At 47.0% G+C, this 72,089-nt stretch overlaps 1 protein-coding gene across 1 annotated transcript; it reads right to left on the bottom strand.

The window, feature by feature from the left end:
- Positions 1-44,049: 44,049 nt before the first annotated feature.
- On the bottom strand, positions 44,050-51,850 carry LOC123045491 (protein EI24 homolog). Its single transcript, XM_044468564.1, has 11 exons — positions 51,667-51,850; positions 51,425-51,490; positions 48,412-48,562; positions 47,792-47,844; positions 46,870-46,995; positions 46,733-46,796; positions 46,486-46,571; positions 46,297-46,379; positions 45,712-45,788; positions 45,094-45,206; positions 44,050-44,357 (listed from the first exon to the last, which is right to left on the bottom strand). The coding sequence occupies exons 1-11, from the start codon at positions 51,765-51,767 to the stop codon at positions 44,312-44,314; spliced, it is 966 nt and encodes a 321-aa protein (XP_044324499.1). The 5' UTR covers positions 51,768-51,850; the 3' UTR covers positions 44,050-44,311.
- Between the last annotated feature and the right edge of the window lie 20,239 nt (positions 51,851-72,089).

The following is a 72,089-nucleotide window of genomic DNA, read 5'->3' as shown; positions in this document are numbered from 1 at the left end:
GTTGGGGCGGCCAACGACTAGGGTTCCTCCCCTGCTGCCCGCGAGAGCACGAGAGGAGGATGGGTTGGGGAGCTAGGTTCTTGGTTATTTAACTAATCATACTTCACCAGCTGACAGATTCCATCTTTGCTATTAGAAGGGATAGAGATGGATTGGTGGAAAAGTTGGTTGTATTCCTTGAGCCTCGTGAGCGTATATATAGGAGTACAATGACTAACTTGGAGTACAAGACAAGGTAGGGAAAAAAATCCTAGTCTATCTCATCTTTCCTAATGATCAATATACTCAATACCCCCCTAGGCAGTCATAACGGTAGCGACGCAGACGATGAGACTGGAGAAGAATTCGAAGGTAAGCTGACGAACACCCCACCCCCCTCACACACACACACACAGTCGTGACGGTCGACGCATCACGGAAGTCGTGGCTGGAGTGGAAACCGATGAGGTTGCTCAAGCAAGGCGGTAGCCCTTTGTGCCTTTTGTCGATGTAGACGAGAGTGCAGAGTGGTGTAGCCGTGATCGAGGTAGCTGTGCGAAGAATGCCGTGGTCGACATCGAGTCGGGGTGGCCGGTGTTGAGGAAGTTGTCGTGGAGCCGCAGGCGCAAGGAGGCGCCGAGTTAGTCATGGACGCAGTTTTGTCGAAGTAGTGGTGTGTCGGGAAGAAGACGGTGTTGACGAGGCGTCGCGCCGAGTTTGCCAAGCCTGGGGACACATCGTGGACGAAGGCACACATCGGTGTTGCCAGCACGGGGCATGCATAGACGGACAAAGACGAAGTTGACGAAGCACCGACCAGGCTTGCCAGGCTCGGGGACACGTCGTGGATGAAGGCATGCATCGGTGTTACCAGCATCGGGCATGCGTAGACTGGGACATGAACGAGTTGTACGCCATGTCGGAGAAGTCGGAGAGGCTAGTAGAGAAGGACTTGACGATGGTTGCGGCGCCAATCGACGCGGGACCAATGTAACCAATAGTGGTCAGAGTAGACGAAGTGGTCGGGGAAGATGATGGCAACGCTGATGATGGGTTGGTGATGGACGAAGACAAAGAGGGTGGATGGGTGGCGGCTACGGGAGTAGCAGCAACCGAAGAAGAGCGACAGCGGTGGCTAGGTAAGGAGCGCGACGGCGATGCTCGAAGTAGGCGAGGAACCCGATAACGTGACGAAGACCGGCACGGGCGATGGCGTTACCGCGCCAAGGGAGGCGGCGCGGCACATACCAGGGAAGTCAGCGCGCGGGGACGATGGTAGACCGCGGGCCGCGTCTAGCCCTAAGGGGCGACGCGGTGGCAGCAGGCGGGCGGGGCGACGGCAAGAAGACCTCGGGGCGACAACGGCGACCGCGGGCCATGGTGCTACAGCCCGAAGGGGCGACACAGCGGCGGAGCACGGGTTGGTGCAACTGCGGGGTCAAGCTCGGGGCGGCGGCGGTTGTACCGCGTATTGTGGCACTACGGCCCGAAGGGGCGACGCGCGAGGAGAACCACGGGGTGGCGATGCTGCGGCCCGATGGGGCAACGTATCGGCAGCTCATTGCTCGATCGATGGACGTGCGCGCTGAACTCGAGGACGATCTTCACGGGACCTGTGAAGGCACGCGCGATAGACCGGCCAGGTCGGTCACATGGCGTAGATGGGGCGGATCGCGGCGGCGAGCGAGTGATCAAGTCGATCGCGCACGAGGTCGGGTACGCCGCTCGGTGGAGGCGGGGTGGCGGCGGAGTCCGAGATGAAGCCGGATGGTGTGGGACGACATGCGGACGAGCGCACTAGCACCGGCACACGGCCTACGAAAGCAGCGCCGGCGCCCGGGCAGCGAGGCCCGAGCGACCAACGGAGCAGCGGCGCCCGAGCTCAAGGCAGCCGACGGGCCTGACGCGGCCGGGGACGAGGCCGGCGAGGCAGACCGCAGGGCCGTCGTGCAGACGCAACGGAGGCTGGTGGCGATGGAGCGGTCCCGGTCGGAGCAGGGCGGCGACGGCCTGTGTAGGGCAACAAGCGGGCTGACGCGCGGAATGACGGTCATGTGACAGCCTGTCGCGCGAGGCCGTAGGGTCGGTGAAGGAGCCGGCGATCGCACCAGTGTTGGAGTAGAGGCGCACGGGGGTCGATGGCAGTGGAGGCGACGCAAACCGATTTTAGATTGGAAAATCAAAAAGTAAATGCTGATCAAAGCGAACGACAAGAGAGAAAAAAACACGGATCAAGGATCGGGAAAAAGACTCTTTAGTGCAGCTAGCCAAGACGACGGTGGACGAACCCTAGGTACATGCGGCGCGGCCCCCTGCGGCGGTCATAGAGGTGGGCAGTGGCTAGGGTTTGGATTGTTAGGTTGATACCATGTTAGAAGGATAGAGATGGAATGATGAAATGGTTATTATATTGCTTGAGCCTCGTGGACATGTATATAAAAATACAATAACTAACTTAAAATACAAGATAAGACAGGAACAAATCCTAGTCTATTTTATCTTTCCTAACAATTAATATACTCAACATTTATGACCGTCTTCATTTGAGAGATCATTCCACTTGATACCATGACATGCACGACCTGCGCCCTAACACCACCCGGGGAAAGAAACATATTGAAGGTTTGTTGGGCACACGGCGGTTTCAACCCGCGTCACCATGAGCAAGTGAACTCGTATGATTATTATAATGGGGTCGACAGAATCTAACACCCATGAACCATGATGCCTTGCAAAATTATTAGTGTATGTACCTTGAACGTATTTTAGAACTGGCACATACATATGAATGACGTCTCTACTATATTTGAACGAAGTTGGACTGAATTTTGTTATTATAAAGTGGAACACAATTTCTGCATGCACCCACTCATAATGCCACTGTCTCTTGGTTGAAGCGTCGACACCACCGTAAGCGAAGGACATTTTTTCTTTCTACTCCACACGAAGTATGTATACAAGTACCCCTTGAAGGTTTAGACAATTCTGATTTTTAAATTTCTTGGTTTTAGTTTTTTAAGGAAGTTTTCATCCTGGACTCTAGATCAAGGTAACGCTCCCAACTTATTCAAATTAACCTTCAAACTAAAGAGAATATGGTGTGCCCAGTTCCAGCGAGGGAGAGACAATGATGGCGGCTCACCTTCGGCTTGCTTCAGTGCTTGGTCGTCACTAAGTGGTCTACGGATCTGAATATTTTTTTACTATTTCGGTGCTCATTGTACTATCATGATTAAAGATGAATAGATCGGAAGTTTTCTCGCAAAAAGAAAAGAATGAAATAACAAGAGTAAAAGTGTTAGACACTTTTTTTTACGGGCAAAAGTGTTAAGACACTTTAAACTTGAAAAAACACATAGGCCCTTCCTCCAAAACAAACTTCAATATAATCTTCACTTACTATTTCATTTCCGGTATGTAGGCAACAATTAGTGTCGTATTATTGAATAAAATGTACTCGTAGTAGATTCACATGTTCTATATTCACGGTTGTTATTTAATTTTTTGAAAAAAAAACTTCTAGTGTATCTGCAGTGCACCAGCTTCCGTGCACATGCATATGTGACTTTTCAGATTGCAACCTCACATGTTTGTGAGACTCAAATAAATGATGAACACCCGCTTCTTCGCTTGATTTAACTCCTCGGCGTATGACTCGTGCAATTAAGAGCATGACCAATGCATAGCTCCAGGGTGATGTCCCGCATGCCATGTAGGATCGGATGATAGGAAAAATATGTTCAGATGAGGAAGCGGGATCCTCTGCAGGAGGCGGGTGCTTGGGGAGAAAAAGTATGGTCCGGTGTAAAAAGCTGAAAATGTTAGAATGAAAAGTAGAGATGCATGTGTGCTAGTCTTTATTTTCTATTCTTTGATGAGACCCACTAATGATAGCTTGCATTTATCGAAAAAGGCTTTCGCCCCGCTTTATATTATAAAGCAAACCACTCAAGCATCCAACAAGTTCAACAAGATCCCACAAACACATACACACACACACACACACACAGGTCCACAAGAGTACAGACAAGTCATAAGGGTTAATGCTGAGGGCACAGCTCAACAAGCCCTAGAAACAAACACACGCTCCACACAGCAACCCGAGCAACTAGTCAGGTTCTGGGGGAGGAGGCGGTAGCAGGGGCGCCACGCGAAGAGCCATCGAACGAAGGTCGGCGAGGAGGGTGGTGATGACGTCCCGGTCCTGGGGGCGGCTAAGCGGCCGCCAAAACTGCAAGTAGCCACACATTTTGAAGATCGCGTCAGTCGCACGTCGGAGAGGCACTTTCTGAATAACAAGCTTATTGCGGATGGTCCATAGCGTCCAGGAGAGGACCCCCATGCACAACCATCTAATATGGTGGTAGCGAGGGGGGAAAGCGTTCAGCTCCGCAAGTAGGTCGGGGAAGTTGGTGTTGCACCACTGTCCACCGACCACCTCGCGGAAGCAAGCCCAGAGGAACTGTGCAGTGGTGCACGAGAATAAGATGTGGTTGGCATCTTCAATCGTGCCACAAATGGGGCACATCCCATCGCCCGATCCGTTACGCTTGAGGACTTCAACCCCAGAGGGGAGGCGTCCACGAATCCATTGCCACAGGAAAATCCTGATCTTCAGAGGCAGGTGGATGTCCCAGATCAGGCTAAAAGGCTCCGGGGCCGCCGAGGGAGCAATGGCGGCGTACAGGGACTTTCTGGAGAAGCGGCCCGATGGCTCGAGGCGCCAGGAGAGGGAATCCGGGGTCTCCTCGACGTCCATCGGCAGAAGGGCGATGTCCTAGAGGAGGGAGTCCCAAGCAGCCACCTCAAGGGGGGCGAAGGGGCGTCGGAAAGCGAGGCGCCCTAAGTCAATAAGGGCCGTCTCGACAGAGACCCGAGGGTCAACTGCAATAGCAAATAGGTCAGGGAATTGCGCCGCGAGGGGGGAGTCCCCTAACCACCGGTCAAACCAGAACATGGTCAAAGACCCGGAGCCAACCGAGATGGACGTGCCAATGCGGAGGACGGGCAGGAGCTGGATCACCAACTGCCAGAACTGGGATCCACCCGATCGCTGGCAGAAGGCAAGGGGTTGGCCCCTAAGGTACTTATTATGGATGATGGTGAGCCAGAGGCCTCCTTCCCCATTGGCGATGTGCCAAAGCCAGCGGGTCAGGAGAGCAATGTTCATGCGTCGAGAGGACAATATCCCAAGGCCACCCTGGTCTTTGGGTTTGCAGATGTCTGGCCAGCTCACCATATGATATTTCTGCCTGTCCCCCTCGCCATCCCCAAAAAACCAGACCGGTATTTGGCCACCTCCTGATGGAGGGTCTCATGGAGGCCATAGAAGCTCATGAGGAACCAGAGTAGGCTAGCAAGCGAGGAGTTGATGAGGATAACCCTGGCTGTTTTCGACAGGCACCTCCCCCTCCAGGGTTCAACCAGGTGCTGCATCCTAGTCACAGTCGGGCGGAGGTCAGCAACGGTGAGCCGGGAATCACTAATGGGTATCCCCAAGTAAGTCGTGGGGAAGGAACCCAGGCGGCAGTTCAGCCGATCAGCAATGGACTGAGCCTCCTCTGGAGGATAGCCAAGGACCATCACTTCACTCTTATCAAAGTTGATGGTGAGCCCAGACATCTGTTGGAAGCACAGGAGGAGGAATTTCAAGTTGGCAATGTCAGACGTGGATCCCTCCACCATTACTATGGTATCATCCGCATATTGGAGGAGGGAGACCCCTCCCCCTCCCACCAGGTGGGGAACTACGCCACGGATATGGCCACAAGCTTTGGCCTTATCGAGGATGACCGCGAGAGCATCGACAACCATGTTGAACAGAAACGGGGAGAACGGGTCGCCCTGGCGAACCCCACATAGGTGTAGGGGAACGTTGCATAAAATAAAAAAATTCCTGCTTCACCAAGATCAATCTATGAGTTCATCTAGCAATGAGAGAGAGGAGTGCATCTACATACCCTTGTAGATCGCGTGCGGAAGCGTTCAAGAGAACGGGGTTGAGGGAGTCGTTCTCGTCATGATCCAAATCACCGGAGATCCTAGCGCCGAACGGACGGCACCTCCGCGTTTAACACACGTATGGTCAGCGTGACGTCTCCTCCTTCTTGATCCAGCAAGGGGGGAAGGAGAGGTTGATGAAGATCCAGCAGCACGACGGCGTGGTGGTGGATGCAACAGGGCTCCGGCAGGGCTTCGCCAAGCAACTACGGGAGAAGGAGGTGTAGCAGGGAGGGGAGGGAGGCGCCAGGGTGTTGGGTGCGGCTGCCCTCCCACCCCCCTCTTTATATAGGGACCCCAGGGGGGCGCCGGCCCTAGAGATGGGATCTCTAGGGGGCGGCGGCCAAGGGGGGTGGAGTGCCCCCCAAGGCAAGTGGAGGCGCCCCCTCCCCTAGGGTTCCCAACCCTAGGCGCAGAGGGGGGGCCAGGGGGGCACACCAGCCCACTAGGGGCTGGTTCCCCTCCCACTTCAGCCCATGGGGCCCTCCGGGATAGGTGGCCCCACCCAGTGGACCCTCGGGACCCTTCCGGTGGTCCCGGTACAATACCGGTGACCCCCGAAACTCTCCCGATGGCCGAAACTACACTTCCTATATATAATTCTTTACCTCCGGACCATTCCGGAACTCCTCGTGACGTCCGGGATCTCATCCAGGACTCCGAACAACTTTCGGTTTGCTGCATACTCATATTCATACAACCCTAGCGTCACCGAATCTTAAGTGTGTAGACCCTACGGGTTCGGGAGACATGCAGACATGACCGAGACGGCTCTCCGGTCAATAACCAACAGCGGGATCTGGATACCCATGTTGGCTCCCACATACTCCTCGATGATCTCATCGGATGAACCACGATGTCGAGGATTTAAGCAACCCCGTATACAATTCCCTTTGTCAATCGGTACGTTACTTGTCCGAGATTCGATCGTCGGTATCCCAATAGCTCGTTCAATCTCGTTACCGGCAAGTCACTTTACTCGTACCGTAATGCATGATCTCGTGACCAGACACTTGGTCACTTTGAGCTCATTATGATGATGCATTACTGAGTGGGCCCAGAGATACCTCTCCGTCATACGGAGTGACAAATCCCAGTCTCGATCCGTGTCAACCCAACAGACACTTTCGGAGATACCTGTAGTGCACCTTTGTAGTCACCCAGTTACATTGTGACGTTTGGTACACCCAAAGCACTCCTACGGTATCCGGGAGTTACACGATCTCATGGTCTAAGGAAAAGATACTTGACATTGGAAAAGCTCTAGCAAACGAACTACACGATTTTTGTGCTATGCTTAGGATTGGGTCTTGTCCATCACATCATTCTCCTAATGATATGATCCCGTTATCAATGACATCCAATTTCCATAGTAAGGAAACCATGACTATCTGTTGATCAACGAGCTAGTCAACTAGAGGCTCACACTAGTAGAAAAAGGGTCAAATGTGAAGCACAATAGTGCCGGTTGGAATTTCAGCCGGCACTAATGTGTACACTAGTGCCGGTTCGTGGCGGCGATCAATAGCACCGGTTCGTGGCGAACCTTTAGTACCGGTTCATGCCACGAACCGGTACTAAAGAGGTTGTGTCAGCCTGCGGTCAGGCTATGGCCCCACCACCACCATTTAGTGCCGGTTCGTACCACAAACCGGTACTAATGAGGTTATGGCAAGCTGTCTTTTAGTCCCACCTCGCGAAGTGAGAGGGACTAGGAGCGGTTTATAAGCCCTGAGTGCAGAGACGATGAAGAAGAGGCTCAATGCTCACGTTGCTTAGCTTCAAGCCTTCAGGAATACGGTAGACTGCATGGAGCTATGCGCAATGCAGTTTACACTATTCCGAAAGGCTTGAAGCAAATTAACGAGCATTGCACCTCTTTTTTATTTTTAATAACTTATTACAACTCCGGACTTCTTCTGTTATGGCAAAAACTAATTGCACGTCGACATTTCTTTTTTTTAAGTTATAACTTCAGACTTTGACCATCAAGTTTTGCAGAAAAGAAAAAATAGCAGAAAAGAAAAAATAGCAGAAAAGAAGAAAAACTATAGATGAAAAGAAAAAACAAAATAAAAAAACTACTCAGAAATAAATAGAAGAAAATAAATATAGCAGAAAAGAAAAAACTACTCAGAAATAAATAGAAGAAAAAATTAAGCAGAAAAGAAAAAAATTATATTTGCTATTTTTCAATCGTTTACAAAATGACCATGAAATTGAAAATCACTACAAAATGAACTCTGAAAATATTGAATTTTGGCAAACTAGATGAAAAACTACTCACAAATAAATAGAAGAAAATAAATATAACATAAAAGAAAAAACTATACAAAAAACTACGCAGAAATAAGAAGAAGAAGAAGAAGAAGAAGAAGAAGAGGAAGAAGAAGGAGGAAGAAGGAGAAGAGGAAGAAGAAGAAGAAGAAGAAGAAGAAGAAGAAGAAGAAGAAGAGGAAGAAGAAGAAGAGGAAGAAGAAGGAGAAGAAGAGGAAGAAGAATGTTGGGGCGCTGTCCTATGGGCCTGCCAGACCTTGGGTGTGCAAATACATGCCCAGTAGGGCCAGCAGGCTCACAGGGTAGCGCGCCCTAGTTAGGCCCAGAAGCCTGCTAAATAGAGGAGTTCAAAAGGGCAGCCGCGGCTGGGTTTATAAACCAGTGCGGCTGCTCTTCGCTCGGTGAGGTGGGACTAAACATAGCGCACTGCGGTGGCAGTGCACGGCCATTAGTACCGGTTGTGGCTCCAACCGGTACTAATGTGTTGCCCTTTAGTACCGGTTGGAGCCACCAACCAGTACTAAAGACCCAGTTTCCCGCCGCTTGGGCTGGCCAAAATTGGCCTTTACTACCGGTTGGTGGCTCCAACCGGTACTAAAGGCTCCCCCTATATATATGACACTTACAAAAAATCAGTTATCTCGTCGCCGCTTCGTTCCACTTCTCGCGCGAGAGAGTCTCGATCTCGACGACGACGCCGACGCCGCCGCGTCACCGTGCCGTCGCCCTCGCCGCCCCCGCCGCCCGTCATCGTCGTCGCCGCGCGCCCCCGCCGCCCGTCGTCGTCGCCGCCCCCGCCGCCCGTCGTCGTCGCCGCCCCCGCCGCGCCCGTCTCGTCGCCATCCCCGGCCGCTGCCGGCCCGTCTCGTCGCCGTCCCGGGCCCCCGCCGCCCGTCGTCGCTGCCCCCGCCACCCGTACGCGCCCGACCCACTCCATATACACACACGCATACACACACACACACACACACACACACACACACACTACACACACACACATACACACAGACACACACAAACACACACACACACTACACGTACACTACACATGTACGTACACACACACGTACTACACACACACATATATTTTTACTTATTTTCTGTTTTCTATAATGTTTAGATGAATTAGAACTATCTAGTTTATTTTTAGAATGTTAGAAATGTTATCATCGATGAATTAGAAATATGTTAATGTTTAGTTGAACTAGTTGAATTAATATATAGAACGAACTAGTTTATTTTTAGTAAATGCTTAGTTGAACTAATTGAATTAATATAACTAGTTTATTTTTAGTAAATGCTTAGTTGAACTAGTTGAATTAATATATATAACTAGTTTATTTTTAGTAAATGCTTAGTTGAACTAGTTGAATTAATATAATAACTAGTTTATTTTTAGTAAATATAATGCTTAGTTGAACTAGTTGAATTAATATATAGAACTAGTTTATTTTTAGTAAATGCTTAGTTGAACTAGTTGAATTAATATATAGAACTAGTTTATTTTTAGTAAATGCTTAGTTGAACTAGTTGAATTAATATAACTAGTTTATTTTTAGTAAATGCTTAGTTGAACTAGTTGAATTAATATATAGAACTAGTTTATTTTTAGTAAATGCTTACTTTGAACTAGTTGAATTAATATAACTAGTTTATTTTTAGTAAATGTTTAGTTGAACTAGTTGAATTAATATATAGAACTAGTTTATTTTTAGTAAATGCTTAGTTGAACTAATTGAATTAATATAACTAGTTTATTTTTAGTAAATGCTTAGTTGAATTAATAGAAGTAGTTGAATTAATTGAATTAGTAAGTGTTTAATGTTTCGCCTAATATGAACATAGGAAATGTCGTCTGACGACGGAAAAAATTTCATTATGTGCGAATACTGTGAAGACCAGCGCGGCCAATGCGACAGAAATTTCCTTGTTGATGGTAGGCGATTCAGCATCAAGCTGGATGAGACTTTCGAATTCGATACAGTAAGTCACAACGACAAGTCTGTTTTCGTAATTAAGCATGACTTATATATGCTTCATTTGCCTGACTTATAATTTTTAATTTTCACTATTCTACTAGCGCATCCCCTGCCATGCAAGAATTTTTGTCTTGGATAAGATAGGTTTCAAAGATATGGAAACTATGGAGGTAAAGAGAGCTTACCTGAAAACTGAGCATGATGGTTATACTTTCAACGTCAAAGTATACAATGCACACACGTACACCTATTTTGAATGCAAAACTTGGCAAGCACTATGCAAGGCTTATGCATTTGAGCCTGGTATGGTTATCACCTTTGATATTCGTCCGGAAGATGATATTGAAGGTAATAGAGACATATGGGTCGATGTGCAGACGCCTCCAGTTCTACCATTATGTGAGTTCTTCTCAACTATATTTTTGTCTTTGATATTGCTTATTCAAAAATAACTGACAACTAATTTCTATTGACAGCTTATCTCCATTCAACCAAACATGTCCGGCGCTTGGTAGACAGGACCTACTACTGTCCCGGCGCTGAACTAAACTGCGAGGAGATAAGTCATTATGTTTCATGGCTTGAGGATCTTCATACTGTCAAGACAAATTTTCTTCCTGCACTTAGAAATGTTAGTACTCAAAACGTGCGACCAATAGTGATGGTATTGAACTACGGTCACATCTATTTAGGAATGATGGTAAGATATTTACTATTTGTCCTCAGTGCATATTTTGCATACATATTTTTTTGCTAAACTTTCATTGCTAAGTATATTAATTAAGTACTATACGATGTTCTTCAACAGGGACTCCCGATGACAGTTGTGCCTCAGGGGATCGAGACTAAAGGTCAGATGTCAATTGTTAGCTTACGGCCAAGATATCCTGCATTGCACATGAATGCATTCAGGATTTCTAGAAGCGATGAATGCTTAATAGTGAAAGATTGGAGGAAAATTGTTAATGATCGCAGAGAAGTACTAGGGGGCAGCAATGAGAAGCGCAACCCATGATTAGGAGACAGGTTCATCGGCATGCTCCAGTATGATCAATCAGGAGAGCTATACATGTTCTATGCTATTTTACCAGAGAGAGAGAGTAGCTAGCAGGAGTGATTTAGCTAGTTCTTCATGCTGCTCTTAATTAGTACTTGTCCTTTCATGTTCCGTGTTCTTTGTTCTGAACTTAAGTGATTTGCTTTTGTGGTGTTATATATGAACGCTTATAATATCATGACAATCATGTTGAACTCGATGATTGGTTCTACTAGAAATTATATTATATATATATATATATATATATATATATATATATATATATATATATATATATGCATAACGTGTACAATGTGTAGTATCGTAAAATACCAGCAAACGAAAAAGAATTAAAATGGAAACACAAAATTAAATGAAAAAGAAATCATAAAACTAAAAACCCCCAAACCTTATAGTACCGGTTGGTCTTACCAACTGGTACTAAAGGGCTCCAGGCCCCCGGAGCTGGCTCGTGCCACGTGGTTGCCCTTTAGCACCGGTTCATGCTGAACCGATACTAAAGGGGGGGGGGCTTTAGTGACCACAATTTAGTGCCGGTTATGTAACCGGCACTAAAGGGCCTTACGAACCGGTGCTATTGCCCGGTTCTGCACTAATGTCACTAGGGACATGTTGTGGTCTAAGTATTCACACGTATATTACGATTTTCGGATAATACAATTATAGCATGAATAAAAGGCAATTATCATGAACAAGGAAATATAATAATAATCCTTTTATTATTGCCTCTAGGGCATATTTCCAACAGTCTCCCACTTGCACTAGAGTCAATAATCTAGTTACATTGTGATGAATCGAACACCCATAGAGTTCTGGTGTTGATCATGTTTTGCTCGCGGAAGAGGTTTAGTCAACGGATCTGCGACATTCAGATCCGTATGTACTTTGCAAATATCTATGTCTCCATCTTGAACATTTTCACGGATGGAGTTGAAACGACGCTTGATGTGCCTAGTCTTCTTGTGAAACCTGGGCTCCTTGGCAAGGGGAATAGCTCCAGTGTTGTCACAGAAGAGAGTGATTGGCCCCGACGCATTGGGTATGACTCCTAGGTCGGTGATGAACTCCTTCATCCATATTGCTTCATGTGCTGCCTCCGAGGCTGCCATGTACTCCGCTTCATATGTAGATCCCGCCACGACGCTCTGCTTGCAACTACACGAGCTTACTGCTCCACGATTCAACATATACACGTATCCGGTTTGTGACTTAGAGTCATCCAGATCTGTGTCGAAGCTAGCATCGACGTAACCCTTTATGACAAGCTCTTCGTCACCTCCATAAACGAGAAACATGTCCTTTGTCCTTTTCAGGTACTTCAGGATATTCTTGACTACTGTCCAGTGTTCCTTGCCGGGATTACTTTGGTACCTTCCTACCAAACTTACGGCAAGGTTTACATTAGGTCTGGTACACAGCATGGCATACATAATAGATCCTATGGCTGAGGCATAGGGCATGACACTCATCTCTTCTTTATCTTTTGCCGTGGTCGGGCATTGAGCCGAGCTCAATCTCACACCTTGCAATACAGGCAAGAACCCTTTCTTGGACTGATCCATTTAGAACTTCTTCAAAATCTTATCAAGGTATGTGCTTTGTGAAAGACCTATGAGGCGTCTCGATCTATCCCTATAGATCTTGATGCCTAATATGTAAGCAGCTTCTCCAAGGTCCTTCATTGAAAAACACTTATTCAAGTAGGCCTTAATGTTGTCCAAAATTTCTATATCATTTCCCATCAAAAGTATGTCATCTACATATAATATGAGAAATGCTACAGAGCTCCCACTCACTTTCTTGTAAACGCAGGCTTCTCCATAAGTCTGCATAAACCCAAATGCTTTGATCATCTCATCAAAGCGAATGTTCCAACTCCGAGATGCTTGCACCAGCCCATAAATGGATCACTGGAGCTTGCATACCTTGTTAGCATTCCTAGGATCGACAAAACCTTCTGGTTGCATCATATACAGTTCTTCCATAAGATACCCGTTAAGTAATGCCGTTTTGACGTCCATCTGCCATATCTCATAATCATAGTATGCGACAATTGCTAACATGATTCGGACGGACTTCAGCTTCGCTACGGGAGAGAAAGTCTCATTGTAGTCAACCCCTTGAACTTGCCGATAACCCTTAGCGACAAGTCGAGCTTTATAGATGGTAACATTACCATCTGCGTCTGTCTTCTTCTTAAAGATCCATTTGTTTTTATCGCTCGCCGATCATCGGGCAAGTCTGTCAAAGTCCATGCTTTGTTTTCATACATGGATTCTATCTCGGATTGCATGGCTTCAAGCCATTTTTTGGAATCTGGGCCCGCCATCGCTTCTTCATAGTTCGAAGGTTCACCGTTGTCTAACAACATGATTTCCAGGACAGGGTTGCCATACCACTCTGGTGTGGAACATGTCCTTGTGGACCTACGAAGTTCAGTAGCAGCTTGATCCGAAGTACCTTGATCATCATCATTAATTTCCTATCCAATCGGTGTAGGCACCATAGGAACATTTTCCTGAGCTGCACTACCTTCCGGTTCAAGAGGTAGTACTTCATCGAGTTCTACTTTCCTCCCACTTACTCCTTTCGAGAGAAACTCTTTTTCCAGAAAGGATCCGTTCTTGGCAACAAAGATCTTGCCTTCGGATCTAAGGTAGAAGGTATACCCAATGGTTTCCTTAGGGTATCCTATGAAGACGCATTTTTCCGACTTGGGTTCGAGCTTTTCAGGTTGAAGTTTCTTGACATAAGCATCGCATCCCAAAACTTTTAGAAACGACAGCTTAGGTTTCTTTCCAAACCATAATTCATACGGTGTCGTCTCAATGGATTTAGACGGATCCCTATTTAAAGTGAATGTAGTTGTCTCTAGAGTGTATCCCCAAAATGATAGCGGTAAATCGGTAAGAGACATCATAGATCGCACCATATCCAATAGAGTGCGATTACGACGTTCGGACACACCATTACACTGAGGTGTTCTAGGCGGCGTGAGTTGTGAAACGATTCCACATTTTCTTAAGTGCGTACCAAATTCGTGACTTAAATATTCTCATCCACGATCTGATCGTAAGAACTTTATTTTTCGATCACGTTGATTCTCTACTTCATTCTGAAATTCCTTGAATTTTTCAAAGGTCTCAGACTTGTGTTTCATCAAGTAGACATACCCATATCTACTTAAGTCATCAGTGAGAGTGAGAACATAACGATATCCTCCGCGAGCCTCAACGCTCATTTGACCACACACATCAGTATGTATGATTTCCAATAAGTTGGTTGCTCGCTCCATTGTTCCAGAGAACGGAGTCTTGGTCATTTTGCCCATGAGGCATGGTTCGCATGTGTAAAATGATTCATAATCGAGAGACTCTAAAAGTCCATCAGCATGGAGCTTCTTCATGCGCTTGACACCAATGTGACCAAGGCGGCAGTGCCACAAGTATGTGGGACTATCATTATCAACTTTACATCTTTTGGTATTCACACTATGAATATGTGTAACATTACGTTCGAGATTCATTAAGAATAAACCATTGACCATTGGGGCATGACCATAAAACATATCTCTCATATAAATAGAACAACCATTATTCTCGGATTTAAATGAGTAGCCATCTCGCATTAAACGAGATCCAGATACAATGTTCATGCTCAAACTTGGCACTAAATAACAATTATTGAGGTTTAAAACTAATCCCGTGGGTAAATGTAGAGGTAGCGTGCCGACAGCGATCACATCGACCTTGGAACCATTCCCGACGCGCATCGTCACCTCGTCCTTCGCCAGTCTCCGCTTATTCCGCAGCTCCTGCTATGAGTTACAAATATGAGCAACAGCACCGGTATCAAATACCCAGGAGTTACTACGAGTACTGGTAAGGTACACATCAATTACATGTATATCAAATATACCTTTAGTGTTGCCGGCCTTCTTGTCCGCTAAGTACTTGGGGCAGTTCTGCTTCCAGTGACCCTTCCCTTTGCAATAAAAGCACTCAGTCTCAGGCTTGGGTCCATTCTTTGACTTCTTCCCGGCAACTGGCTTACCGGGCGCGGCAACATCTTTTCCGTCCTTCTTGAAGTTCTTCTTACCCTTGCCCTTCTTGAACTTGGTGGTTTTATTGACCATCAACACTTGATGTTCTTTCTTGATTTCTACCTCTACTGACTTCAGCATTGAAAATACTTCAGGAATAGTTTTCACCATCCCCTGCATATTGTAGTTCATCACAAAGCTCTTGTAGCTCGGTGGGAGCGACTGAAGGATTTTGTCAATGACCGCCTCGTCCGGGAGGTTAATGTCCAGCTGGGACAGGCGGTTGTGCAACCCAGACATTTTGAGTATGTGCTCACTGACAGAACTATTTTCCTCCATCTTACAACTATAGAACTTGTCGGAGACTTCATATCTCTCGACCCGGGCATGAGCTTGGAAAACCATTTTCAGCTCCTCAAACATCTCATATGCTCCATGTTGCTCAAAACGCTTTTGGAGCCCCGGTTCTAAGCTGCAAAGCATGTCACACTGAACGAGGGAGTAATCATCAGCACGTGACTGCCAAGCGTTCATAACGTCTTGGTTCTCTGGGATGGGTGCTTCACCTAGCGGTCCTTCTAGGACATATGCTTTCTTGGCAGCTATGAGGATGATCCTCAGGTTCCGGACCCAGTCCGTATAGTTGCTACCATCATCTTTCAGCTTGGTTTTCTCTAGGAACGCGTTGAAGTTCATGTTGACATGAGCGTCGGCCATTTGATCTACAAGACATATTTTGCAAAGATTTTAGACTAAGTTCATGATAATTAAGTTCATCTAATCAAATTATTTAATGAACTCCCACTCAGATTTGACATCCCTCTAGTCATCTAAGTGTTACATGATCCAAGTCGACTAGGCTGTGTCCGATCATCACGTGAGACGGACTAGTCATCATCGGTGAACATCTCCATGTTGATCGTATCTTCCATACGACTCATGTTCGACCTTTTGGTCTCTGTGTTCCGAGGCCATGTCTGTACATGCTAGGCTCGTCAAGTTAACCCTAAGTGTTTTTGCATGTGTAAAACTGTCTTACACCCGTTGTATGTGAACGTAAGGATCTATCACACCCGATCATCACGTGGTGCTTCGAAATGACGAACTTTAGCAACGGCGCACAGTTAGGGGGAACACTTTCTTGAAATTATTATAAGGGATCATCTTATTTACTACCGTCGTTCTAAGTAAACAAGATGCATAAACATAATAAACATCACATGCAATTATATAGTAGTGACATGATATGGCCAATATCATATAGCTCCTTTGATCCCCATCTTCGGGGCTCCATGATCATCTTCGTCACCGGCATGACACCATGATCTCCATCATCATGATCTCCATCATCGTGTCTCCATGAAGTTGCTCGCCAACTATTACTTCTACTACTATGGCTAACGGTTTAGCAATAAAGTAAAGTAATTACATGACGTTAAATCATTGACACGCAGGTCATACAATAATTAAGACAACTCCTATGGCTCCTGCCGGTTGTCATACTCATCGACATGCAAGTCGTGATTCCTATTACACGAACATGATCTCATACATCACAATATATCATTCATCATTCATCACAACTTTTGGCCATATCACATCACATAGCAATTGCTGCAAAAACAAGTTAGACGTCCTCTAATTGTTGTTGCATCTTTTACGTGGCTGCAATTGGGTTCTAGCAAGAATGTTTTCTTACCTACGAATAACCACAACATGATTTTTGTCAACTTCTATTTACCCTTCATAAGGACCCTTTTCATCTAATCCGCTCCAACTAAAGTGGGAGAGACAGACACCCGTTAGCCACCTTATGCAACTAGTGCATGTTAGTCGGTGGAACCTGTCTCACGTAAGCGTACGTGTAAGGTCGGTCCGGGCCGCTTCATCCCACAATACCGCTGAAGCAAAATAAGACTAGTAGTGGCAAGCAAGTTGACAAGAACTACGCCCACAACAGATTTGTGTTCTACTCGTGCAATAGAGAACTACGCATAGACCTAGCTCATGATGCCACTGTAGGGGAACGTTGCATAAAATAAAAAATTCCTACGTTCACCAAGATCAATCTATGAGTTCATCTAGCAATGAGAGACAGGAGTGCATCTACATACCCTTGTAGATCGCGTGCGAAAGCGTTCAAGAGAACGGGGTTGAGGGAGTCATTCTCGTCATGATCCAAATCACCGGAGAACCTAGCGCCGAACGGACGGCACCTCCGCGTTCAACACACGTACAGTCAGCGTGACGTCTCCTCCTTCTTGATCCAGCAAGGGGGGGAAGGAGAGGTTGATGAAGATCCAGCAGCACGACGGCGTGGTGGTGGATGCAGCAGGGCTCCGGCAGGGCTTCGCCAAGCAACTACGGGAGGAGGAGGTGTAGCAGGGAGGGGAGGGAGGCGCCAGGGTGTTGGGTGCGGCTGCCCTCCCACCCCCCTCTTTATATAGGGACCCCAGGGGGCGCCGGCCCTAGAGATGGGATCTCTAGGGGGGCGGCGGCCAAGGGGGGTGGAGTGCCCCCCAAGGCAAGTGGAGGCGCCCCCTCCCCTAGGGTTCCCAACCCTAGGCGCAGAGGGGGGGCCCAGGGGGGCGCACCAGCCCACTAGGGGCTGGTTCCCCTCCCACTTCAGCCCATGGGGCCCTCCGGGATAGGTGGCCCCACCCGGTGGACCCCCGGTACCCTTCCGGTGGTCCCGGTACAATACCGGTGACCCCCGAAACTCTCCCGTTGGCCGAAACTGCACTTCCTATATATAATTCTTTACCTCCGGACCATTCCGGAACTCCTCGTGACGTCCGGGATCCCATCCGGGACTCCGAACAACTTTCGGTTTGCTGCATACTCATATTCATACAACCCTAGCGTCACCAAACCTTAAGTGTGTAGACCCTACGGGTTCGGGAGACATGCAGACATGACCGAGACAGCTCTCCGGTCAATAACCAACAGCGGGATCTGGATACCCATGTTGGCTCCCACATACTCCTCGATGATCTCATCGTATGAACCACGATGTCGAGGATTTAAGCAACCTCGTATACAATTCCCTTTGTCAATCGGTACGTTACTTGCCCGAGATTCGGTCGTCGGTATCCCAATACCTCGTTCAATCTCGTTACCGGCAAGTCACTTTACTCGTACCGTAATGCATGATCCCATGACCAGACACTTGGTCACTTTGAGCTCATTATGATGATGCATTACCGAGTGGGCCCAGAGATACCTCTCCATCACGGAGTGACAAATCCCAGTCTCGATCCGTGTCAACCCAACAGACACTTTCGGAGATACCTGTAGTGCACCTTTATAGTCACCCAGTTACGTTGTGACGTTTGGTACACCCAAAGCACTCCTACGGTATCCGGGGGTTACAGGATCTCATGGTCTAAGGAAAAGATACTTGACATTGGAAAAGCTCTAGCAAACGAACTACACGATCTTTGTGCTATGCTTAGGATTGGGTCTTGTCCATCACATCATTCTCCTAATGACGTGATCACGTTATCAATGACATCCAATGTCCATAGTCAGGAAACCATGACTATCTGTTGATCAACGAGCTAGTCAACTAGAGGCTCACTAGGGACATGTTGTGGTCTAAGTATTCACACGTGTATTACGATTTCCGGATAATACAATTATAGCATGAATAAAAGAAAATTATCATGAACAAGGAAATATAATAATAATCCTTTTATTATTGCCTCTAGGGCATATTTCCAACAATAGGGTGGGGAAGTAAGACCTGATTTCACCATTAATGTTAACCGCCATCCGACCGCAGGTGACGAGTTGCATAACGCGGGTCACCCACCGGTCGTCGAAGCCCTTGCGGAGCAAGACTTCCCGAAGGAAGGGCCAATGGACAGTGTCAAGGGCTTTATGGAAGTCGAGCTTCAGGAAGACCACACGGTGGTGCTTGGTGCGGACTTCATGAAGGACTTCGTGGGAAACCAATACCCCATCCAAGATAAACCGACCTTGAATGAAGGCGGATTGGTTGGGGTGGGTGGCAGAGTCAGCTAGAAGGGTCACCCTATTGGCATACCCTTTAGCCAAGATCCTGAAGATCACGTTGATCACCGTGATCGGTCGGAACTGGCGAATATCCGAGGCCCCTGGGACCTTGGGAATGAGAGTAATGACCCCATAGTTCAGGCGCCCAAGGTCCATGGTCTCGGAAAAGAATTCATCAAAGAGGGCCATGACCTCCGGTTTGATGGTTTGCCAAAAAGTTTTGAAAGATGTGACTGGCAATCCATCTAGACCCGAGGCCGAGGAGGGGTTCATTCCCTTGATCGTCGCGAGGACCTCATTCTCCGAGAAAGGGGCCACCAAGGCGGCATTAGCCTCAGCGGAAACTAGCTGGCCACCCGACCAAGTGTCGAAGGCCAGTGCGGCCCCACCCCGAGGGGTGGGGGAGAATAGGGCTTTATAGAAGCCATCCACATGGGCTCGGATGTCCGAGGGGCGAACAAGCTGAGTATCGCCGTCCCATAAGGAGTGGATGGAATTCCGGCGTCGCCGCCCATTGGCGATCGCCTGGAAGTAAGCCGTGTTAGCATCACCGTGTAGCACCCACCGTTGGGTGCCGCGCAGCCGCCAGTATGCCTCCTCGTCCGTATAGATGGTCGAGAGCTGATCCTCAAGATCATATCTCAGCATCCACTCGTCCGGAGAGATCCCAGAGGTGTCAGCGCGGGCGTCCAGGGCTTGGATGGCACTCAGGAGGGCTTTTTTGCGGTCACGGAGGTCTCGACCTAGGTTCGCGCCCTAACCCTTCATAAATTGACGGGCAAGCTTGGTGCAGAACTGCCAAGAGTCAACAGTGGACATGGAGTGGTGTGGAGTACCGTGTGCAGCGGTCCACTTAGCCGCAACTACCTCGCGGAAACTGGCCTGGTTGAGCCAGAAGAGCTCAAACCGGAACTGTGGAGGGGTGGGGGGCGTTCATCAGCGAAGGAGAGGAGGAGGGGGACATGGTCAGACCCAATTCGGGTGATCGCCTGCAGCGAGGCCAGGGGACATCTAAGTTCACATTCCAGAGAGAATAGGACACGGTCCAGAACGGACCGCGTCGGGTTCGCTTGACGATTAGTCCAAGTGAACCTGGCACCCTTGCGCTCAAGCTCACGAAGGCCAAGTTCCGCAATGCAGTCGTTGAACATCTGCATCCGGGGGCGATTGACCCAGTCATAACTCTTCTCATCCGGGGAGTGGATGAGGTTTCCCACAACCACTGGGAGGGAGGAGGCGGAGATCTTCTGTTGCAGCTCGGCGAGGAAGGTCGGGGAGCGACTGTGGTCCGCCGGACCATATACAATGATGACCTCCCACTTAAAGGTGAGAGCCCTTTTGAAGATATCCACACTAACGAAAGACTCGCCCCGGTCCATACTGCCCACCTCAAAGGTGGCATCCTTCACCCCTAATAGGATGCCACCAGAATGCCCATTGTTCCCACTAGAAGGGAGCCAATGCCAAGCAAACAGGTGGGGGCTAAGGCTATCAAGCTCGGGAGACAGAACTCCGTGCGCATTTTTTCTTGGATGTCAATAATGTTGATGTGCTCGTCGCGCACGTACTCAACGAGTTGGCAGCGTCGGCCATCATGGCCGAAGCCGCGGATGTTCTAGAAAAGGACCCACATCTAAACCCCCATCGGGGGCTGCTTGACCCCAGGACACGAGAAGTGCTCTGCGCGCGGAGGGCAGCAGTGCGAGAGCGGGTGCGCCCATGGATCACCTCGTCGGCCATCGAAGGATCCCGACCCGCGGGAGTGGGGGTCGGTTCCGTGGTATGGCGGAGGACGCGAGCTCGGGTTTCCGCAAGCTTGCCATCCAAGATCTCACAGGCCCTAATGGCCACAATCTGCTCTAGGGGGAGGCCAACTTCCCCCTGAAGATGATGGCCGATTTAGTGGCCACCTTGGCGAGGCGACCAAGAGGAACGGCCTCAAGCGCGGAAAAGGAACAACCAGAAGAACTGGGGAGATCGGGATCTGCACCTGTCTCAAGGTTCCGAGCCGCCGCCCGGAGCTCAGCATGCTCGGGGATGGACGGAGCCGGAGAGTCCGCCGGACGGGCCACATCGAGGCGGGCGCTGCGGCGAGACGCAGTGATCGGTGTCGACGTGGAGCAGGTCCGCCTGGCGTATGCCACAGTCCGTGGGGGGTGCACGATGACCGGAGTGGTCACGGTGTCGGCACCTGCCACGGTTAGAGGGCCTGGACAGGTGAGGGGGCCATCGGAGGCCACCAGCGGAGGCAGCGTGGCGAGGAGCTCCTGGGTGTCGCCGGACGCAGCCTCCGCAGGTGGAGGGGCGGAGAGGGCACGGAGAGGAGAGCGCCACCGTCGTCACCCGTGGGGACCGGGGAGGTCGGGCCAGGGGGACGGGGGCTCCGGACCCGACAGCACGGGGCGAAGGGCGGAGTTAGTGGACGGGGAGCAGGGCGATGAAGGCGGCATGACGAGCAGGCCCACACTGGAGATGTCACTGGCCGACTCCTAGGAAGGAGGGGAGGGTGCGGTCGGAGGGACGGCCAGGCGAAGAGCGACAGCGAGGTCAGCGGTCGACACCCGCGTGCACCCAGCTCCGACGCCGCCACGAGCCGAGGAAGGGTTGACGGGCTCGCGAGACGGGGAGCGGGAATGCTCTGACTCCTCCTTGTCCTCGGGGTCCTCGCGGCGGGGGTAGCGGGACCGCCTGTGGTGGGAGTCGTCGGCATCAGCGGGGCCGCCCCCTAGGTGGTTGTTGTCGGAGGAGCGGGGGCGGCTGATGTGGTTCGGAGGCTCGGGGCAGATCTTGAGGTCGTATCCGTCGTCGTTGAAGAAGACCCGAATCATGGCATGGAGCTTGGAGGAGTCCAGGCACTTCACCTTGACCCGGACCTCCTCCTCCTTGCGCAGAGAGAGCTCGTCGACCACCACCACCTTGCCCAGGATCTTGGACATACTGCGGATGACACGCTTAGACCGGGCCACATCTGGTATGCTGGGGATGAGGAGCCAAGCAGTGTCCAGAACCGCCACGGCCTTGGGATCCCACCTCGGCTCGGAGATGATCACCACTAGCCCGTTGAGGGCCAAGGTGATGTTGCCGCTGCGGGTGCAGTATCCCATGCTCAAGGCATCGGGGAAGACCATGATGAAGGCATTGGCAGAGGTGGAGGTCACCTGCCAGTCCCACTTGCACCTACACAGGTGGTTGAGCTCGGCCTCGATCATCTCCGGGGAAGCGACGCCCTCGCCCACGGCCGACACCAGTGCCAGTAGCGAGGGGGAGGGAGGGGGGATCTCCGGCACCTCAATGTGGAAGAATCCCATGTCTTAGATGCCATGGCCGTACATCATGATCTCCTCAGCCACCGGGCGATCCGGGCAGAGAATTGCGGGGTGGCAGGCGACCTTGCAGAGGTAGCACATAGGTGGGTTGGGGCAGGCCACCTGGAAGTGTCCGGTCAGGCCACAATTGAAGCATGGTGGGCTGTCCGAGGCGGAGTTGGCGACCGGAGGGGGAGCCGACGTGACAGCGGTGGGAGCGGAGGCCGGGGGGCGAGGAGGACCCTTCTTCTTCTTCTTCTTCTTGGTGCCCTGGCACCCCCGGTTCCCATTCCCCCCGTTGGAGGGAGGGAACACAGCTTGGGTGTGCGGAGGCTGGTAGCGGCGGGCAGCCGGGGTGTCAGGACCCCGACTCGATGTCACATCGATCTAGCTGGTAACACCTCATATCACTTTGCGGCCTCACGCACGGTATCCCCACGGGTGTCGTCTTACCTTTTCCCAGGACCGTTTGCGCCTTTTGGCTCACGTATATGATAGTGTCGCTAGCATCCATATGATAAAGAGCCCGGGCTGACATGACTAGTCGTAAACCCAAAGTGGCACAGACTTACAGGGACAGGCATCCATGACCCAGCTTCGAACGTGTCGGTCATCAGCAGGTGGGTCCGGGCTGTAGCACTGGGCTAGCAGGACTCCGGTAAACCGGGCTGTAGCGGGCTAACAGGACTCCGGTACTCAAAGCGTGACATTTCCCCGAAGGGACAGACACAGGAACGAAGAAGGACACATGCCGGCCAGCCTAAGTGTTCCAGAGCAGTAGCAAGCTACCATGGCTCAGCGGTAACACTAGGAGACATTTCCCGGTAAGAGAGGCTACTAAAGATAAACAACTAGATAGTCAGATCCCACACATACCAAGCATTTCAATCATACACACAATATGCTCGATATGTGCAAATACAACGAAGCATCACAACATGACTCTATGACACAAGTACTTTATTTAAGGCTCAGTGAGCCATACATAACATACACAAAGGTACGGGTCTCACGACCCAACATACAAGTCATACAGTCATACAAACCAGCAGCGGAAGTAACTTGTCTGAGTACAGACAACTAGTAAAATAAAAGAGGCTTGGAAGCCTAGCTATACTACGTGGTCCTTCACAAGCTCAGGGTCACCACCTGGGTCTTTAGCCTACTCGTTGATGTCAACGTCTACATAGAACCCATCAGAAGGGGTTGCAGCGTCTTCTGTAAAAATGTAGATTATAGCAACATGAGTACAAAGGTACTCAGCAAGACTTACATCAGATCCTACATACATGCATAGTATCAAGAAGGGTTGCTGGAGTTATTGCAGCAAGCCAGCTTTGACTCTTGGCTAGGCTATCCTACGATACTCCAACTGAAATGGTTTTGCGCACACGAGTCCACTACTCACCAATTCAATACACTACCGAGGATCCACCTCCGTCTTCCTACGGAAGAGCCATCCTCGGCACTCACACTTATCTTGAGGCTTTTAGTAGTTTCCATTTACTTGTCTATGAACTGTATAGGCAACCAAGTAGTCCTTTACCGCGGACGCGGCTATTCGAATAGATCATGTTAACCCTGCAGGGGGTACTTCTTCATACACGCTCTCACCACTTACCGTCGTTTACACGACATGTACTCGGCAACCTTCAAGCGGAAGCCCAACGTGGGTGTCGGCCACGACCTACCTAATCACCTAAGCCTCCAGTCCAGGTTTATCGCCTATTCAGGTTCCATCCGCAGGGAGTCCGGCCGAGGTTTCCCATACGGCCCCGAACGATGTGAACAGGGTTCCCGAGATACCTAACGGGTATTCGGTACACCCGGCCACGTACCTACCGCATCACAGCCCACCCCTACGGTCAGCGCTGTCCACGGCCTCCAGTAGGCTACAAACACCAGAAACTACTTGCAACTCCTGGACGGAGAACTAGGGTGAATAAGAAGCCGAGAGGGTCCATTGGTTTCGGGCCCAATGCATGGTAGTAGCTGATTCTTAAATCACACATACAGATCTCAGTGCTTAAGGTCGGCTTCAATGAAACAACCCACCATGTACTCCTACATGGCCTCTCATCGATACCTTTACCAAATCGTGTTCACCACACCACTCTCATTACCGACATAATCATTTCACTCTAGCCCATCACCCAGATGAACCAGACCTGACACGACTCTAAGCATAGCAGGCATAGCAAGGTAGGAACAACACATACATATGGCTCAATCAACTCCTACACATGCTAGTGGGTTTCATCTAGTTACTGTGGCAATGACAGGTCATGCAGAGGAAATGGGTTCAACTACCGTAGCACACAGCAGTTTGAAACGCGTTGTCTTAATGCAGTAAAAGAGAGCAGGAGCGAGAACATGGGATTGTATCGATATGATCAAATGGTTGGTTGCTTGCCTGATGGTTCGATGCACTGATACGGTTCTTCGTTAGGGTAATCACGGTACTCCTCGGGGACAGAACCTGCCGCAGAGAGCACCGATACACAACATCACCAAACAATGTGCAACAATATGATGCATGCATGAAACATGGCAATATGAGTGTATTGGGCTAATGCAACTAAAACCAGAAGGGTTTGAACAAATTTGAATCAAGGATTCAAATTTCAAATTCAAATATGGCCTTTTAAAGTGCTTTTCCTTGTTCTGCTTAAAACATCAATTTAACTTGTTTGATCATGCATGAAAATAGTACAGATGGATAGATTGGATTTTTCTGATCATTTTTCATATATAATTTGTCCAATTTGGAGTTACAGAATAAAAGTTATGAATTTTTGAAGTTTAAATAATATTCTGGAATTTCCTGATTTAATTTAAATTCAGAAAATCAATTACTGCGTCAGCCTGACGTCAGTGTGACGTCAGCAGGTCAACGGAACAGGTCTGGGTCAAACCTGACAGTGGGTCCCGCATGTCAGGGTGATTATTTTAATTAAAATTTAATTAAAACTAATCCTGTTTAATTAACAGGGCTGGGCCCCACCTGTCATTGACTCAGGGGAGTCAACCAGGGCCCACCCGTGGTCAAAGTCAAAGTCGGCTGCCGGCGTTTAGCCGCCGGCGAGCCCGACGCGGCGGCGGGAGTGGTTTTGGCCATTTCGGCCACCAGAGGGGCCGCGGAGACCACCGGAGTGGAGCTGAGGACAAACCGCAGCTCTTGGCGGAGTCCGTTGGGGTCGGGGTGGCCGGAGTCGACGGCGGCGAGCTCGGCTGCGGCCGCCGGGGTTCGGTCGTGCACGGGAACGGGGTTGGAGCTCGAAGTCGAGCGAAGCGAGGCGCTAGGGATGCTCTACGGGGTCTTGCGAACTCGTTGGACTCGCCGGGGTGACCAAATGGTCACCGGAGCTGCGTCGACGGCGAGCTCGGCGACGGCGGAGGTTCGGCCGTGGTGGGGAGGAGGCTACGGTGGGGAAACGAGGGGGAGGAGAGGGGGAAACGGTGGCGTAGCTCACCGCGGTTGCAGTGGGCGTCGAAGTGGGCTCGGGGACGCGCTGGAGACGGCGAATCGACGGCGACGGTGGTCGGAGCCCGAAGAGGGGAACGGCGACGTGGCGGCGATGCAGGGCTTCCGGGGAGCTGTGGAGCGGTGGGGAGGAAGAGGGAGTCGAGGCGGAGCTCCTGAGCTAGTCGGGGGAGCGAGGGGTGGTCGGAGACGGCGGCTATGGCGAACGGCGGCGACGGTGGTGTTCGGCCGTGAGAGAGAGAGGGAGAGAGCAGCACGGGAGAGAGAGGGGGATAAGGCCAGGGGATCGGGGCGGCACCGAGAAGAAGCGCCGCGGCGTGGCGCTGGCGGGGGAGGCAGGCAGACGGGCTGGTGGCGTGGCGCTCCGGCCGTGCGCGCGCGCCGGCCACACGCCTGGCCGACTGGAGCCAGGAGGACGACGGCGGTGGTGGGCTGGGCTGGCTTGCTGGGCCGGCCAGCTGGCTGGGCCGCACAGTGGAGGAGCCCAGGTAAGCTCCTCCTGTTATATATTTTTCTGTTTTCTAATTTCTGACATTTGTTTTGATTTAAATAATATATTAAATCATTTATTTAACTTATGCCAATTTTTGCAGGGGCTAGATATATTATTCCAAAGCTCCTTTAGAAATGGCATAATATTTGGACCATATTTCATATATATAGAAATATATTTCCAATGCAAATATTTATGCATTAATTCCAAATGCCCAAAATAAATGTCCATGAGCCACTAAAAATATTGGTTTGATTTTTATCTCTGTCCAATATTTTCAGAGATCAGCATGAGCATTTTCTTGGACCCTTTTGGAGAAATTTTTATTTGGGTCATTTTCAAAATGATTCTGAGGGTTTCACAGATCCCCATTTCAAGTTTCTGATGAAAGGGTAAACATGATGCAACACTCTAATGCATGACTAACTAGGATGTGACAACTCACCCCCACTCAAAAGAATCTCGTCCCGAGATTTGGGTTCCTCCGGAAGAAGGCGGGATACTCGAGTCGAAGACGATCCTCCCTTTCCCAAGTTGCTTCATCCTCAGAATGGTGCGACCATTGAACCTTGAGAAACTTGATATTATGACGTCGCGTGGTACGTTCGGCCTGATCGAGGATACGAATGGGGTACTCTCGATATGTAAGATCATCTTGGAGATCAAGCGTTTCGTGGTCCACTTCACGGATAGGATCCGAGAAGCAACGCCTGAGTTGAGAAACGTGGAAGACATCGTGAACTCTGGAGAGGTGCGGAGGTAGTTCCAACTGGTAGGCAACTTCTCCTCGTTTGGCAAGAATGCGAAAAGGTCCAATGTAACGAGGAGCCAATTTGCCTTTGATACCGAAACGATGGGTTCCCTTCAGAGGGGTGACCCGAAGATAAGCCTTCTCGTCAACCTCGAAAGTCATAGCCTTATGTTTTCGGTCATATTGACTCTTTTGACGGGATTGGGCTGTTTTCAACTTTTCACGAACGATACGAACTTGTTCTTCTGCTTCCTGAATCATGTCCGGGCCAAAGAATTGTCTTTCCCCGGTCTCTGACCAGTTAAGGGGTGTTCGACATCGTCGTCCATAGAGAACTTCAAAAGGGGCTTTACCCAAGCTAGATTGATAGCTGTTGTTGTAAGCGAATTCGGCAAATGGAAGGCACTTCTCCCAGTCCATTCCGAATGAGATAACAGAGGCTCGAAGCATGTCTTCTAGAATTTGGTTGACGCGTTCCACTTGACCACTCGACTGAGGGTGGAAAGCGGTGCTAAAGGAGAGACGAGTTCCCATAGCATTTTGGAAACTTTCCCAAAATCGAGAGGTGAAAAGACTTCCTCGATCCGAGTTAATTTCCAAAGGAACACCATGGAGAGACACTATTCGGGAGATGTACAAATCTGCCAGCTGACTAGCGGTTATACTCTCACGAACAGGTAAGAAATGGGCTACTTTGGAAAGACGATCGACCACGACGAAAATAGCATTATTCCCTCTCTTGGTCCTGGGAAACCGGTAATGAAATCCATACCAATTTTATCCCATTTCCATTCAGGAATAGCTAAGGGTTGAAGGGTGCCAGCAGGCCGTTGATGCTCTGCTTTTACACGACGACAGACGTCGCAATTTGCAATATACTGAGCAATTTCTCTCTTCATCCTAGTCCACCAGAACCTCTGGCGTAGGTCCTGATACATCTTAGTACTACCGGGATGAATGGTGAGAGGAGATTCATGAGCTTCCTTAAGGATCAATCGCCTCAGGTTTCGCACTTTGGGAACCACTAGTCGATTCCCGAAGTATACGACTCCTTGATCATTAATGGAGAAACAATCCGCAATTCCTTTCTGAATGTTCCTCTTGATGCGGGAGATTCCCGGATCTACCTTCTGTGCTTTGATAATTTGATCCGTAAGGGTAGGTTTTGCCACCAAGGTGGAGAGAAAACCTTGAGGTACAATGTGAAGGTTAAGCTTCCGAAATTCCTCATGGAGAAGCGGTTGACTTTGTTGTAACATCAGGTTGTTACAATAAGATTTACGACTTAGCGCATCAGCCATGACGTTGGCTTTCCCTGGGGTGTAGGTTATTCCTAAGTCGAAGTCTGTGATCAATTCAACCCAACGTCTCTGCCTGAGATTCAAATCCGGTTGGGTGAAAATATACTTCAGACTTTGGTGATCAGTGAATATTTCGCAACGATTACCGAGGAGGTAATGTCGCCAGGTCTTAAGTGCATAGACTACGGCTGCAAGCTCTAGATCATGAGTAGGATAATTCTCCTCATGTGGGTGCAATTGCCGTGAAGCGTAGGCAATTACGTGTCGATCTTGCATGAGAATGCAACCTAGTCCTTGTCGCGAGGCGTCGCAGTAGATAACAAAGTCCTTGGAGAAGTCTGGCGGTACCAGCACGGGAGCAGAAGTCAGGCGTCTTTTCAGTTCCTGAAAGCTGTGCTCACATTGTGGAGTCCATTCGAACTTCTTATCTTTCTTGAGGAGTTCGGTTAGAGGTTTGGCAACCTTGGAGAAGTTCTCGACAAAGCGACGACAATAGCTCGCTAAGCCTAGAAAACTCCGAACTTGCTTGACCGATTCAGGTGGAGTCCAGTTAAGGACGGCTTGAACTCGCTCAGGGTTAACAGCAATACCTTTACCAGATATTACATGACCCAGATAGGTCACTTCTGACAACCAGAATTCACATTTAGAAAATTTGGCATAAAGGCGATGCTCTCGAAGTTTCTTCAACACTAGCCTTAGATGTTCGGCATGTTCTTCCTCGTTCTTGGAGTAGATGAGTATATCATCGAGATAAACTACGACGAATTTATCCAAATACTCCATGAAGATTGAGTTCATTAACCGAGAAAAGGTGGCTGGAGCGTTGGTTAAACCGAAGGACATGACGGTGTACTCGTATTGGCCATAACGAGTAACAAAGGCCGTTTTAGGAATGTCCCCGTTTCTGATTTTGATTTGATGGTAGCCCAACCTCAAATCCATCTTGGAGAAGACTGAGGATCCAGCGAGCTGATCATACAGGTCGTTGATCCTGGGAAGCGGGTATTTGTTCTTGATTGTGACCAAGTTGACAGGTCGGTAATCTACAACCATCCGGTCCGTACCATCCTTCTTCTTGACGAATAGGACGGGGCAAGCCCACGGAGATGAACTAGGTCGGATGAAACCCTTTTTCAAGGACTCATCGAGTTGTTTCTTAAGCTCGGCTAGTTCTAGGGGTGCCATCTTATAGGGTCTTCTAGCAATCGGAACGGTTCCTGGAATGAGGTCTATTACGAACTCAACATCCCTGTCAGGTGGAACACCTGGCAATTCCTCTGGAAAGACATCCGGGAAGTCACGGACTACCGGAACGTCCTCAAGGTCTGGCAAAGGGCTGGCGTTAAGAGAATATAATTGTCGCTTGGCTATTCGGGTCAAGACATTGACTATCTTCCCCGAAGGATGGGTGAGTTGAACAGTCCTAGAGAAGCAATCAATTTGGGCATGATGAGCTGACATCCAGTCCATACCCAGAATGATATTAATATCTGAAGATTTAAGGGCTATCAAAGACGCAAGGAAAACAAGTCTGTCGACTTGGATCTCATTTCCATAACTTACCCTAGAGGTCTGCCATCTAGACCCAGGGGTAGAGATTTCCATAGTGGATGGCATGTCACAGAATGCAACGTTATGCAAACGAGCATAATTTTCAGATATAAAAGAATGAGAGGCTCCTGTATCGAAAAGAACAGATGCCGGGTGGCAATTAACAAGAAGCGTACCGAGAACGACGTTGGGATCCTCTTGAGCTTCTTCGGCAGAGATACAGTTGACATGGCCACGTGAAGCGGTGACCGGCTTGGCGTGGAATATTTTTCCTGTCGGCTTGCCACGGCCAACAGCTTTAGCAGACTGGTTGGGGTTGGTCTGGGGACACTCACGCATATAGTGACCAGATTCCCCACACTTGAAACAAGTCACGGAACTGGTACGTGGAGGAGCATTGTTAGTTGGACCCCCATAGGGCTTGGCTGGAGCAGACTGTTGAACAGGGCGAGGCGCCTGGAAAGATGGCCTCGGTGTGAACCTGGGTGGCAGGGCGGTGTTGGGTACCCACACGCGGCGCTTCTGAGGACCAGCACCGGATGAGGAACCCATGTCACGTCCATGCTTGCGTGTTGCGTCATAGTCAGTCTGACCAGTTTCAGCACTGATGGCTTTGTTGACAAGTTTCGAAAAAGATGTGCACTCATGCAGACGGAGGTCGCGGCGAAGCTCAGGACTAAGGCCCTTACGGAACCTTGCTTGCTTCTTGGCGTCAGTAGAAACTTCCTCAGTTGCATATCGGGCGAGATTACCAAACTCCCTGCTATAGGCATCCACAGAAAGTCGGCCTTGGGTGAAACTGCAAAATTCTTCACGTTTACGGTCCATGAGACCCTCCGGAATGTGATGTTCACGGAAAGCCTCGCTGAACTCAGCCCAAGTAGTGACATGGCCCGCTGGGCGCATAGCTCCATAATTCTCCCACCATAGACTGGCGGGGCCTTCAAGATGATATGCAGCAAAGGTGACCTTGTCAGCCTCCGCTACCAGCGCGGAACGCAGTTTGTGAGAGATACTGCGAAGCCAGTCATCAGCGTCGAGAGGCTCGACGGAGTGGTGGAACGTGGGTGGATGCAATTTGATAAAATCACTGAGTGACACCACGTTAGCCCTCTGATGGTGTGCTGTATTCTGTTCAATACGCTCCAACAAACGGTTTGTCTCCCGCTTGTTTCTCTCAGCTTCCATCATCACCTCGGCTAGTGAAGGAGGATGAGGCAGATTTTCATTCCTGGCTTCACTGCCTTCGGCCTGCTCTTGAGAAGCAGGGTTAGCGCGCGTGTTGACCATCCTAGGTAAACAAGACAATGATTTAGTCAGGATGGTAAAATTCCGACATAGGATATAGAATGTAAGGAATAACTCGAAATGCAAGATGATCATCCGTATGACATGGTAGATACAGAAACTGCTTCTTTTATTCCATCGTCATACACACCATACAGGGTTTAGTACAAGACCAAACAAAGTACTATTACGGTGAAAGAGGATTACATCTCATCGGAGGCATTCCAAGCTCTTATACATTATTTTTCTACATCTCCGGAAGAGTACAAACTAGGTCATATCCCACGAGTCACGCGGGACGATAGACGACACAGCTAGTGCGAACTAGTGATACTACCACTAACTCAGACCGATCCGTAGTAGTCCTCGTAGAAGTCACCTCCATAGCCTGGAAGTTCAACATGATCATCCGGAAACAGACGGTCTCGCGGAGCTTGTGGACCATAGGGGCTAGGATGAGGCCTTGGACCAACAAACGGTGGCCTGCGGGGACCGCGAGGTGGGGTGATGCCTCCTACATCACGCCAAACCATCACGTCTGGCAGAGCAGATCTCACAGGATAGAGATCGCGCATATCTGAATATCCAGCTTGCACCGCCGGTGCGAACCGAGTCAAAGTGGCCCAGTGGTCAGCACGGGTATTGAAGAGCTCTAACCTTAAGGCCCGATTTTCACGGTCCTTATCCTCGAGCATCTCAGCAGTGGTGCGAGTCCGTGAATCCTCCTGAGTGGAGTCAGCATAGATAGCCTGGAGATACCCTTGTGCTCCCGGAAGTGATCCTGGCATATACCGGAAATCAGAGTCCCGAAATAAACCAGATCTGACTCGCATAATGGTCATCATAGAGTAGGCGGCGTCCTGCACAGCCATCTCAATGGTAACCCCGAGTCCATAGGAGCAGTGAAGAGGCTCGGTGGATCCAGGATAAGATGGAAATATCCTGACAGTGCAGAGATACTGGCTTTGATTAAAGTCTCGGAATTGCTCTTCGACCGTGTACTCAGGATACCAGCGGTATCCAGCCTCAGTCATTACCCTGACCAACTTAGCAGTATGGCCGGGTACATCTAGGCATCGAGTCAGGCGAACCACTTGATTGAGGTCGCGAGTGGCCATCTGAAAGCACAACCATAATGCAAAGGCATTAGAATTTCTAGCAAAATTTCGGCAGCATAACAGCTGTAAATGCTCAAAAAGGATTTTGAGACATTTGACAAAGGATTTCGTACACACTCAACATCACCATATCAAAGTTCTGAAACCATTCTGGCAACATAATGTGGTAGTAGAACTGAACTACGCTGGTAACCATCAAACTTATAAGGTACTACTGATTAGTAACTCGTAATCCTGATAGAGAGAACAGATCCTAATTCCTTAACCCCCGGTGGAAGAATGGACTGACTCAGATCAGAAAGTCATAAGGTATAAGGAGTAAAAAGAGCCTTACGTTCCAACCCACAAACAATTCCCCTACATATAACTAAAGAATTTCTAGACTCAACATCGACCAGTTTGGCTTGGAGAACCTACAGGCAGTCCGGCTCTGATGCCAACGCTGTCAGGACCCCGACTCGATGTCACATCGATCTAGCTGGTAACACCTCATATCACTTTGCGACCTCACGCACGGTATCCCCACGGGTGTCGTCTTACCTTTTCCCAGGACCGTTTGCGCCTTTTGGCTCACGTATATGATAGTGTCGCTAGCATCCATATGATAAAGAGCCCGGGCTGACATGACTAGTCGTAAACCCAAAGTGGCACAGACTTACAGGGACAGGCATCCATGACCCAGCTTCGAACGTGTCGGTCATCAGCAAGTGGGTCCGGGCTGTAGCACTGGGCTAGCAGGACTCCGGTAAACCGGGCTGTAGCGGGCTAACAGGACTCCGGTACTCAAAGCGTGACATTTCCCCGAAGGGACAGACACAGGAACGAAGAAGGACACATGCCGGCCAGCCTAAGTGTTCCAGAGCAGTAGCAAGCTACCATGGCTCAGCGGTAACACTAGGAGACATTTCCCGGTAAGAGAGGCTACTAAAGATAAACAACTAGATAGTCAGATCCCACACATACCAAGCATTTCAATCATACACACAATATGCTCGATATGTGCAAATACAACGAAGCATCACAACATGACTCTATGACACAAGTACTTTATTTAAGGCTCAGTGAGCCATACATAACATACACAAAGGTACGGGTCTCACGACCCCACATACAAGTCATACAGTCATACAAACCAGCAGCGGAAGTAACTTGTCTGAGTACAGACAACTAGTAAAATAAAAGAGGCTTGGAAAGCCTAGCTATACTACGTGGTCCTTCACAAGCTCAGGGTCACCACCTGGGTCTTTAGCCTACTCGTTGATGTCAACGTCTACATAGAACCCATCAGAAGGGGTTGCAGCGTCTTCTGTAAAAATGTAGATTATAGCAACATGAGTACAAAGGTACTCAGCAAGACTTACATCAGATCCTACATACATGCATAGTATCAAGAAGGGTTGGTGGAGTTATTGCAGCAAGCCAGCTTTGACTCTTGGCTAGGCTATCCTACGATACTCCAACTTGAAATGGTTTTGCGCACACGAGTCCACTACTCACCACTTCAATACACTACCGAGGATCCACCTCCGTCTTCCTACGGAAGAGCCATCCTCGGCACTCACACTTATCTTGAGGCTTTTAGTAGTTTCCATTTACTTGTCTATGAACTGTATAGGCAACCAAGTAGTCCTTTACCGCGGACGCGGCTATTCGAATAGATCATGTTAACCCTGCAGGGGTGTACTTCTTCATACACGCTCTCACCACTTACCGTCGTTTACACGACATGTACTCGGCAACCTTCAAGCGGAAGCCCAACGTGGGTGTCGGCCACGACCTACCTAATCACCTAAGCCTCCAGTCCAGGTTTATCGCCTATTCAGGTTCCATCCGCAGGGAGTCCGGCCGAGGTTTCCCATACGGCCCCGAACGATGTGAACAGGGTTCCCGAGATACCTAACGGGTATTCGGTACACCCGGCCACGTACCTACCGCATCACAGCCCACCCCTACGGTCAGCGCTGTCCACGGCCTCCAGTAGGCTACAAACACCAGAAACTACTTGCAACTCCTGGACGGAGAACTAGGGTGAATAAGAAGCCGAGAGGGTCCATTGGTTTCGGGCCCAATGCATGGTAGTAGCTGATTCTTAAATCACACATACAGATCTCAGTGCTTAAGGTCGGCTTCAATGAAACAACCCACCATGTACTCCTACATGGCCTCTCATCGATACCTTTACCAAATCGTGTTCACCACACCACTCTCATTACCGACATAATCATTTCACTCTAGCCCATCACCCAGATGAACCAGACCTGACACGACTCTAAGCATAGCAGGCATAGCAAGGTAGGAACAACACATACATATGGCTCAATCAACTCCTACACATGCTAGTGGGTTTCATCTAGTTACTGTGGCAATGACAGGTCATGCAGAGGAAATGGGTTCAACTACCGTAGCACACAGCAGTTTGAACGCGTTGTCTTAATGCAGTAAAAGAGAGCAGGAGCGAGAACATGGGATTGTATCGATATGATCAAATGGTTGGTTGCTTGCCTGATGGTTCGATGCACTGATACGGTTCTTCGTTAGGGTAATCACGGTACTCCTCGGGGACAGAACCTGTCGCAAGGAGCATCGATACACAACATCACCAAACAGTGTGCAACAATATGATGCATGCATGAAACATGGCAATATGAGTGTATTGGGCTAATGCAACTAAAACCAGAAGGGTTTGAACAAATTTGAATCAAGGATTCAAATTTCAAATTCAAATATGGCCTTTTAAAGTGCTTTTCCTTGTTCTGCTTAAAACATCAATTTAACTTGTTTGATCATGCATGAAAATAGTACAGATGGATAGATTGGATTTTTCTGATCATTTTTCATATATAATTTGTCCAATTTGGAGTTACAGAATAAAAGTTATGAATTTTTGAAGTTTAAATAATATTCTGGAATTTCCTGATTTAATTTAAATCCAGAAAATCAATTACTGCGTCAGCCTGACGTCAGTGTGACGTCAGCAGGTCAACGGAACAGGTCTGGGTCAAACCTGACAGTGGGTCCCGCATGTCAGGGTGATTATTTTAATTAAAATTTAATTAAAACTAATCCTGTTTAATTAACAGGGCTGGGCCCCACCTGTCATTGACTCAGGGGAGTCAACCAGGGCCCACCCGTGGTCAAAGTCAAAGTCGGCTGCCGGCGTTTAGCCGCCGGCGAGCCCGACGCGGCGGCGGGAGTGGTTTTGGCCATTTCGGCCACCAGAGGGCCGCGGAGACCACCGGAGTGGAGCTGAGGACAAACCCGCAGCTCTTGGCGGAGTCCGTTGGGGTCGGGGTGGCCGGAGTCGACGGCGGCGAGCTCGGCTGCGGCCGCCGGGGTTCGGTCGTGCACGGGAACGGGGTTGGAGCTCGAAGTCGAGCGAAGCGAGGCGCTAGGGATGCTCTACGGGGTCTTGCGAACTCGTTGGACTCGCCGGGGTGACCAAATGGTCACCGGAGCTGCGTCGACGGCGAGCTCGGCGACGGCGGAGGTTCGGCCGTGGTGGGGAGGAGGCTACGGTGGGGAAACGAGGGGGAGGAGAGGGGGAAACGGTGGCGTAGCTCACCGCGGTTGCAGTGGGCGTCGAAGTGGGCTCGGGGACGCGCTGGAGACGGCGAATCGACGGCGACGGTGGTCGGAGCCCGAAGAGGGGAACGGCGACGTGGCGGCGATGCAGGGCTTCCGGGGAGCTGTGGAGCGGTGGGGAGGAAGAGGGAGTCGAGGCGGAGCTCCTGAGCTAGTCGGGGGAGCGAGGGGTGGTCGGAGACGGCGGCTATGGCGAACGGCGGCGACGGTGGTGTTCGGCCGTGAGAGAGAGAGGGAGAGAGCAGCACGGGAGAGAGAGGGGGATAAGGCCAGGGGATCGGGGCGGCACCGAGAAGAAGCGCCGCGGCGTGGCGCTGGCGGGGGAGGCAGGCAGACGGGCTGGTGGCGTGGCGCTCCGGCCGTGCGCGCGCGCCGGCCACACGCCTGGCCGACTGGCGCCAGGAGGACGACGGCGGTGGTGGGCTGGGCTGGCTTGCTGGGCCGGCCAGCTGGCTGGGCCGCACAGTGGAGGAGCCCAGGTAAGCTCCTCCTGTTATATATTTTTCTGTTTTCTAATTTCTGACATTTGTTTTGATTTAAATAATATATTAAATCATTTATTTAACTTATGCCAATTTTTGCAGGGGCTAGATATATTATTCCAAAGCTCCTTTAGAAATGGCATAATATTTGGACCATATTTCATATATATAGAAATATATTTCCAATGCAAATATTTATGCATTAATTCCAAATGCCCAAAATAAATGTCCATGAGCCACTAAAAATATTGGTTTGATTTTTATCTCTGTCCAATATTTTCAGAGATCAGCATGAGCATTTTCTTGGACCCTTTTGGAGAAATTTTTATTTGGGTCATTTTCAAAATGATTCTGAGGGTTTCACAGATCCCCATTTCAAGTTTCTGATGAAAGGGTAAACATGATGCAACACTCTAATGCATGGCTAACTAGGATGTGACACGGGGCATTTGTGGCGTTGGTGTGCGGCTGCTGGCGGGGAGAGGAGGGGGATCGATCCTGACGATGCAATGGGGAGGGGGACCGCCGCCGGGAGGACAACCGGGCCTCCCTTGCCGGCAACCTGCAGCGGTCCCGCGAGTCCGCCTGAGAGGATGAGCGGCGCACCGAGGAACGGGAGCGGCGGTCGTCGCGCGCAGGAGATCGGCGGGCAGGGCGGGGGAGGAACGGGGAGAGTCGCGGGCAGGGGACCGCCGGGCCAGGCGGGAAGACAGCTGCTGCCTGCGATCGGCCTCGCATCGGAGACCATCAGGGGAGGATCTTGGGGGGTCGTGGCGGTCGTCCGCATGGTGTTTGGGGCGGCCCGTGTCGTCGCCCCATTCCCGGGTCATGGCCGGTGGAGGAGGAGGACGCGAGGGGGCCGGAGGCGCCGGCGAGCAGAGGGCAGCGAGGGGCGACGGGAAGCGTGTCGGGGAGGGAAGCGAGAGGGGCGGGGTTGGGGGCGGGTTGACGAGGGAACCATAGAGGAGGCCATATGGAGCGCCGGACCGGGCCAGAGCTCACCGAGGGGCGTGGTCGGGCCGCGGGGGGCAAGACCGGCCCAGGGGACCGGCCCGCAGAGCGGTCTAAGGACCTCACCCCATTGGGCGGCCTGGCGACCGAGGCACTCGGGGTGGGCCCTAAGGCACGGCCCACGGGACGACCCAAGACTAGCGCGGCCCGGTACGATAGTCCCGGGGCGACCAAGCGTGGGGCAAGGGTTTCCCCGAGCGCAGCCGCAGTGGCCGTCGGTGGGGCAGGACGGGAGCGGTGAGGCCAGGTCGGGGCACGCAGGGCTCCAGGAGGCGGAGGAACGAAGGTGCCGAACGCGGAGATGAAGGGCCGGAAGGGGGAGCCCCGGAAAAACACAGCTGAGAGCTCCGGCGAGAGCGCCGGGGGCGGGCAAGCCGGAGCGGAGGAGGACGACACCGGGGCAGCGGCCTTCCAGGAGGAACGCGCGAGGCCGCAGTCGGCGCGGCCGGCGACTCCCCAACCGATGGCACGGAGTCCCCGGGGGCAAGATCCCGAGTCCAAGGGGGCACCTTGCCCCCCCCCCCATCGGCTGAGGCGAGCCCGAAGGCTGGCGCCGGCGCCGGACAGACCTGCGGGCGGCCGAACTCCCACCCCTGGGAGTAAGGCCACCGGCAGAGTCGAGCCGAGGCAACCGGGCTGGGGCTTTGGGGGGGAACGCGGTTCCGGCACACCACGGGGCGCCCCGCGGCGATGTCGTCAGCCTCGGCGAGGTCCGCCCAGACCATGTGCGATGGGCCAGCGGGGGGAGTCGACGGCAGGGCAGGCGAGGGGGGAACTGGCGGGCGAGCAGCACACGAGGAAGGGGACGGGGGCTGGGGCGACGGCGGAGCCGCCGGGTCGCCAGGGGCGTCGCCAGACCCATCGAGCGTCGCCATCCTCATCCCTCTCATCTTCTTTTTCATCCGCCGTGCATTTGTGCACTTTCATAGCTTGCATTTGAAAGAAAAAATCAATACAAATGCCTCGATCTACTTTTTTTAATGGGACATCTGTATCCATATGTCACCATTGTACATGCACTAACCATGGCTAAACGGGTATGAAATTGGCGGTGCATGTAGGTCGGCCACCTTCATACAACGATGCAAAAGGCCGATCATCACGCAATGCAACTGCATGAACTTATTGCATGACGGCGACGAACTAAACACTGTTGCATCTGTGAGCTATTTGTTCAAAATTGTGAAGCCACTTCTCCCCCTCTGCATGCCGTCGACCTCAAAGCAACACAATGGGTATGTGATTGTTAAACATGGGTTCTTATCAAGATTGTTGCAGGTGATTGTAGGCCGGTCACCTTCACACCAGAGATGCAAAAGGCAGATCAGAACGCAAATGCAACTGCATGCATTTATTGCTTGCCGTCGACTAACCAAGCACTCTTGTTTGATCACTACACCGTCGATAGCCATTTCTCTGGGATAGTTAAGCCTGCCTAACACGCATCAGCTTCTATGCAGTATTTTATACCCTTCCAATCTCTATAGTTTTTTTTGAAAGATCCCGCATGCTGCTGGCATTTCATTTCAACTTGAGCAGGAAGCAGTGGAAAACACTGAATACATGGGGCGATGATCCTAGGATCGGAAAAGAAAAGAAAAACTAGGAGAAAAAATTGCTACCTAGACTATCCAAGCCCTTGAGAGGTTTTAGCCAATTCCAGGTGGTTCAGCGAACGGGCTCTACAAGCAGCGAGCCCCAGCCTGCCTCCATAATTCCACCCCTCGCCGTATTGCCTCAGTCACATCTCTAATGTTTTGCGAGTCTCCTTGTAGCATATATCCTTCAGGCCTTGTTCGGTAGGCAGAGGACCAACCCCCTAGCAGATTAAATCCACCCAGGGATCGGGTGATCCCTACACCGTCACCCAATCCCTGCACAGATTAAACCCCATATCTCCTAAATCCGTCCCTCAATAGATCACGTTCGGTTAACCCCTCAGCAGGCACAGCACGAGTTCGCTTTGGGCTGCGCCACAAGCGATAGTTCCCTCAGGTCGCTCAGGGTTTCTTTCCGCGGGTTGGGAGACGATGATTTTTTCCCGTGCGTTTCGCGAAGACCGGAGGGGTTTTAGTCGGGGAACGGACCCACGCCAGGCTTAACCGAATATGCATTAGCAGATGGGCCGGGGTCACATCCAGGCGGGGGCAATCCCCGTGGATCCGCGGGGGTTGGGCCCCAAACCTCGCGGGGGAGGGAGTAAACGAACAAGGCCTCAGTGGAGATTACCTCCCGTGTAGTTTCCTTTTTCTTATACGAAGCAAAGATTTGTCTCATCTTCTTAATTAAGAAGAGAATGACAAGGTTTGATGTCTACATGACCATAAAGGTCACAATGCAAAGGGATCACTCTCCCGGTACAATATTTCCCAAATATCGCCAACAATAACCCAAAGCTTCGCCCCTGTCTTAATCGATGAAACCACGTGGGTGGACAAAGAGGCCTTGCTGTGAAATGCTCTCCCGTTCCTTTCATTCCAAATTGCCCAATAGACGAGTATCTTCAATGTATTGTACGCCTTCCTGGTTGCACCTGGCTGCCCGTCGCTTAGCATTCCACCACTCTCTAACTGATGGAAGAGCGGATTAGGTGCTAGTCTTAGATTGCATCCCAAGCCAATCGTTGATCATGTTTAAAATTCTAATAGAGTAGCTGCATTTGAACATAAGGTGCACTACAGATTCCGGTCCTCTTTTACACAACTGGCAGAGACCACAATTTGGCCACCCCCTCTGAGATATTCTACCTACTGTCCAAATTCTGTTTTGGAGCATGAGTCATGAGAAAAATCTAATTTTCTATGGTGCACAAATTTCCATACCATCCTAGGCATGTACGACTTTATCAATCTGACGAACTTCATATGATAAGCAGAGGCGGCAGAGTAGCACTCATCACCATCACCAGTGAATTTCCATCAAATAACATGGAGTGAATTGCAAAAAACCACCACATTTCAAGTTCATGTTCGGATTTGCGACCATATTTCTTGTGCGCCCCAAAATTCTACCGATTTTGTTGCTAATTTTCTCAATAAACACTGATGATCTATTTAGGACGAATTAATTCAATTTCCGACATATCGGGCCCACAGGTCAGGTCCACATGACACTAAATGGTCAACGTTGTTGTTTTGACTGCTAAAACAAATCCCACCGCAACCATTGTCCCACCTCCTCTCGGCTCTCGCTCATGGCCGGCGTGGCTCCGCCGCCTCTCTCTCCCGTGACCCCTCCACCTTCCTCCATCTCCTCTCTTCCCAGTGTCGGCGAGATCCGCAGCACCGTGTCCCGTTTCGAGCCGTCTCACACTAGATCAGGTGGATCCCACGACGCAGCTCCTTCCCCTGCCCTGCATCGGCGAGCTCCGCCCCCCACCTCTGGCGTGCGGCGAGCCTGATGCATGGGACGGCCGGCCGGAGTAGTGCGCGGAGGCTCACGAACGAGGACGACCAACCACGACGGCAACTACGCATGAGGAACGCGAGCACGTCCTCGGCATAGAAGAGCCAGAGCGCGTCGTCGACGCCACGCGCCACCGGCATGGCCAGGGCATGCCGCTGGCACCGGAGCCCACGGTCACACCGCACGCCGAAGATGCTCGCCAGCCGCGCCATGGAGTTCCCGTTGGCCACAGCTCGGCAACACCACAACAGCATGCGTCACGTCTCACAGCCTCGCCATGCCGGCTCACGCCACTGTTCCGGCCTTCTCTAGCCAGGGAAGACCGCGCCACCGGGCTACTCGCCTCCTGTTGCTTCCGGCGTTGACCCAGGCGGCTGATCCGCAGACCATCACCTCTGCCCTCCCGTCCATCTCTGCCCATGCACGCGAGGTGTTTGTTGGAATGCCACAAGGAGGACAAGGTTTGAGCAAGATGACGATGCTAGCGGGTGGGCCCTCTGTTCAACTTAACGGTCAACCGACGGTGTTGACCATTTAGCGCCATGTGGACCTAACCAGTGGGCCCGATATGTCAGAAATTGAATTACTTCGACCCAAATCGGCCATCAATGTTTATTGAGAAAATTAGCAAGAAAATCGGTAGATTTTTGGGGCGCACAAGAAATGTGGTGGCAAATCCGAACATGAACTTAAAATGTGGTGGTTTTTTGTAATTCACTCAATAACATGTTTAGTGCACGGAGTGATCTGCACCTCCTGGATCTTGCACCATAGGTTGAAAACGGTTGCATGTGATTGACTGTGCGACCCTCCTACATATCTATGTGACGGACCCAATCGATATTAGCCAAAGCATTGGCCACACATGATTTAGTGCGCTTGGAAAGGGCGAAGATGCCTGGGCCAATGCAATGTCCTTCGGCTTTTGCCCTTGTAACCATGGTAAGAACCAAAAGCTCGCCGTCATTTTGTCAACCATGATAATCTTCCTTGTGGCGTAGAACAGGTCATGTCATCATCATTGCAAGGGACGTCGAAACCAACCCACGCTCTCTGAGGATCGGCCCATCCGAACCAAAGCCAACTTAGTCTGAGTGCGTGTGAGAATTTTTCGAGGTCGAGAATGCCGAAACCGCCCAGGTTGGTTGGTCTGCAGGCCAATTTCCAGTTGACCTTGCATTGGCCTCCTGAGACTTTGTCGATAATAGCCCACAAAAATGCTCGCTAGATCTTGGTGACACCTTCTTTGGTTTCTGTTGGCATGTTGAGGGCGGTGAGGTAGTAAATGGCCTGAGAGGATCAAACCGACTTGACTAGAGTGGAACGGCCTTCCATGTTAATGTTCCTCCTTGCCAAGGTGGTCTTTCCGGCCACCTTGTCTACAAGAAATTGGCAATCAGACTTCTTCAAACGGTGGTTGGATAGGGAGCGGCCGAAATAACGCAATGGGAAACCAATGCAGGTGGCCGGGAAGCTTTGCAGGATGTTGTCAAGGTCAATGTTTTCACAGCGGATGGGAGCAACACTGCTTCTTAGAGGGTTTGCCATAAGCCCCATGACTTCTCCAAAGATGGCCAAAATCGTGGAAAGATTCTCAATGTCCTCTTTGATGACGGAGGATGGCAGCATCGTCAACATAGAGCGAGGTGCGCACGGAGGTGACCTGACCTCGGAACCGATGTAGAAGACCTTGGTCAGTGGCTTTGTCGAGTAACTGCTGTGAGGGGTCTATGGCGATGACAAAAAGCAGATGTGAAAGGGTGTCATCACTTCCAGTGTAGTTACCACAATCATTCATGACAGATACAGGGAGACAGACAGTACCACCGTTACAAGGCATGTTGATGGACAGCACAAAGTATAATGTTCCTATAGTGGAAAAATGCGAAGCTTCTGTTCATGGATTGGCTCGTTGGCTAATGAGTTAGGACTTAGGTGGCCACACCAACATCAAGCAATGATGTGCAAGTACACTACTGGGGCGGGAGATGAGAACTGTGCCACCCACATGACAAGAATTTCATACAGGTCCAATTGCCGATTGGTTCCGGGCGCGATCAGGAGCCACCTCTCGGAGCCAAAATCAGAGCCTGTGTGTATTTCACAAAGACTGCATTAACTAAAAATACAGAAAATGTATTTGGTTGGTGTTAGCAGCCGATCGATAGGAACCAGCCGCCACTATTTTGGTTGTTTGTAAGCAAATGGTTGCAATTAATCGTCCAGATATTTGCGTTGTTTATATCATAAGAAAAACCATTGATAGTGTTTGGAATGACCATGAAATAATTGCAGGAAGAGGAAATAAATGCATACTAGACGCCGGAGTATTCTCTACTGACATCATGGAGGGTGTCCACAACATCTCCTCAATAGCAGCAGCTTGTACTATCAGGCTTCACGAACCGGAGCATGATAAGATTAATCATCTATCTGTGATATACTAAGCTCCTTAGATATAAGTAGTACAGAAACACAACCATCAATCAGTTCGATTAGTACTCCAAAATACCAGCATAAAATAAGACGACTACTACTCCAATATACTCCCTCCATCCAAAACTACTTGTCATCGAAATGAATAAAAAGAGATATATCTCGAACTAAAATACGTCTAGATACACCCTCCTTTTATTCATTTTGATGACAAGTATTTCCGGATAGAGGGAGTACTTGTGTGTGTTTTGGTCGTATATCGCTTAACACATCAGCTGGCACTTAATAATACTCCCTCCGTCCGGAAATACTTGTCGGAGAAATTGATAAAAATGGATGTATCTAAAACTAAATATGTCTAGATACATTCATTTCTCCGACGAGTATTTCTGAACGGAGGGAGTACGTGAGAACAGCTTGAGCATAATTGAGCACGGAATGACAAATAGCAGGACAGAAAGAAACGAACTTTACGCCAAGGCAGACAGCTGATCAACATTGTAGACAGTATATGTTTGTATATTTCCTTCTTCAGTTGCAGTATGTATCTCGTGGACAACCATAGTTTCTTTTTTATTGGCCCAATATATGTATATGTACAGCGGCAATGGTACAGAATATTTACATTGCGGTGTGGCGCACATGAGCAGCCACGCTTTCGCGTGAACTATGCACCTCTCAGATGCAGCTTCCACATGATCACTTCCATGAGAACTATGCAACTCTGAGTTCATGTGATTATGTGGACCACTCATTGCTCCTTTTGTGCCTCTGGGAGCAACTGCAGCGCTTGCGTCCTGCATGCATGGTTTCAGACACGTTTAGACAGCCCGGGTACCAATGAAACTAACAATTGTGCTGCTTGAAAATAAATTTTGAGCTGGGATTGCGAATACATGATGCGCAGTATAGTCTACCCAAGTGTACTTCAGACTTGAAAGAGTAGGACTGTAATTGAAAAAATAAGTAGAGCAAATTGAAGGCCTAGCATCAAGCATCCGTTCCCAATGTAGATGACACTTTAGATAGTGCCGAGTCAAACTTCTCTACTTTCACAATTAATTAGTAAAGATATACTCCCTCCGTTCCATAATGTAGTGTGTATAGATTTTTCCAAAAGTCAAACATTACAAACTTTGACCATGTTTGTAGACAAAAGTATGTACATTTAACATACCAAATGCATATCACTGGATACATCAACAGTTATATTTTCATATTGTATATGTTTAGAATTGTATATATAAATTGTATTCTCTGTAAACTCAGTCAAAGTTTGCTTTTCTAGAAAAACTATACGCATTACATTATGGAACAGAGGGAATATTTTGATTGGTGAGAACAATGGTAATATTAGCTTTTTATGTGAGAATAGTTTCGCAATCAAACTTTCTCTGTAATCTATTTTGGAACGGAGAGAGAATTCATTATCACCAGAAAGGCGGCACACTTTGTTACACTTTTGCAATCTATTAAAGCCTCAAGTAGCACCAACAGCTATTTGCGTCTATCAAGGATGTGAAGAGTGCTTACGTTAGTCGCTTCGCGACAAAGAACAAGGGTATTCTATTCAGTTTCCCTCCATGCAAAGATTTCAGTTCATCAATGGTTTGCTCTTCTTGTGTACCAGCAGCTGTCATGACAAACTGCAAAAAGTAATATTGTAAAGTTGGACTAAGGATTTGCCGCATGGGTTTTACATCATGAAATACAAAACAAGCAGTCGCACACACTTATAACACTATGAAAGGAATGGAATCGCTAGGTCATCCATAGAGCCTCATAATATGAACACATGAGAAAATGTAGCATTGAAAGAAGAAGAAATTATATATCTAAGTAATCATGCTCCAGGCCAGGGGATGAGCACAAATTGGCAACAAAGAAAACTTGGGTATTGGGTACAAGTACTACAAATGATTGATGTGAGCTCCTTTTTCTTTCAGTTATAAAAAAAATCATGCCAAGTGAAAATGGCTACTATGACATTGATTTTGGTGTCTAGACTTTATTGTGTTCACTGTGCAAAGAAAGAAAAATGCATAGTGAGAACAGTCTTTTTGCTAGAAACGAGAAAGACGTTATCGCAAAGTCTTAGAAGCCATCAAATGACCAGAGCAACACCCGCTTTTAGAAAGTGCTTGTCCATACCAGTGGGTATAGTATTGCCATCACACCATAACTTGTAAGAGGAGAGAAGAAGAAAATCGGAAGTACACATGGACTACCTGAGGAAGCAATATGGCACCAGAGATCATATCAGAATTGTGGAAATATCAGCTAGCAGCATATGAGCTCTTAAAGAGTAAGCATAATGAACAACATGACAATAGTAAGGTAGTTTTGTAAGAAATAAAACATAAGCTAAAATTAAAAAACAACGCTCGGTTACAACAAGTGTTCATTGAACATCTCATGTGGAATAGGATGCAAGTTCTTTAAACTGCACAAGGAATATGTGCCTTGGGAATAGCAGGGAACCTATCAGAGATGTGCATGTCCATGCAAGTTTGGAGACGATTCCTTGACCACCAAAAAAATGTATATCAAACCGGAAGTACTGAAGCATGAGGTTCTTAGCAAGAAGTCAAGAACCCATGCATACAGCTGCAAAACGGCTTTGACAGCAGAACTACCGGGAAAGCAAAAGGTTCCCTTTACACAGCTACATTTGCTAACTGTGGTAAGAAGATGAAACACATATTTTGCACCATATGATGACAACAATGCACATACCAAATCCGGCAAAGAAAGCCCAATTTGACTCAAAGAAATCAAGCCGGTGATTCAGGCTCACTGCAAAGAAGTTCCACTTGTACCTGATAAAAGGAGTTGGCAAACTTTATAAGGTAATAAAGTAACCTTGCTGTATAGCACTTGAGGAAAAGGTTGAATGGGTGATAAAAGGCATTCAGATGTACATACTCGAAGCAGTAGTAGGCATACATCAAAGACAGTAACATGAAGTTCATTGCCTTACCAAGGTAAGGTATGTAACCAATCACTGTAACCTGCATGGCATCTAGAACATAAGTAAAATGCAGGTACTACGAAAAATAGCACCATATAAGCTCAAATAAGCAGGAGATACAAAATGTATATAACATGGTTAATGAAACTATGTGTCCAGTGAGAAATGAAGATTAAGCAAACATGAGCATAGAACAAATACCTCAGCAAAGAAAATAGTCAAAAGAAGTATCGAATAGACCTGCTCTCCAACACCAATCGCAACCCTAACAACAAAGTGTCAGCAAATGAAGCATGCAAAATCCAACCACGTATCAACAAGTTTAAATGTGAACACACCCATCAAATCCTTCAGGCCTATCTGCTGATACAGATGTGCTGTGAGGGTCAGAGTCAGGTGCTTGACTTGCATCCAGCTTCTTACTTTTCACAACAGCCAAAGCATGCTTAGCAATGTCACCATACCTAGCGTAAGATGGTCAAGATCACAAAAAGGTAATCGATGTTCCCTTGTTTAGCATCTGAAACATGTTTATCTTGAGGATAGTAAAACAAGGTTTAGTACCTGTAACAACAAAAGTGGCATAAAAATCAAGAACTGGATTTTCCACAGAAAAAAGAATACAAACCTCCGACAAAATACAAGTTAACTTATTTTTTCAGTTTACTTTTTGTTTTGTGGAAACCATATGAGCGCAACATATACAATACACAGAAGATTAAAAAGCATAAGTTGAACAGCTTTTAGCTACATCTCCCAGATTCAGTAACAAACATATGCACAAGTAAGCATTGTTCTTAAATGAAAATAGTCATAAAACCATCAATCAGATGACGAAATAATTTTCCGGAACTCGTGGCATGGTGCATTGAAATGAAACAAATTTTGACGTGAGTGTAGCAAGGCTCTAAAGTGGCTTGCTGGCATATTGAAGTTTGAAGACATAGTTGCTGCAGCATATATCATTACCATATCAGTAATAGAAATTTGGAAATCCAGAAATTTCTGAAACTAAATTTGAATGTGTCAACCAAAACCATTTCATTGAGGTTTGATACATCTATACAATCATAAACTCAATACTTATAACACATTTATTTTACAATTTACTTATAACTAAATTGAAAAGCATATTAACCGCTGCTGCTACATGATTCCCTTATGAACTGGAACAAGGGTCTACTCTTCAAAGGAAAAGAAATCAACAGTTTGACAAATAAGGGAAGTAAGCCACCAAGTAGTGAGAGGGACTCAGCATACCAAAGTGTACTTATTATAAAGCTGAAGATGTAGAGGGGATAAAACCAAAATACCTGAAAGAGTACATCAATTATAAGAAGCAACACAAATAATAGTGATGCATGATATTTGGGGGGAAAAGAGAATTTTAATGACAGAACATACTAAGGTACCACAAACAGTAGAGCACCAAAGGACATGATAATAGAATCGGACAAACAGCTCGTGTTGGTGTTTCTCATCTAGGATTTTATAACACCAAGTATGTCACTGAGAAAATGTAAAAGAGGCTTGAAGACAAGTAGCATTTTGCATTTGAAACAGTACTGCCACATCACGAACTTGTTACCAGATCCTCAAGTTTATTAAATTTGCGTGCATCATTGAAAGATAACTACCAGCTGAAAATAACTCCAATGCCAGTTCCTACTTCTCCAGCATACATTGGAGACGAAAATAGTGAATTGTCGTTAATGATCATTGATCAATACTTATGTGACAATATATTCAAAGCCAAAAGCCAATAACTTGTAATTGAAGGAGAGAACTCAAAATTGGTGAGCAAAGATCGACATGCCGTTATATGTTTGTCTAAAGCAAAACACCCTTGGAAGATGCTAATGGCGATAAAGAGCACTTACATAGAAAATCTCGACAAGCCCCGAACGTAAGAACGAATACAAGGCAACAGCTGTTGTGTGTTCACATAGATGTTGTCCCCATGATTGATCGCATTGCTCGGGCAGTATCCATAGAAGAGTTGGAATGACCACTGATTTCAAGGTTAGCAAGCTATAAAGAACAAGAACTATTTTAAATAGGTATTCATGGAATGGGACACGGAAGAGAAAACCAGGATCATTCATAACAAAATCAGGAGACTGGTGCTGATCAGAACTGTAGAATATAATTCCCTTAATACAGAAACGAAGTAAAAAGGGAATCCATTGAACCTCCCTGCAGCCAGATTCTACTATATTTTGCAATAATGACGGAACAAACATCAAATGACAAAGTAAACTGGAGTAACTGAAGTGACAAACAGGAATAGGGAAATAAGAAAACGGAATTCTTATTTTGCCCTGCATAGATCCAAACAGAATCAAGCTACGTCTCGTTCGGCGGCAGATCTGGCTGTTGAAGTGTATATGTGGATTGCCTAGTCCTTTCCATTAGTTCGGAATTTTGGTTGTATTGGCTAGTGCATGAAGCTTAACATGGTATTAGAGCTTAGGTTATTTTTTTAGCACGTGCAACTCACGCAGATCCGATTTTGCGCCGCCACCCCGCGTCACACGTGAGAGGGGTGTTTTTTTTTTTTTGAGCATTAGTACTCGTGAGAGGGGTGTTGAAGTGTATATGTGGATTATCTAGCCCTTTCCATCAGTTCGGACTTTTGGTTGCGTTCACTAATGCATGAAGCTTAACACTGGCAACGGGCGCCGGCTGGTCCTATGTGTAATGCCCCGGCCACAACCACCGGTTCCCAACCGTTACACCTAGCGGTATCGATCTAGACTGGCGGCACAAACCAACACTAGTCTTTCCTGCGCATTTTGTCCTCACTCATGCGCACCCCGGGTTAACTTCCGGGTCGGTCACCCATCCTTAAATTGCTCCAAGCCAAGCACGCTTAACTTTGAGGTTCCTTGCAGATGGGCTCCTGGAAAATAAGGAATTCCTTGTTGATATGAGTAGTCTATCGTTCCTATTAAGCCAAGATGTCACACTGCGGCTTGCTGGTGCGGAACGGGGCTGGCAGGATTGGCTACGCAAGGCAGGTGCTGGCTTTGGTACTCGTCGACCGGACGGGTCAGGGATCCAGGCGCAGCTCTGCTCAGATCTGGCGTCGATGGTGAGTTCAGACGGCTCGTGGGGTATTGGCGACGTGAGCGTCGCCTCTTGCAGGCAGGTCCTTCTGCTTGGGGAGTGCCCTCGGTCGTGCCAGGTGGGTGCCCAAGGCTTGGCTTCGCCTTCTTCCTCGCTGCTCGAGGAGTGGCGGATGCGGTTGTTCAGGGCACAGTGGTGGCTGCTACTGAGCAGCATGGTGGCGGCTCGCTACTGGGAGCTTGGCGGTGCATGGCAGGGGGGGAGGTGGCGGTGGTTCTGGCCTCGGTTTCGGCCGGCGCTGATCTGGTTTCTGCGATGGCTGCTCGCATCCTGCGGCGGGGGCCTGATGGATCCTGGCTGCACGTGAAGGTACGGTTGCTGTCATGCCGGTGGGAATCTGGACAAGCTTCGGGTGTGAACCCAGCATCGGAACTGCCGATGCTGGCGGCAACGGCATCTGTGGACATCGTTTTCCTCGCCGAGGTGCCGTTGTGAAGCTCGTTGGAATCTTATTTTTTTGTTTCGTGGTATCCGGGTGAAAGCCTATGATCGGCCTTGCCTGATTGGATGACGGTGGTGTGTCCTCACATCACTTCTTCTTTGGAGGCGTCATCTTGGAGACCCAAATGACGGCTATCATTACTGCATGGGGCTGGAGGGAGTGTGTTCGGTGGTGGTGGTGCGACCAGCTGGGGGTCAACGGTGGTGACAACTTTTCGGGGCTGGCAATGACACCATTTGGTGTTGTCGAGTGGCCAAATGCTTCCCCGTGTCTCTTCTTTGGCGGTGTTCCTTTGGGGTCTCCCGGCGGTGCCTTTGGTGCCGTAATGCTGCCATTTGCTACCCCTCGTGATGTTCTTCTACTCAGCAACCCAGCGATCTCCTCTTTTTGCCAAGTGAACTACCTATAATTGTTTGTCCGGCCACTGCTTGGATCCTTAGCTTTTGTCAACTTGAAGCTGTGTGTGACCTCCATTTACACTCCATCATGGTCTATGTCCAGCCTTGGTAGAGATATTTTCTTCTGAGGCACTCTCTGTGAGCATTCACTTCGCTACTCCATTTGTTCTCTCTGTGAATGATCACTGAGCCAAAGTTTTCCCCTCTGTCAACCTTGCCACGGGCAAGACCACCCTAATGTTGGGTGTTGGATGGCTCAAGGCTGGTTTTGGTGCAGTTCCTCGATGATGGAGCCCTGCGTTATCCTGTGTCCGTGGTTTCGGCGTTGCTGTTGTTGGTGTACTCGGAGACTGATGAATTTGCCTCCGTGCTGTCCCTGCCGCATTTTCTTGCCTTGTCAGTCTCTCTTCTGCTTGTGTTTCCATGTATATGCTTATGACATAACCGGTGCTGCATCCCTCAACCAACTATGATTTCTTGGTTGACCCTTGCGTTGTGTTATAACTTTGTCCGTGGGTTCTTTGTGTTTTCCTTGTTATGTACTCCCTCCGTTCCTAAATATTTGTCTTTCTAGAGATTTGAACAAGTGACTACATACGGAGCAAAATGAGTGAAACTACACTCTAAAACATGTCTATATACATCCTTATGTGGTAGCCATTTGGAATCTCAAAGACAAATATTTACAAACGGAGGGAGTACTGCTTATTGTTTTCTGCTCGGTTTTTCCTTATAAACAGGGCCAATTTTGTCGAGGTTTTCGATCTAGTTTCTCCCCCCGCCGCGGAATTCCTCAATGAACGCATCGTACGATTTTGCTAGCGTTGAAGTTTTACTGGAGCACTTGGGCGTCCACCCGACAAGAGTAATTGCAAAAGGAGACAAATTTAGGCGAGACTGAACCTCAATTAGGAGCAACTGTACCTCCCCAGGAAGATGAACCCGTTGAGCAGGAAGCACTGAGCGATTCTGATCGACAGAGCCCTCGAGCTGCATCCAGAAAGTCGCACGGGTAAGATTACTAAAGAAGTGATGCATCGATGCTTCGTAAGGGATTAGGGGAAGCTAAAATCGCCCCCGATTTGACGAAATAACACCCAGGAACCGAGAGTAATGGGTGGGAACAGGGGGAGGGGCAAGGGGAGGGGGCGGGCGTAGAGGAGAACCTGACGCAGAAGGAGACGACGCGGTGGAGACGCGCGGCCTGGAGGAAGCCGGCGAGCCAGAGCACGGCAGCCGGCTTCGCTTGCGAGGCAAGCGACTCCATCAGAGAACGGGCCTAACGGGAGAGCCTCCTTTGGAGAAGATGTTCATTAGGGGAGAAGAAGCTGTATGCGGACGGAATATTGCATCGCGTTAAGGTTTTTTTTTTCTTTCTTCTTTTGAGAGTTTTTTTTTTTAAACCATTTCTTCTTGGACGCCGATATCCATCACACGTGTGGCATATTAGACATCTATTCACACACCGTGTATGACGTGAGCAAGAGACAACCCACACGGGTTGTGTGCGGGCGAACATTAGAATTGTTCATATGTGTGGGCGCAGCTACTTCGTGTCACACGCCCAACAAGTACTACTCATCTTCACCCGCGCGTGTGGCACGAAGCAAAAATGCCCACACGTACTGACGAAGCTACGTTATGTACCCGCGGGATGACGATTTAATTGCCGTCCGAGATGGCAGATATAGTTATTCAGGATGGCAAGTGTAGTTGTAAAAGCATGGCAACTCTATCTGTTTTAGTTAACTATAGTTGTCATGTCTAATTTATGGTAGTTGTCACGTGTAACCAAACCGTAGTTGTTGTGTGTGATTAACTACTTGTCACGTATGGTTAAACAATAGTTACCATGTGTGTTTACCTAGTTACCACGTATGGTCCAACCATAATTGCCATGTATGGTTAATCACAATTGCCATGTGTGTTTATCTGGTGACACTGCAATTACCGTCTAGCAATGAATCATAGTTGCCATGTGTGTTTACCTAGTTGTCACGTACGCGTAACTGCAGTTGCCATCCAACAACGTAGGAGTGTTGTGTGAGTGCAAAACAGTTTACCCACACGCACATGGACTAGGATGTGGTTGGTGGGCAGAAACTAATTCGCCCACGCAGCGCAGCTGGCAAACAACATGATGCGGGACATGTGGGCGAACTCTCCAACACCCACACACCAACCCCGTCCTACGTGGCATACAAATTCTTCCGCAATGTGTCAAGATTCGTGCAAACTGCACTGAATGATGATCCATACGTGTGGGCAAGTTACAAAACTGCCACACGTGTGAATGTTAGTATTTTCGTTTTTTTAAGAGTTTGCGACACTTGAGGTGGCTTTTCGTGACCCCCAACAAACTTTTCCCCGATATTCAATCTGACCTACATGCCCCGCTTGTCAGTATGATGTCTACTCAATCTGACCTACATGCCCCGCTTGTCAGTATGATGTCTTTCTCTCTCTGGTGATGACAACGAGCGACGATGGACCACGACAGCGTGCTGATGTGGTGCTTATTGAAAGAAGTATTGGAAAAGGCCGAAAGACCAAATTTCTCAATATATTGGAAAAGTAGTATTATGCGTGTCAACTAAGCACTTTAGTTGAAGTGGCACATAATTAAATGGAGGGAAAAATATTAAATATCATGTATTATATCATATCATATTAAATGTCATACTATTTGCCGTTCACAACACATGGTAAGTATTTCGGCCATGTTTTGCTAACCTGTTTGTCGCATCCACCTGATGCAATTTCTTCTGCATACAACACCAAACAAGAAAAATCAGCTAAAATTAACACGCTTCACTCTGTTCTAGAGATCATGTGTGAGTTGATCGTATTTTCTACGGGATGACAAGCGAAGCATCATCACAAGCCACAAGCATATCTACACCTTATGGCTCTTCGTGTGCCATGCCATATCGATAAGCTAATGTGTGTGTATGATGTTCTTCCTAGATCAACATCGTGGGGATCTGTACTTATAGTCCAATAGTATTAACATGCATGATTATCTTTTGTGGGAAATAATAATAATTTTGGGCATCATATCGGCTAGTTTTAATTTGATGCCAATAGATGTTTAGGCCTAATTTATTTCTTTCCTTAATTGGTATACGAAATCTTAAAATTTGCATCAGGATAAGAATAGAGTTCAAAGAGTACTAAAATTACATAGCATCAATCAAGCAAGTATCTACCATAGGCTATATATTCATGTATATATATTTTTTCTCGTTTTCTTTCTCAATTTTAATGCTATTGTTTATCTCAATGGTAATATATGGTCTTTCAGATTTGGTTTTCGAACTCTTTTACTGTGATTGGGACGGTACTCGTGGTACCCTCCGGTACAATCGAGTATAATCTCTACTCCTAATGGAGCAGTTGGTAGTCTCGCTTCCAGGGTTTTTTTCGTCCCACCACTTTCGTCCGGTTTTTTTCGTAGGTTAACCATTGTAGATTTTTTTCGATGCTGGTTTCTTATTCACCGGTTTATTTACCCCTCAGCTCTTTCCTTGCAAATCAGCACTTTCCAAACGTGCACGCAATCACGGATCTAAATTTACTAACTTATCCAAATCAACCGATACCTTCCATTATTGCAAATTTCTTTAGGAAACAAATAATAGATTTTAAGGAAACAAATAAAAGATCTTAAAGATGCATCATACTTTACTAACAATCACTAAAATCAAATCTAAATTAATTAACCTTACCTTAAATCACTCAATCACTTTAATTAGAAAACATTTTCTTTCCTAACTGCACCCCGCTTAGTGTGCACATAACAATCCAAAGTAATTAGAGTCACATGATTACATGATTGAATCCATTTATTTAGAGCGACATGATTGCGTTCCGGGATGGAGGCCATGATTTCGTCGAGGTCGTTGCTGCCTCCTACACTCAGGGTGTGTTGCCGAGATCGAGGCGAGCATGAGGAGCTGTGGCCACCGCCATGGGCACCCCATCGCAGGGGATGGAGCACGCCATCGGCCTACAGCTTGTGGAGATCACTGTTGCTCTTCAGGTCGCGTGGTGACCGGATCTTGCCGACGTGTCCCTCCCCGACGACCTCCTCTTCGCCCGGTTGGCCGGCATGGATCTCGCCACTACTGCCCTCAACTTCTCTGCCTCGAGCTCGACGGTCAGCCACCATGGATCCCCCAGCTGGAGGGTCACGTGAACCAGCCGTCCTCCCATGCTGCAGCGGCGAGAAGGTGACATGGCTCTCCGTACACGAAGAGTGGAGTTCGGTCAAGTACTTATATGCTTGGCCTCTACTGCTGATCCATGTACATGGAGAAGAACAGACAACCGCTCATTCATGCTTCGTTCCACTCCTTCGCGCTACATTACTGGAGGTGACATTTTCCTATCTCTCTATGTTGTAACAAGCCTGTTGCCTGCATAGTTAATGGATTTTTTATTTAAATTTATCGCTGCTTAGTGCTTTGTTGCAATTGTTCACCCAAGATTCTTATATATAATCTGAGCGTATGTAGGCATACTTAGCTTTGCTATTCCATTTTTTCTGGCGCATAGAAATAAGAGTATTGTCCAGGTTAGGTATTCAATTGAGTATGGTATTTGGATTGCTATCAGAATGTCTTTTCTATGCATGTGATTTCTCACATCTGGTTATAATATTTGTGAAGACGTGCATTGCACGTGCACTTGGAAGCGGGCCCGTGGCCCGCGCTGGACAGCGCCGACACCGACCCGAGCCACCTTGTCCGCGTATTCTTGGAGCTGTGGCTGGTCGATTTACATGAAATTAACTTCCTCAGTTCTGGTGGCAAATATAATACACATAATCCATATTGTTATGCACTAGCGTGTATGTGTGAAATAGATGGATTATGGTCCCGTACCCAATAAGATGGATATGTGTGTGTGTTAGAGAGAGAGGGAGAGGGGGATAGAGAGTGAGGAAGAGGGAGGGAGAGTGTGTGTCTGTGTGTGTGAGGATTTGATGGTAAAAAAGGTCGCCAATGTCGTAATATTGAACTCTTAAAGTTAATGTGGCCCCGTTGCAACGCACGGGCGTTCTTCTAGTTTTTTTAGATGTTGATTATGACGTGACTTTTCTAGCCATTGATTATAACATACCGAACTATATGTCTGGTACCCACGATTCTGTGCCAAATCCATCGCCCATTGACCTTCAGCCTAGTCGAGCCGCAATAGGGCGGCAGTCGCCGCCGCCGTGGCGATGATTCCTCCAGTACTGCATACGTACACGGCACCACGGCGCTGTCGCCGTACACTACCGCCACCGTCATACACCGCGCCCTTCGTTGTACACCCAGTAATAGAAAACGGGGCAACAGTCCCAGTTGGGAATCCGGGACTAGCAAACGGGGACTACCCCCCCCCCTCCCCCCGCGTTTAGTGTCGGTTTGCTACAAAACGGGACTAAAGGCCCCTCACATGGGCGGAGTGGGATGAATGACCTTTAGTCCCGGTTGGTGTTACCAACCGGGACTAAATGTTTCTGCTTTTTTTCAATTTATTTTTCACCGCCCCTTTCCCTTCTATACCCAGCCGCGGCAGGAAAACGTCGAAAACGCTGCCGCGGCAGCCACACTACAGCCGCCAGCCTGTTTCGGATTTGGGCATTTTAGTGTTTCGGATTTTATGTTTTCCATCGTATAGAATCATGTTTTTTTGACAAAAACAGTGGGGGAAATCCCCACTGTGATTCTCTTTTTCATTAAAATAGGGGGACAGTTACATATGGATTTACATGATGGATATAATTCATGACATTGATGAGTCTACAAATGATCTAGCCAGCTTTGCATGCCCTCTTTCAATCCTGGTTTTGCCTTCTTTATAATCATGCAAAAGTGCTCCTTGAAAGTGGCAATACAGAATGTCATATTTTTGACCTTGTTGTAAAAAATTATGCTATTTCTGTGTTTCCATAGACTCCAGCATCCAGCAATCAGACATTCTTTAAAGCATCCATGTGTATCTTGCTTCCTTCCCTCCAGGAGCATTTCTATGAGGTTATGATCAGTGTTCCATTGGTAGCCAATGTTCATCCAGAAGTTTTGACTGAAATCACAGCTAAAAAACAGATGCATTAAATGTTCATTAGGTTCATCATCACATAATTCACACTTACTAGTCTCAATGTAGAAATTCTTTCTTTTTAGTAGATCTCTAGTGTTTAATCTGTCTTGTAACAAGAGCCAGAAGAAGAATTTCTGCTTTGGTAAAGAGCATGATTTCCATATCCATTGATAGGGTTTAGGTGCATCAACAGGGTTTCCCATAAGTTCAAGGTATATTCTCTTGTTAGAATACCTTGTGGCACCCCAATAAAATTTCCAAGAATCTGGCAGGTGCTGATTCTCTCTGTTGTTAATCGGTTCTATAAGGTTGATACTCTGTTGTACAGCAATAGAGGACATGAGCAGGTGGAACAAATCATAAAATTCACTAACATCCATGTTGCTGACAGTTGCAAGAGTTATGTCAGCATTCTTTGCATAGGAAAATAGCTGGGGCATTGACTGTGATATTGTATAAGAACACCACTTATCTGACCATAGCTTAATTGTATCACCTCTCCCAGCATAACATATAGTCATGTTTTTAAAGTCTTGCAAATTCGAGCAACAGTCTCTCCACCAAAAGGATCCCCTCATTGTAGGGAAACAAGGTATCTCATCATAATCATAGTAATTGTTCCATATAAGGCTAACCCAGGGGATATCCTGCTTATTGAAGAATTTGTAAAGAAATTTTATAAGCAGAGTTTTGTTTTGTGTTCTCAGATCTAACACACCCAATCCCCCAGCCTTTTTTGGCAAGCAAACATTATCCCATTTAACAAGGCAATTTCCTTTTTTATTGATATCCTTACCATACCAAAGGAAGTTCCTGCCAGATTTTTCAAAGTGTTCCAGTATGGTGAGAGGTACTCTGATGCAACACATAGCAAAAATTGGCAGAGCAGCAACTATGGATTTGAGATGTACAAGTCTTCCAGAATATGACATTAATGAGGCAATGCCGGAAAGTTTATGATCAAGTCTTGATACCATGGGCATCAAGTCTGCCACTTTAGGTCTTGTAGATCCCATTGGTAGACCAAGACATGTGAAAGGCATAGATTCTTTTTTGCAATTGAAGGAATTTGCCAGCTCTTGAGCTTTATCATCAGACATGTTGATTGGTACCATGGATGATTTACTATATTTTACAACAAGTCCAGTGAATTTTGAGAAGTTGTCAAGTATCTCAATGAAGCTTCTAATTTGAACTTCATCAGCAGGCAAGATAACCAGGGTGTCATCAGCATATTGTATGATGGGATAACTTTCAGTAAAGTTAGTCTCAATGGGCAGAGATAGTGTTCCATTTCTCCATGCATCATTAACCATGATTTGCAATAATTCTCCAACCATAACATATAGAAGAGGGGAAAATGGATCTCCTTGTCTGACACCACACTTACATTGAATGCATTTACCTGGAACACTATTAAGGATGACAGATGTGGAAGCAGTAGATAGGATAGATGAGACCCATCTAATCCATTTCTTGGTAAATCCTAGATGCTGCATCATGTATAAGATAGCCTTGTAGCTCACTTTATCAAAAGCCTTAACAAAGTCAATCTTAAAAATAATGATCTCTTTCTTGGATTTGTGGCACATATGTATGTATTCAAAACTCCATGCAAGGCAATCCTGAATATTCCTTGTCTTTATAAACCCATATTGATTCTTGCTAATTCTGGATATAATAATCTACTGCACTCTATTAGCAAGGAGTTTAGTAAGGATTTTGATAGGCATACTTACAAGTGAGATGGGCCTATAATCATCAGGAATTTCAGGATTGTCATTTTTGGGTATCAAAGTAATGTAGGCAGTGTTAACAGGAGCCAGGGAAACAGTTTCATTGTAGAAATCACGTTGACACGCCAAAACAAGTTTTCTAATACATAAAGTTCTTACTACATGGAGATCACGTACATATATATCTATTTTAATTACATGGATATGATCAAATTACATGGAGGCATTAGCCGTAATGGAATTCTCCCTTTGGATTTATGACCTCGTTAAGCAAAAATCCCGATAATTCCTCTTGAATTGCTTTTATGCGGTTATGTGGTAGGAGATGGTCCCGCATGAGATCGCTATGAATATATGAGTTGTCAATAGAACTCAACGTCATTGATGGTAATGAAATAAATTGTATATAGTGTTTCCCAACCTCAGAAACTCTATTATCTCTTCGCCGCTCACTGATCGTCTGGCGAAGGAACTCGCAAACGTAGTATGCACATAAATTTGTCCCTGTGGCTACCTCAGGATCCACTGTACGAGAATATAATTCAATCAAAAATAATAATCAAGTATGATAATGGTATTGAAACTAGAATTAAAGAGATGCACGGACCTAGCTATAAGTACTACTTACTTCCATAGGAATAAAATGCAGCTCCGGTTTCCATTCACCTCTCACCTCCTTGATGAAGCGTTGTCAAACCCTGCCCAACAAAGAAAATGAACAAAGAAGTTATTAATTAGTTTATATCAGTAAATGAAGGAAAGAAGTCGATATAGAGAGATAATGATTGAAATTACTTATGGAGAATATCTTGCACGCTCATGTAACCGCACGATCTTTCCATGATGAGTCCATGACAACAATGATTCCAGCGTCAAAACTAATGATTCACAGAATCCAGTGGAAATTGTGCATGTTTATATACTCAGGCATGCATAACTCATCGACTATAGTAAACATCAAGTAAGCAAAATAGAACGATATCAAGCTTGACTTCTCCCAGTGTCTTCTCCTTGTCACCTCCAGGAATGTCAAGCTCCAGTGACTCAAATCCCTTCATAAATTTTTCCACCCCGACACGAGCATAGCCAGCTAGAATCTGACCACCATGGTAGGTTGCTCCAGTTTGATTTGGCAAAGCATAGCCAACCACCACCGGGAAGGATATGTTCCTCATTTACATATGTAGCTCACAACTTGTCTTCTCCGTGACATCATCCACGTGAAGAAAATATGACCTAGAGGCAATAATAAAGTTCTTCGGGGCTCCTTTGTGTCGGCGCTCGCCAGCTAGCGGGGGACCCATCCGGTGGCGCTGCAAGATCCGGTGCGGGGGATCCATCCGGCGGCGCTGCAAGATCCGATGCGGTGGGCCTCTTCGCCGGCGTCGGGGAGTGGATCCGGGACTGCTCAGCCCGGATTTGGCGCGTGGTGGTGCGATGCTGGTGGCGCAGGGCTGATGGCGGCGGGGTCGAGCGCGCGAGTTCTTCCTACTGGTCCGGTGTCTTGGTGGTCGGCTCGTCATGGCTCGGTGGTGTGCGCTGGCTGGAGGGGGAGAGGCCCGGCGCAGCTGGCTGGTGATGGTGTGTCGCTGCGGAGTGCGCAGGCCGGTGGTGGCTTGGTGCTCCTCGCTGCGGTGGCGCCCGAGCCAGGACAGATCTACGCTAGCTGGAGGTGAGGGCTCATGGTCGGCGCACGACAGATGAGGTGTGAAGGAAATATGCCCTAGGGGCAATAATAAAGTTGTTATTTAATATTTCCTTATATCATGATAAATGTTTATTATCCATACTAGAATTGTATTAACCGGAAACTTGATACATGTGTGGATACATAGACAAAACATTGTGTCCCTAGTAAGCCTCCACTAGACTAGCTTGTTAATCAAAGATGGTTAAGTTTCCTGACCATAGACATGTGTTGTCATTTGATAAACGGGATCATATCATTAGGATAATGATGCGATGGACAAGACCCATCCATTATCTTAGCATATTGACAGTTAAGTTTTATTGCTATTGCATTCTCCATGTCATATACATATGCCTTTGACTATGAGTGCAACTCCCGAATACCAGAGGAATACCTTATGTGCTATCAAACGTCACAACATAAATGGGTGATTATAAAGATGCTCTACAGGCATCTTCGAAGGTGTTTGTTGGGTTGGCATAGATCGAGATTAGGATTTGTCACTCCGAGTATCGGAGAGGTATCTCTGGGCCCTCTCGGTTATGCACATCATAATAAGCCTTGCAAGCAATGTGACTAATGAGTTAGTTGCGGGATGATGCATTACGGAACGAGTAAAGAGGCTTGCCGGTAACGATATTGAACTAGGTATGAAGATACCGACGATTGAATCTCGGGCAAGTAACATATCGATGACAAAGGGAATAACGTATGTTGTCATTACAGTTTGACTGATAAAGATCTTCGTAGAATATGTTGGAACCAATATGAGCATCCAAGTTTCGCTATTGGTTATTGACCACAGAGGTGTCTCGTTCATGTCTATATAGTTCTCAAACCCGTAGGGTCCGCACGCTTAACATTCGATGATGATTTTGTATTATATGAGTTGTGTGATTTGATGACCGAATGTTGTTCGGAGTCCCGGATGAGATCACGGACATAACGAGGAGTCTCGAAATGGTCGAGAGGTAAAGATTCATATATAGGACGATAGTATTCGGACACCGGAAGTGTTCTGGGGCTACCGGGCACATATCGAGTCACCCGAAGGGGTTCTGGGCAACCCCCGGCAAGCTATATGGGCCTAATGGGCCAAGAGTTGGACAGACCAGCCCCTAAGGGGCTGGTGCGCCCCCTATAGGCTGAAATAAGGGGAAAAGTAAAGGAGGGAAGGGAGAAGGAAAGGGGAGGATTCAGCCTCCCCCTTTCCTTCCCCTTCCCCCTCTCTTTCCTTCCCCCTCCGACACTTATGGAAGGGGGGAGGCCGACTTGTAGGAGCCGCCCAAGTAGGATTATTCCTACTTGGGGTGCCCCTTGCTGCTCCCCTTCCTCTCCCACCTATATATATGTGGGGGGGCACCGCTAGAACACACAAATTGATTCCTAGCCGTGTGCGGCGCCCCCCTCCACAGTTTACGCCTCCGGTTATATTGTCGTAGTGCTTAGTTGAAGCCCTGCACGGATTACTTCACCATCATCGTCACCACGCCGTCGTGCTGACGAAACTCTCCCTCGACACTTTGCTGGTTCAAGAGTTCGAGGGACGTCATTGATACGTCTCCAATGTATCTACTTTTCCAAACACTTTTGCCCTTGTTTTGGACTCTAACTTGCATGATTTGAATGAAACTAACCCGGACTGGCGCTGTTTTCAGCAGAACTGCCATGGTGTTGTTTATTGTGCAGAAAACAAAAGTTCTCGGAATGACCTGAAAATCCACGAAGATAACTTTTGGAAAATATAAAAAATACTGGCGAAAGAATCAAGGCCAGGGGGCCACACCCTGTCCACGAGGGTGGGGGGCACGCCCCCTCCCCCTGGGCGCTCCCCCCTGTCTCGTGCGCCCCCTGATGCTCCACCGACCTCAACTCCAACTCCATATATTCTGTTTCACGGAGAAAAAAAGCAGAAAGTTTCATCTTGTTTTACGATACGAAGCCGCCGCCAAGCCCTAATCTCTCTCGGAAGGGCTAGTCTGGAGTCCGTTCGGGGCTCCGGAGAGGGGGATTCGTCACCGTCGTCATCATCAACCATCCTCCATCACCAATTTCATGATGTTCACCGCCGTGCGTGAGTAATTCCATTGTAGGCTTGCTGGACGGTGATGGGTTGGATGAGATTTACCATGTAATCAAGTTAGTTTTGTTAGGGTTTGATCCCTAGTATCCACTATGTTCTGAGATTGATGTTGCTATGACTTTGCTATGCTTAATGCTTGTCACTAGGTCCCGAGTGTCATGATTTCAAATCTGAACCTATTATGTTTTCATGAATATATGTGAGTTCTTGATCCTATCTTGCAAGTTTATAGTCACCTATTATGTGTTATGATCCGACAACCCCGAAGTGACAATAATCGGGATACTTCTCGGTGATGACCGTAGTTTGAGGAGTTCATGTATTCACTATGTGTTAATGCTTTGGTCCGGTACTCTATTAAAAGGAGGCCTTAATATCCCTTAGTTTCCACTAGGACCCCGCTGCCACGGGAGGGTAGGACAAAAGATGTCATGCAAGTTCTTTTCCATAAGCACGTATGACTATATCCGGAATACATGCCTACATTACATTGATGAATTGGAGCTAGTTCTGTGTCACCCTATGTTATAACTATTACATGAGGAATCGCATCCGACATAATTATCCATCACTGATCCAATGCCTACGAGCTTTTCACATATTGTGCTTTGCTTATTTACTTTTCCGTTGCTACTGTTACAATTACTACAAAACTGCTATCGTTACTTTTGCCACTGTTACCATTACTATCATACTACTTTGCTACTAAATACTTTGCTGCAGATACTAAGTTATCCAGGTGTGGTTGAATTGACAACTCAACTGCTAATACTTGAGAATATTCTTTGGCTCCCCTTGTGTCGAATCAATAAATTTGGGTTGAATACTCTACCCTCGAAAACTGTTGCGATCCCCTATACTTGTGGGTTATCAAGACTATTTTCTGGCGCCGTTGCCGGGGAGCATAGCTCTATTCTTTGAGTCACTTGGGATTTATATCTGCTGATCACTATGAAGAACTTGAAAGACGAAAGAACTAAGATTTTTCCCTCAACTACGAGGGGAGGTAATGAACTGCCATCTAGCTCTGCACTAGATTCTCCTTCTGTTTTGAGTAAGCTTGCGACACCTAAACCTGCTACTACTATGAATTCTGATATGTCGCGTGTTATTGATGATGCCACTTCTGCTATGCATGATACTTATGATGAAACTACTTCTGTGCTTGATACTACTGTGCCATTAGGTGAATATCTTGATGAACAACTTGCTAGGGTTAGAGAGAATGAAATTATTGCAGATGAAATTATTGATGATAGTGACGATGAAGGTTCTCCCCCTAAGTATGAATTTCCTGTTGTTCCTGAGGGTTATGTTATGGATGAAGAAACTGCTAGAGATCTTTTTGCTTGCAATGATAGATCTAATCTTAAGAAATTACTAGCTAAAGTTAAACTGAAAACTCTGAATGCTAGAATGAAATATGACCCCGCTTTTGCTACTTCACCTATCTTTGTTACTAATAAGGATTATGAATTCTTTGTTGATCCTGAGATAATTACTTTGGTTGAATCTGATCCTTTTTATGGCAATGAATCTGAAACTGTTGTGGCACATCATACTAAGTTGAATGATATAGCCACCCTGTTTACTAATGATGAGAAGTCTCGCTATTATTATATCCTTAAGATATTTCCATTCTCATTAAAGGGTGATGCTAAGACCTGGTTTAATTCTCTTGATCTTGGTTGTGTGCATAGTCCCCAAGATATGATTTATTACTTCTCTACTAAATATTTCCCTGCTCATAAGAAACAAGCTGCCTTGCGGGAAATATATAATTTTGTGCAAATCAAAGAAGAGAGTCTCCCACAAGCTTGGGGGAGGATTCTCCGATTACTTAATGCTTTGCCTGATCATCCTCTTAAGAAAAATGAAATACTTGATATCTTTTACAATGGACTAACCGATGCTTCCAAGGACTACTTGGAGAGTTGTGTTGGTTGTGTTTTCAAGGAAAGAACAGTCGACCAAGCTAAATTGTTATTGAATAATATGTTGACTAACAAAAATAATTGGACTCTTCCTGAGCCAATTGAGCCAACTCCCGAGCCTATTCCTAAACCAACTCCGAAGAAGAGGGGTGTTCTATTTCTCAGTCCTGAAGATATGCAAGAGGCAAAGAAATCTATGAAAGAAAAAGGTATTAAAGCTAAAGATGTTAAGAATTTACCTCCTATTGATGAAATACATGGTCTTAATCTACCTATTGAAGAAACACATATTCTTGATAACCCGACACAGGTAGTAAAGGTAAATTCTCTCTATAGATATGATAAAGTTGAAATTCCGTCTACTAAATTTCATAGCCAATGCTTAGATGAATTCGATGACTTTATGGCTAGGCAAGAAAGTTTTAATGCTTATGTTGGAAGAGAATTAAAGAGTAGTGATTTTACGATAGGACGCTTGAGTGATTATATGGCTAGAGTTAAAGGTGAACTTAAAATCATTAGCAAATATGCTTCTATGGTTACCACTCAAGCTGAGCAAGTACTTAAAGCTCAAAGTGATTTACTCAATGAATTGAATAATAAACATGATTTTGCTATTAGAGTGGCTACTAGAACTGGTAGAATGACTCAGGAACCTTTGTATCCTGAAGGCCACCCTAAAAGAATCGAGCAGGATTCTCAGAGAAATAATTCAGATGCACCTAGTCCTTCTAAAAAGAAGAAAAAGAAAAATGATAGGACTTTGCATGCTTCTAGTGAACATGTTATAGACACACCTGAGAATCCCAATGATATTTCTATTTCTGATGCTGAAACACAATCAGGTGATGAACATGAACCTAGTGATAATGTTAATGATAATGTTCATGTTGATGCTCGACCTAGCAATAATAATGATGTAGAGATTGAACCTGCTGTTGATCTTGATAACCCACAATCAAGGAATCAACGTTATGATAAAAGAGATTTTGTTGCTAGGAAGCATGGTAAAGAAAGAGAACTATGGGTTCAGAAACCCATGCCTTTTCCTCCTAAACCATCCAAGACAAAGGATGATGAGGATTTTGAGCGCTTTGCTGAAATGATTAGACCTATCTTCTTACGTATGTGCTTAACTGATATGCTTAAATTAAATCCTTATGCTAAATATATGAATGATATCATTACAAATAAAAGAAAGATACCGTAAGCTGAAATTTCCACCATGCTTGCTAATTATACTTTTAAGGGTGGAATACCAAAGAAACTTGGAGATCCAGGAGTACCAACTATACCATGCTCCATTAAAAGAAACTATGTTAAAATTGCCTTATGTGATCTTGGAGTCGGTGTTAGTGTTATGCCTCTCTCTTTATATCGTAGACTTGAATTGAATAAGTTGACACCTACTGAAATATCTTTGCAAATGGCTGATAAATCAACTGCTATACCTGTCGGTATTTGTGAGGATGTGCCTATTGTGGTTGCAAATGTCACTATCTTAACGGACTTTGTTATTCTTGATATTCCCGAGGATGATAGTATGTCGATTATCCTTGGTAGACCTTTTTTGAATACTGGAGGGGCTGTTATTGATTGCAACAAAGGCAATGTCACTTTTCATGTTAATGGTAATGAGCATACGGTACACTTTCCGAGGAAACAACCTCAAGTTCATAGCATCAATTCAATTGAAAAAATTCCAACTATCATTATTGGAGGTTTTGAATTTCCTCTTCCTACTGTCAAGAAAATATATGATATTCTTATTGTTGGGGATGTTCATATCCCCGTTGAGGTAACCTAGTGTTATTCGAAATTTCTCCGGTTCCATGTTATTCGGAATGAGTTTGTTAACAAGACTTGATCAACCTTATTAGTGGATTTCTTTTTATGATCATGAGATGGATGAAACTAGAAGGCACAACCTTCTGTACTCTCTTTTTACTTTCTGTTATGTAGAATAAATAAAACAAAAATAGTATTATCTGTCTGTTTTCTGAATTATCAATGCAATTAAAAAATATCCCGAAAATAAAAGTGCTCCAAATGCCGTGCAAATTTAGTATGATTTTTTATGGAATATTGGAGGATTTTAGGCACTGAGAACACATCAGGGGAGGCAAGCACCTGGCCATGAGGGTCCAGGGCGCGCCCACTCCCCCTAGGCGCGCCCCCTGTCTCATGGGCCCATGGTGGCCCTCCTCCACTTATTCCTGCACCCACACACTCCATCTTCCTCCCAAAACAATCCCCAACCAGCTCAAGCACGAGTTCTAGCTCGTTTTGCTGCGATTTTCAATCTCCTTGCTCAAAGCTCCATTCACAAAACTTCTTTGGGAGATTGTTCTTTGGCATGTAACTCCTCCAATGGTCCAATTAGTTTTTGTTCTAGTGCTTTATTCATTGCAATTTTTTGCTGCCTAGGTGACCCTATTCTTGAGCTTGCATGTCAAATTTATGAGGTCCCAAGTAATTCTAATGCATGATATAGGCTCTAGGCACTTGTGGGAGTAGTTGCTATCAGTTTTGTTGAGTTTGATTCACGTTTATTTTGAAGTTACTAAAAAATTCAGAAATTTTAAGAAAATGATGAGGAGATTATTGAGGGGCTCTTCTAGGCAAGGCTCTAAGGATAAACAAGCTAAGGAGAAAGAAAAGTCCAAGTATAATCTTCCTCGTGTAGCGGAAGTAAGGCCGTGTGAGTGGCCTTGTGATAATTTCTTGAGAGCAGCCGGGATTTATGAAGACTTTTATTCTTTGGCTGATAACATGGGCCTCACCGACTTCCTCCATGACCGGATCGGACAGTATCTCTTACTTACCAATACTTTCGTGCAAAACTTTTACTATTATCCTAAGAATTCGCCTCCTTCAGTAGCTTTTCATTTATATGATGAGGCTAAGGAAATGTCATTACATAATTTTTGCACGGTCTATAGAATACCCTTTGAGGGCAGCTTAGATGAACCACATCATAAAGATGTGGAAGGTTTTATTGACACTATTACTGTAGGGGAATCGAGGAAGGGTTCCGATGCGAGAATCACTAGCATACATTTCCCTGTTTTATGCTACTTTGCCATATTTGCTAGTCGATGCTTAATTGGTCGTGGAAATAGTGGAAACTTCAGTGTTCCTGATATTATTATTCTACTCCATGCCTTATTCAGTGATAACACTTTTAGTATGGGTGTCGTTATTGCTAAATGATTAAGCCTAAACCGTACAAAGGGCCCCATCTTTGGAGGTATCTATGTTGCAAGGCTTGCTACAAATTTTGAGATACCTATTAGGCATGATGAGAAAGAGAGACTTGCTGCCTCTTACCTTTTTAGATTACAGGAGCATGGTAGCGCATGAGTTTATTGTTGACAACGATGATAAGATGCTTCTGTATAACCTTAGATTTAATAAGAAACACAATGAGATTATTACCCTGCCTGCGCCTTCTTTATTTGATTTAACTGCAGACAATTACCTCATTTTGCCGAATGCCATGTACGCGTACCGAGGCCAGACATCAGCTCCAGAGCCTGAGCCGGAAGCACCACTGGACCCCTATCGTCCATCCTGTTATCAGTGGGACCCGGAGGAGATCGCCAGCCAGTGGTATCCAAATGACACTCCTCAGTACACCGGGGAGAGTAGCCGCTATCCATGGCCATAGACCAACTTAGGCCAAAAGCCTAAGCTTGGGGGAGTACGTATTTCTCGCCGACATTACATTCATGTTCACACACTATTCTAGTTGTCGGTGCTCATACTCTTTCATTGTACTATCCATGCTAGTTTAATTTCTTTTTCTAGTTTTCTTCTTGTGTGTTTGATAAACCTTAAGAAAACCAAGAAAAAATTTAGTTAATTTAATTTCTATGCTTGTAGTAGTAATTAAAATAGAAAACTAAAAAAGATTTCTCGTTCTTCTTTTGCTTGTTGGGAGCTTTCCCGTGTAAATAGTTTTATTTCTATTCTTCCTTTTGGGGGTCAAGAGTAGAAGACCATATTGAAAATGTTTAGTGGCTCTCATATGCATGATTGTTGATTTAACTTAGAGCCATTGTCTTCTCTCTTGAATTGAATGCCTGCAGATTCCAGCTTAGTCCAATGCACGTGCACTATTATTATTATACACACCATTCGATCGTGCAAGTGAAAGGCAGTAATCACGATATATGATGGATTGATTGAGGTGAGAGAAGCTGGTATGAACTCGACCTCTCTTGTTTTTGTAAATATGTTGAGTTCATCATTCCCGATTCAACCTATTATGAATAAACATGTTTGCAGTGACAATTAGAGATTATAGTTGCTTATGCCATGCTTAATTAGCTAGGAGCTTATAATGGTTTATCTTGCGTGCCAACATGCTATTAAAATGGTTGTGATGTGGTATGATAGGGTGGTATCCTCCTTTGAATGAATTGAGTGACTCGACTTGGCACATGTTCACACATGTATTTGAAAACAAATCAACATAGCCTTCACGATATTTATGTTCACGGTGGATTATATCCTACTCATGCTTGCACCAGTGTTGATTAATTTTAATGCATGTTCATGACTGTTGTCGCTCTCTCAGTTGGCCGCTTCCCAGTCTTTTGCTAGTATTCACCTGTACTAAGCGGGAATACTGTTTGTGCATCCAAACACCATAAATCCCAAAGTTATTCCATATGAGTCCACCATACCTTCCTGTATGTGGTATCTACCTACCGTTCCAAGTAAATTTGTATGTGCCAAACTCCAAACCTCCAAATAAAATTCTGTTTTGTATGCTCGAGCAGCTCGTGTTTCAACTAGGGTTGTTTGTATCTTCCATGCTAGGTGGGTTATTCTCAAGAGGAGTGGACTCCGCTCCTCATTCACGAGAAAATGGCTGGTAACCGGGATACCCAGTCCCATGATCAAAAAGATCAAAGCAAATCAAAATAATTAAACAAAACTCCCCCAAGACTGTTGTTGGTATGGACAGTAACCCATTGTTTCGGATGGCCGTGGAGTGTGCTTGTTGGTGGTGGGGGAGTATAAACTTTACCATTTTGTTTGGGAACCGCCTATAATGTATGTAGCATGGAAGATATCGAGATCTCATAGTTGTTGCGTTGACAGTGAAAGTATACCGCTCAAAATATTATTCATCTCTATTTTAAAATTAAGCTCTGGCACCTCTACAAATCCCTGCTTCCCTCTGTGAAGGGCCTATCTATTTACTTTTATGTTGAGTCATCACCTTCTTATCAAAAAGCACCCGCTGGAGAGCATCGTTGTCATTTGCATTCATTACTATTAGTTTATATTGGGTATGACTTGACTGGATCTCTTTTACCATGAATTACAATGTTTAGTCAGTCCTTGATCTTTAAAGGTGCTCTGCATTTATGTTTTGCGGTCTCAGAAAGGGCTAGCGAGATACCATCTTGTTATATCATATTATGATTGTTTTGAGAAAGTGTTGTCATCCGAGTTTTATTATTATTGCTCGCTAGTTGATTATGCCATTGATATGAGTAAACATGAGACCTAAGTGTTATTGTGAATATGGTTAGTTCATAATCTTTGCTGAAAACTTGAATGCTGGCTTTACATATTTATAACAACAAGAGCAAACAGAGTTTGTAAAAGTTTTTCTTTATCACTTTCAGTTTATCAACTGAATTGCTTGAGGACAAGCAAAGGTTTAAGCTTGGGGGAGTTGATACGTCTCCAATGTATCTACTTTTCCAAACACGTTTGCCCTTGTTTTGGACTCTAACTTGCATGATTTGAATGAAACTAACCTGGACTGACGCTGTTTTCAGCAGAACTGCCATGGTGTTGTTTATTGTGCAGAAAACAAAAGTTCTCGGAATGACCTGAAAATCCAGGGAGATAACTTTTGGAAGATATAAAAATACTAGCAAAAGAATCAAGGGCAGGGGCCCACACCCTGTCCACGAGGGTGGGGGCACGCCTCCTCCCCCTGGGTGCGCCCCCCTGTCTCGTGGGCCCCCTGATGCTCCACCGACCTCAACTCCAACTCTATATATTCCGTTTCGCAAAGAAAAAAAATTAGAGAGAAAGTTTCATCGCGTTTTACGATACGGAGCCGCCGCCAAGCCCTAATCTCTCTCGGGAGGGCTGATCTGGAGTCCGTTCGGGGCTCCGGTGAGGGGGATTCGTCGTCGTCGTCATCATCAACCATCCTCCATCACCAATTTCATGATGCTCACCGCCGTGCGTGAGTAATTCCATCGTACGCTTGCTGGACGGTGATGGGTTGGATGAGATTTACCATGTAATCAAGTTAGTTTTGTTAGGGTTTGATCCCTAGTATCCACTATGTTCTGAGATTGATGTTGCTATGACTTTGCTATGCTTAATGCTTGTCATTAGGGCCCGAGTGCCATGATTTCAGATCTGAACCTATTATGTTTTCATGAATATATGTGAGTTCTTGATCCTATCTTGCAAGTCTATAGTCACCTATTATGTGTTATGATCCGACAACCCCGAAGTGGCAATAATCGGGATACTTCTCGGTGATGACCGTAGTTTGAGGAGTTCATGTATTCACTATGTGTGAATGCTTTGGTCCGGTACTCTATTAAAAGGAGGCCTTAATATCCCTTAGTTTCCACTAGGACCCCGCTGCCACGGGAGGGTAGGACAAAAGATGCCATGCAAGTTCTTTTCCATAAGCATGTATGACTATATTCGGAATACATGCCTACATTACATTGATGAATTGGAGCTAGTTCTGTGTCACCCTATGTTATAACTGTTACATGAGGAATCGCATCCGACATAAATATCCATCACTGATCCAATGCCTACGAGATTTTCACATATTGTGCTTTGCTTATTTACTTTTCCGTTGCTACTATTACAATTACTACAAAACTATTATCGTTACTTTTGCCACTGTTACCATTACTATCATACTACTTTGCTACTAAATACTTTGCTGCAGATACTAAGTTATCCAGGTGTGATTGAATTGACGACTCAACTGCTAATACTTGAGAATATTCTTTGGCTCCCCTTGTGTCGAATCGATAAATTTGGGTTGAATACTCTACCCTCGAAAATTGTTGCGATCCCCTATACTTGTGGGTTATCAGTCATCGAGTTGAACATGTGTAGAACTCGGAGGTGTCGTACGTTTGGTGCTTGATCGATCGAAACGAGAAGAAGTTCGACTACAACAACTGTGTTGTCAAACACTTCCGCTTTCGGTCTACGAGGGTACGTGGACACACTATCCCCCTCTCGTTGCTATGCATCTCCTAGATAGATCTTGCGTGAGCGTAGGATTTTTTTTGAAATTGCATGCTACGTTCCCCAACAGTGGCATCAGAGCGAGGTTAAAGCATAGATGATATGCACGAGTAGAACACAAAGAGTTATGGGCAGTGATCATCATGCCTGTAACGCCCACGATGCGGCTATATCTCCCACGTGTCGAAGCACGACTTAGAGGCATAACCGCATGGTGGTTTTGTCGCAAGAAGGGTCATCTTCACACAATCCCATGTAATGAACAAGAATGGGATAAAGAGAGTTGGCTTACAATCGCCACTTCACACAATACATAAATTAAGATCATACATCATTCAAAGTACACTCATAGATCGGCTACGGTCAAGTTCAAATGAAAAGAAGACAACCCCAAATGCTAGATCCCCGATCGCCCCGACTGGGCTCCACTACTGATCGTCTGGAAACAATACATAGTAACGACCAAGGGCCTCATCAAACTCCCAGTTCTGCTCAGTTGCACCATCTGCGCCAGTATCCTTGGCACCTGCATCTGTTTTGGTAGAATCTGTGAGCCACGGGGACTCAGCAATCTCACACCCGCGAGATCAAGACTATTTAAGCTCATAGGTAGGTAAGGGGTAATATGGTGGAGCTGCGGCAAGCACTAAGCATATATGGTGGCTAACATACGCAAGTGAGAGCGAGAAGAGAAGCAACGCATCGGTCGAGAAGCTAGAAGTGATCAAGAAGTGATCCTGGAACTACTTACGTCAAGCATAACTCCAACCGTGTTCACTTCCCGGACTCCGCC

This window comes from Triticum aestivum, chromosome 2B, assembly GCF_018294505.1.
Source record: "Triticum aestivum cultivar Chinese Spring chromosome 2B, IWGSC CS RefSeq v2.1, whole genome shotgun sequence".
Classification (NCBI taxonomy): Eukaryota; Viridiplantae; Streptophyta; class Magnoliopsida; order Poales; family Poaceae; genus Triticum; species Triticum aestivum.
The sequence above is the reverse complement of the archived record's forward strand: the minus strand, read 5'-3'. Positions and strand labels throughout refer to the sequence as shown.

Excerpts from the sequence above, each read along its gene's own strand:
- LOC123045491 (XM_044468564.1), bottom strand. The coding sequence starts at position 51,767 with ATGGAGTCGCTTGCCTCGCAAGCGAAGCCGGCTGCCGTGCTCTGGCTC. Across the intron at positions 48,563-51,424 it reads GGGTTCATCTTCCTGGGGAG|CTTGCTAACCTTGAAATCAG; the intron begins GTACAGTTGCTC and ends TGTTCTTTATAG. Across the intron at positions 46,380-46,485 it reads TATGCCTACTACTGCTTCGA|GTACAAGTGGAACTTCTTTG; the intron begins GTATGTACATCT and ends TCCTTTTATCAG.